The sequence below is a fragment of the Corylus avellana genome, chromosome 2 (assembly GCF_965113065.1).
Source record: "Corylus avellana chromosome 2, dhCorAvel1.hap1.2, whole genome shotgun sequence".
Classification (NCBI taxonomy): domain Eukaryota; kingdom Viridiplantae; phylum Streptophyta; class Magnoliopsida; order Fagales; family Betulaceae; genus Corylus; species Corylus avellana.
The window spans coordinates 25,234,109-25,306,197 of record NC_142491.1 but is presented as its reverse complement, the minus strand read 5'-3'; the positions used below and the strand labels follow the sequence as shown (position 1 = coordinate 25,306,197).

Below are 72,089 nucleotides of genomic sequence, written 5' to 3'. Positions count from 1 at the left end.
AAGCAAAGATTTTGGAGACAAAGTACAAACCTTTCGAAGAACTCTTCAAAAGTAAAATCACTCTATGGTAGCCAAACCGAAGAAATCAATCCCATATAGAAAAAGAATAAAGAGATTACAAGTTGTTAAAACTTACAAAACATTTGAAGCTGACACACCCTTACACTAGACAAGTAACACTTACCAAGGCCTCTACCGTAATAGTTCTTATAGAACCTCTAAACAATTATTCTACTTGATTTCCTTTTACAATCTTGAAACTTCGGTGGCTTGAGGCTTTTTGGGAAAAAAAGATTTGTGTGGTTTAACTAAAATAACTTTAAGAGAGAATTATTAGCACACTAAAATCTAGACTCTTAGTTTTTTTAAAATTGTACATTGAGAGGCCTATTTACAGTCTCATAAAACTAGGTTTAGTAGAGCAATTAAGAGACTTATATAAGGAAATTCTGAGGTGGCATTGAACAATACCAACTCATCGTTCGAACAAACTAGGTTAAATCGTAGTCTTGATGGCGCCGTTTAGATAGCCCAAAGAATGTTTTACCAAATAGTTGACTTTGGAAGATAGGCGTGTTCGAACCAAGCAACAAGCGACACTCCAAACGGATCAGCTAACAACCGTTCGAATGATTCAGCAAATGAACCAACCAACGCTACTCTCATGTTCTTCAATGCAGCAAACATTTCAGCCACCGTAGCGAATGGAGCACCAAACAGTGCTCTTGGGTTTCTCAATGATGTAACTCGTTCGAATATCTCAACAAACTGTGTATAGAACAAATGTCTCTAAAGCCAACCGTTCAAACCTTCTACTAAACGGCCTAGTGAACGGAGGCCAATTTACACCCAAAAATCCAAATTACATCCAAAGCTTACAAGTTTAATATATTCTAACAATTTGCCTATTTGGACACGGAATTTGCTAATCTAAATCCAAACACTAAGCACCCTACATGGCTTAAGTATAATCTTAATCATATATATATATATATATATAGCTTTGGGGCATCCTCTCCTTGCAAGCTGGTTTTCAAACGTGAGTTCTACTCAAAGTTTGTATCATATCTCGTTAGTCGTGGTTCAAACCGTAACTTAGTTGGCTTAAACCAAATGCAGAGTCAAAGTTGGTTCAAACGAGCTTGAGGTCCATTGGAGGGAGACTGTCACACTTGGACTTCTGGTAGGTCAGATGGTGTGGATGCTCCCATGTCACTTATACTTCAAATTAATAACGATAATTGAGAATTTAAATCATCATAATTTTAAAACTATAGGCTGAAGATTGATGCAATTGAGACATCAAGATTTTATTTGAGAACAAGGTTGAATTCTGAGATTAATTCTGTTGTAATAACTTTGCTTAATTACAATGCATGTCCGCAAGAGAATAATTAAATATTAAAGTTTCCCTAGCTTAGTAAGCTGTTAATTTTATCAGACAAGCATGGATGCATCATACCTACATATGGATTAACTTGACATCTGAACTTATCTTTAATGAATGTAAGCTAAGCAAACCCTTCCTATGGAGTTAAAAAATAAAAGTGAGTAGCAACTCCAAGTATTTTCAAAGTTTCCGAATAAGCCTAATCATTTTTTAAAAGAAATAGAAAATACCCTTAGACGCCAGAGGTTTGTCCACAAGCTTAGCAAGTTGTCCATATGAGCCAGAGGGCTGACCTACTCAATTAGTGGAACATCAAGGTGTAAGAGACCAGGAATCAGAGCACATCTTTGTAAAATCAACACCAAAGAAACGTACTTTTAAAGAGAGATCACATTCCCGAAACTGCCCATCCCACACAGGAAATAATTAAATATTTGGATGATTTCTCCATATAGTGTGAAAATATTAGTTTTAGGGGTTTCAACTCCTGGGTCGCAGTTAGAATTGATTCTTCTTTATTAGCTAGCTACAGTTCTTCATTGATAAACACAACTTCAAAGTCCTTAACTTCACTGTCAGCAGAGGCAGCTCAACAATCATTCTTTAGAAGAAAAAAACTACATCAAAGAGGAACTCTATATGATGGATCCACCATTTTCAAAATGAATAGGTTCCCTCTATCACCTCTTGATATTCTGCAAAAAGGAAATTCGAATTTGGCAAAAGTAAAATACTGAGAAAAAATGCATGCAATTCAAAGTTAATATAATCATATGAAATCCAGAATTTGATCTTTTGATACAGACTAAGGTTGTACAGGCAGGTAAGACAATTTGTACGACTTATAAATTGCCTTAAATTCCAATAACTTAGTTACATATTTCAATTTTTTGGATATGAAAGGAAAGCATTTTCTATGTCAAAGAAGTAACTAACATTCCTTATCCACAAGGAATAAGAATTGACACCTACAAACAAGCATGTGGTTGTTTGGAGGCTGAAAGATGCTTCATGGTTTTTGGAGCTAATAAATTCATGTGTGAGAATTGGGTTGAGGTGTGAGTGTAACTGGATTTGAGCTCATTCGAGTTTGTAAGGTTTGTGTGAGTTAATCAAGTATTGTTATCCGCATTATTGATAGTGAAATCTGGTAGGCATACCTGTGGATGTAGGCATTGTATTAGCCATACCACATTAAATCTTGTTGTTTTGTGCGGAGATTGAGATTTCTATTTTATTCTTTGTGTAGTATGCTTCACTAATCTGAAACTCCAACACATTAGTATCGAAGGTTCCACTATTTCAATGTATTGATTTATTGGAGCAAAGGTTTGATCCTACAATAATTCGAGAGAAGATTTGTTTGGTTCACGTTTGCACTTGGTTTGATAAAGGCACGTGCTAGTTTGGTTCTAGTTGAAGAAAAGACGGTCATCTTTTTGGAGAATGATTGCTTGAATTAAGATGGAGCTAATGTGGAAGAAAATATTTGCTTGATAAAATTGAAGGTGAAGATTTGTTGTAAATTGCCTCAAATTCATAATTTCACTTGTTACTTATTTGAATTTTCTTGGTCCGGAAAGGAAAGCTTTTTCCTTGTCAAAGAAACTAAATGGTATTCCTTGTTCATTAAGGAATAAAAATTTGAGTCTATAAATACTTATTGCTTCTAAAGATTGGTGGTTTCGGTTCAGTTGGTCTGCTCACATGTAAGGAAGGATGCATTAGTTCTTTTGATTCTATAAGAGACAATTTTTGGGACTAAAAGATGCGCAGTGCGTGAGTTGGGTATTAGATTTTGGTGTAAAGGATTTGGGTTGATTTGGACTTGTAAAGTTTGTGAGGGATTAGGTATGAGATTTATGAAAATTAGTCTTGAGTGTTTGTAATTTGTATCCCTGATAGTGGAATTTGGTTAGCATTGTCCATAGATGTACGCAAGAAATTAGTTGAACCACGTCAAATATGATTGTCTTTGTGCGCATGTTTCTATTGTTACAGTAAACTAGTATCAGAGCTCAAGGTTTGATCATGCTGTAATTCAAGAAAATATGATGTTTGATGCATGTTTGCATTCAGTTCAATAAGAACATAATCAAGTTTGGCTTTAGTTGTGAAAAATATGGCCGTCTTGTTTGGATAGTGCATGCTTTGGTTCAGGTGGAGCTAAAGCGATAAAGATAAGGTTTACTTGATGGAATTTGATTAAGGTGGAAATTTGTTATAAATTGCATCAAATTAATTTCAACTCCTTTACGTATTTGAGCTTCCTCGGCGTTAAAAGAAAGTGTTTTTCTTTAAAATGAAGTAATTTGGTAATTACTCTAAATGGAAGAATTGGTGACAGTATATAAGTATTGCTTTTAAGGATTTGTCGACTTTGGCCCAAAGTGGTTTGCTCAGGAATATGGAGTGCTTTGGTAGTTCTTTTGAGTTTAAAAGATGCTTGTGTTGAAACATCCGCATATTGCGGCACCCTTTGGAGGTTAAAAGATGTTTGTGTTTCAAGGCAGAAAGATGCCCACATGCATAAGTTGGATGTAATCAGTTTTTGTTTGGTTTGAATTTGTGAGTTTGTGAGTGTTTCTGAATGATGTTAATGTGGGTTAATTGAATGTTTATAATCCATATGGCCAATAGTAGTAGGTATAAAGTTAGCCAAACACTTCAAATCTTGTTGCCTTGTGTTAAAGACGTGATTAAATGATTAAATGTATATCTTCCTATCAACTTAAACTTTTAATAAAAGTGGTGATTTCACATGGTATTAGAGAAGAGATCATGAGTTCAAACCCTGTCTCCATCATTCACCCTCATTTAAATTAAATATTCCATGTGTTGGGTCTCACCTATAAAAAGAAAATTTGAGTCTACAAGTGAGAGGGAGTGTTAAAGAAGCGAATAAATGATTAAATGTGTCTCTTCCTATCAGCTTAAACTTTTAGGAAAATTGATGATTTAACATCTTGTATAGACATTTGTATTTTGTTGTATGTGTGGTGTTCTTTGCCAATCCGAAACTAACAATATATACATATCAAATCTTCCACCATACTACAATATGCCCTGGGTTTCTAAGACATTAGATTTTTTTCAAGGCTTCTATACTTTGTAATCAATAATGCATATCTTCGATTCACCTTCTCTAGAATGTCAATTGGAAGGCATGGCAACTGACACTCATATGTATAGTGTTTTGTTAGGGAACCATATTAAAATGAATACAGGAATCCAACTTTTGAAATGTGGTAGATATAATTTCCTTTCTTCTTAAGAACAAGAACACAAAAATTGAGTAATTATAGAAAGTTACTGAGGATGAAAAAGTTACTTCCTAACATGTCCATAGAATATTGAAGATGCAAGTGGAGAACAAATAGTCTCATTTCATTAGGCAAAGATTTTAGAGATCCAAAAAATGGGCAAGTCTTCACCAAAAAATCACAAACACAGTAAAATTATATGGCCCAAATAATAACTACATGATGATTTCAATTTTCACCAAATGTAAATTAACTTGACACGCTCAAAAATTCATTTAAACATGTATGCCTGCATAAGTAATAATAGTCATATTAACACAAAATGGAGTTCAACGTTCAAATTACATCAATCAAAAGCATACCTTATATATAATATGCTGGAGAGTATCTCAAATATGCTTACCAAAACTCTATATTGAACCATTGTTGTAGTAACACATTCGCAACTCAGAAATTGTATTGCCAAGAATGTTTTAAAATATGGTAATTATTTGGTATTGCATCAGGAAACAGTAAGTGAAAATTCTAGATAAGATGTACAAGTTATGTAAAGAAACTAGATTGCCATGGCACAAATATTTACAAGTAATTCAGGAATTTTAACACATTGGGTATATTTGCAAAAGTAAAGGCTCTTGTAAGATATGGAACTATTTCATCTGTTTAGTGAATTAGCATTTAGCAATAGTCTGAGACTTCTATTACATTTTATTATTTTAGTTGGTTAAGAACTGAAGTAAAGAGACACCCACTACAACTTGAGCAGAAGCCCAAGAGCCAAAAATATGAGAGTTTTATCACGACGTTTAGTATGCATCTTAATTATACTAACATTCACAGTTAAAATAAATGGTAGATACCGTAACTCCTCATCCAAGTAAGTTATTTCCAACTGACCACGACCACTTCCAGGTGATTTAATAGGTATCTGTGAAGCATTACAGAATGTTAGTCAGAAAACTAGATTTTGTTGATAAACTCTAAAGTTGAAAGCTCTACATACACTTGTTTATTATACATCAAGTTCTTAAAAATAATTATGTAGCACCAGAATTAGAAATAACAGCCAGAAAGCTCCACAAGGTAGATAATACAAATTATCAAGATTGGCAACTAAATATTGTATTTTGTTGTTATTCTTGTGGAAAAAAATAAATCATAATTAGCTCGAAATTATGAAAATACTCCCTCGATTAAACATTATCATTGAGGAAATGCCCTAAACATCTTTTCCATTATTGTTTATTCGTATTGTTGTTGGTGTCAAAGTTTCTTATAGCAGTTTAAAGGGTTGACCAGAGCAATACCTTTGGGAAGAGAGAGAGTCAACATATTCTCAACCCAATGAAGTGAGAATTGGAAGTTTTCCTCACTACTTCGATCTTTGTTTTTACTCATTTGTCACATTCGCCATACCTTACATCTTCACCCATAGTACTAATGCTACTATTATTGTTGTCAGAAGTTTTCTTCCCAAAGTGGTGACTGTATATTCACTGCCAACAAACTTTACAATGTTTTTTTCTTTACTACAAAAAATGAGCATAAACCATTTTGGTCCACCAATGAATTCAACGAATGATAGAAGCATAGACCACAGTTTGTCAGTTACACATTTTTAGGAAAAATTGGGAGGTTCAGGGGAGACATGTACTCTACTACAGTTGTAAGGTGAAAAATAAATTTTAGGACCTCAACCTTAAACATAGGTAAGGCATATGACTTATATGATCTAGTCATATGGAAGAGCACATCAAATATTCATTTGAATAATTTTTATTTACCTATTTCTTTTTTCTATGTTTTTTCAATTTAATAAACATCAGTTCTCCAAAGTTTGCTTGACAAGTGAGCTTGGCAGCTAAAGCTTACGACGAGAAGAGGTGACATCAATAAAGAAGAAGACACAAATGAACAAGTACAATATGGGACTTGTAATTATGTCATCACATATGTATAAGGAAAGATCATAGTGATGAGTATTCTATAGAATATTCCTTTGCCATTTATTTGTATGTCTTGTTGATATGATTTATTGTAATGAGTAACATTGAGTAAATTTGTATATCATGAAAGTATTAAATGTGTTTCTAGCCATTCATAAACTTTTATTTTGTTGTTGAGGATTGGGCTTGTTTGATTACATTTTTTAGAAGGTGTTTTTTTTTTTTCTTTCTTTTTTGTTGAAAATATATTCTGATGTGACAGAAAGATTAAAATAGTTTTGAGCATTTTGTGAGTATAAAGTGGTTGGAATTGTTGTTTAATGCTTTTGCTTTTTAGCAAAAAAGAAAAAAAAGCCCTTCCAAAGAGCATTATCAAACAAGCCCTTCATATTTTACGAACATATATTTGAAGATATGGTGAATTTGCTATGTTACATTCAAAATGTTATGAAAAGGCATGGATTTGTCCAACTGTAATAAACTTTATGTTTACATCTTATTCTATGATTTGGGACTAGTAAGACGCACATTTCGGGCTCAAGGTCAATGCACATTCTGGCTCTCATGGCCAATTCACATTCCAGCCCTCGTGATTCATGCAGGTTATTTCAATTCCTTGTGGTTGATGGTATATCATGCTGCTGTTATACATGGTAGATTCCCCGCTTAGGTCTAGATGCCTCACAAACCTTTATAGGCTTATGGGAAGGGTTAGCCAAAATTTTGGTGGACAATTATGTGATACTCATGAGAAATATGTAATAAAATTTAGAAACATGGATTTGATAATTATGCTGACATCATTGTTCTCATGAAAGTTATGCATGCTTCTCCACTTATCAAAAAGAATGAAAGTTATCATGCTTTTCCAAGTATTGCATCAAATGTTTATTAAGTAAACAAGAAAATAAGTTTACATATGTTCAAGAAAGTTTTTCCTGCTTATTCACATAATATGAAATGTTTTATTTGCATGCATTCTTAGCAAATTCTCATGTCAAGTAACCCTTGCTAGGCTTCAAAGCTTAACCTCATTCACTCTTTTGGCGAACAGGTTCTTCCTTTGGGAGCAATGAGAGCTTTAGATGTGGGCATCAGGAGATGTAGTTTCTTTTGCATCGCTTTGAGATTTCATGTCTTTGTACTAACCAACAAGGTGTAAACTTCTTTTTGAGTTTTGATGGAATTTTCATCTTGGGTCTATTCAGGCATGATAGACCCATGATGTTTTTTCTTGAATTTAAGAATCTCATTTGTTAAGCATTGGTCCCTCTTAGGTGTCGGTGCGTGAAGGTGAGTTTTGCCGTGTGAGAGTTTGCAACAAAGTTTTCATCTCTGGACTTTTTGTTGTTTATTGTTTTTCGTAATTGAGCGATGGTTACTTGGGATATTTCTATGTTGAAACAAAATCTTATGAGATTCAATATGAGATTGGGAATGATGGTGTTCGTTTCGCAGAGAGAAGTAAAGGTATTTTTCGAGCGGTGGTTCTAGGCAGGTCGAGTGTGTTTTGGCCGATGAATTCAATGGAAGCGTTGATTAAAAGAGATTATTTGAGAGACTTTTGGAGTACCTTTCGACATGGAAATACAGCGTACATTATGGAGCAACGAAAGAACAATCACAAAAGGTTTATGTAGCTTTCAGAATATGGTGGTGGAGGGCGGCATAGTTTTATCATAGTTTCAGAGGATCGAGAAGGAAGTGACTGGTGCAATTGCTTCTCTCATATGAGGCAGTTGGCAAATCACCTTGAGTAGAAAGCTGCAAGTGGGAGCAGGAATAGGGAGATGCCTAGTAATAACCCAGTGTTGCTGTCGACGGTGAACCATGCACAACATTCATATGCGGAGGTACTTGAAGGGAAATGGCACTTTTAGAAAAGAGAGCATTCGAGCAGGGGCATTATGGGCATTCTTGGAAAACAGACAATGAAGGCTATGGAAATTTTTGGAAGGAAAGAGGCACAATTATCGCCCGAAGATCATGTTGTTCAAGCTAGAGATGAAGGTTCAAAAATGTCTGTTTTGAAAGGAACCTTTAATTTTCAGTCGGTGAAGGATATTCTTTTTGTCGCTTAAAAAGGAAGCTAACAAATAGCATATTAGACATGAGCTTGGAGTTAAATGGGGTTGGGAATGTTGAATACCTAGCAGAAAAAAATTCAGTGTGGCTGTTCCGGCGTCAAAGGAATTTATAATGTAATTCTAGCAAGCTTGAATATTGTTCAAAAGATGTTGAAAGAAACAGTTTCTATGTTTGAGTGTTACACAGACAATAATGAAGAACTGATTGGTATTAGTGGAGGGAGTTCTGATGCTGAAATTACGATCAGCTCAGGAGTTGTTAAAAAACGTTCAAAAGTAATGGAGTTATGTTTGAGGTCGGTGGGGAAGGAGTTTCAAGTGCAAGAATCGTCATTTATTGGATGTTTCAAGTGCCCTCTTATTTAATATGCATGTCTCCAAACAATTTTGGACCGATGTCATTCTCACTGCTTGTTATCTCATTAATTGAATGCCCTCCTTGGTCGTAGATGGCACCTCTCCTCAGTCTCCCTTATTTCCTTTTTCATCCTCGTTCTCCTTGCCATTGAACAATTTTGGGTGTGTTTGTTATGTTCATAATTTGGGTCCTGGTTCTAATAAGCTTGATCATCATGCTACTAAATGTTTCTTTCTTGGTTATTCCACAATCCATAAGGGATATCGTTGCTATAGACCTATTATTCGACGCTACTTCACTAGCGTTGATGTCACATTTGTTGAGTTTGCGCCCTATTTTCTTACTGCTACTTCTTTGGGTGATTCTACTCTTAAGCTTGATGTCGCATACATTTTGTTCCCAATTCCACTGCTATATGAGTCTATCTCACCTTCTCATCCAAACATGTTGCCCACACACTCATCTGCTCCACTCAAGGTCTATATGCGTCGCTCTCGACCATTAGCTCTTGTGCCTCCGCCATCATCCTTACCGTATTTAGATCTCGTGTCCTCACCTACATCAAATTCCATGCCTATTGCTTTGCAGAAAGGTAAACATTCTTGTACTTCCCACCAACCTAGAAGTCAATTTGTAACTACTAGTTCTTTGTTTCCTTCATTATCTTGCTTTATTTACCATCTCTAGTGTGTCTGTTCTCAAGACAATGCAGGATGCTTTACTTGACTCTAATTGAAGGTGGGCCATGAAATTGGAAATTGAGACCTTGCATCAGAATGGGACTTAGGAGCTTGTTTTGTTTCCACCTGATAAACAAACTTTTGGTTGCAAATGGATTTACACTAATCGGTTTACATTGATAAGTTAAACCTTGATGGCTCTATTGAAAGATTGAAAGCATGTTTGGTTGCTAAGGGTTATACCTAGACTTATTTCTTTGGCTACTAATCTCGATTGGCCTTTATTTGAATAGGATTTCAAAAATGCATTTTGGCATGGGGACTTACATGAGGAATTTTATATACAGCAACCATCTAGGTTTGTTGCTCAGGAGTATTAGGGTCTTTTTTGTAAGTTAGAAAAGGCTTCGCATGTTTCAAGTAGTCACCAAGGGCATGGTTTGAAAAATTCTCTAAGGCGGTATTGAAGTTTAGTCTCGAGAGATGTGAGACAAATCATTTTGTATTTCACTTACATGCAAGTGCAGGCTATATCCTACTTATGGTATACGTAGATGATATTGTGATTATTGGAGATGATTCAGGAGGCATTGCTTGATATTATTTTTTACAATAGATGTTTCATACAAAGGATTTGGGCAAACTTCAATATTTTCAGGATATTGAAGTTGCTAGATCTCATACAGTTATCAATTTATCTTAGAGAAAGTACGTACTTAATCTGTTAGAAGAGATAAATCTTATGGATGCTTGTTCTATTGAGGTTCCAATGGATCCTAATCAGAAATTACTATAGATGAAGGGGGGAATTATTTTAAGATCCTGGAATTCGTGTATTTGAAAAGTTGAATAACCTTACCATCACCAAGCCAGATATTTCATATGCAGTTAGTATTGTTAGTCAGATCTTGGAGGCTCCTAGGGTTTCACATTGGGAAGTTGTTACTCGTATTATTCAGTAATGGAAAAGAGCTCATGGTTTTTGGAAATTGTATAAACCGAACAAATATTTCAAGGTAGAAGGTTTTACCGATGCATATTGTGAAGATTCCCCCTCAGACGATCTACTACAGGATATTGTACATTCTTAGGTTGTAATCTTGTCACTTGAAAAAGTAAGAAACAGACAATAGTGGCACGGTCTAGTTCTAAAGCAAGAATACAAGGCTATGGTTCATACTACAAGTGAATTGATGTGATTAAAACATTTTCTCCAGGAGATTGGATTCTCAGCTCCTACTCTAATTCTATTGTTTTGTGATAACAAGGTTGCTCTACATATTGCGTCTAATCCAATGTTTCATCAAACAACCAAGCATACTAAGGTTGATTGTCATTTTATTCGAGATAAGATAACAATGGAGATATATCTATGCCATTCGTGAAGTCTGGAGACCAATTAGCTAACATATTTACAAAATCTTTATGTCGAAATCGGTTAGAATTTATTTGTTCCAAGCTGAACTTATACAATATATATGCTCCAGCTTAAGGGGGGAGATGTTAGAAGAGTTGGTTAGGGTTAGAAGAATTAGTTGGTGATAGGGATTTGTTATAGGGGTATTTTGGTCTAAGTATTAAACTTTAAAATATACATAACAAGATGTGAGAGAGGCTACGTGAGAGTGATCACACCTCCTCTTTCTCTATTTTCTTCTCATTTAAACCTCTCAACACAGGCAATACTACAATAATCTTGGGTTAGAAGGATTTCAATTTGAGTTCATCAAGGAGAGGATTGTTGTTTTGTCTTTCAAGATCTAAATATGAGTTTCTAGTTGCATTTGGTTCAACTTAAAAGCACGTAAGCAGTTGCTAAGCTTTCCCTTGATGAGCTTCACTTACTAATAGATTAAATGATGCACATGTTCTATATATAAACTCCTTGAGTGTTTCTGTAGGCTAGTATAATGTTCAAGTATCTATGGGCATGTGTTAGAGAGAAAATAGCAGATGCACTTTGTGATGAGTAAAATAATATTTCTGTAATTTCACTAAGTTTAGAATCAAAGAGGATAAAAGCCAAATTGAGCATATGCTTACCAATTTACCCAAAAAAGGATTGTTTATATTTTGAAAGATATTACCTACCAGACTAGCAATTCTGAAGAAGTCAAATTTAACAGCCACCCTTCTTGAGTTTAAAGGGACTAAATTAGCAGTGACCTGCACAAAAATTGACAGATTGACCTTAAGCTTGATCATGAGCTGTACAACAGGATGAAGTTATAATAAACGTGCAAAAGATCGCACCAAAATGTCAAGTCAGAGACCAAAGAGCAGCAAAATAATCATCAAATCAACATTTTATAGCTATGAAAGGCCCCCGCCCCCCCCCCCCCGATAAGGGACCGAACCAAAAGGCTGTGGGACTGGTTCAACCACCTCCAAAATTGGCCATCCCAAAAATTGGTGAAGCAATGGTTGAACCACCCCCACACTGGTAAAAGGGGTGGCCAAACCACACTCCCTGATGGCTGAAACTTCACCTTTTTTAAAATAATAATTTTTAAGGGTAATTTTGGCATTTCAATTCAAAAATTAACATGTTCGTGTTAATGCCATATGCTAGCAAAGGGTAAAACTTGCATGAAAGTCTAGTTGAAGGGGGTCAAGTATCACTTTTAAAAGTTCAGTGGCCTAAATGCAAATGAAGTATAAGTTTGGGGGCTTTAGTAGGGCAAGGCTGGCAACACAGGTTCGTAGGTCGGGTTCGTGTCAAACCACCAACTCATTAAATGTCAACCTTGACACGACCCGTTTAGTTAAACAGGTCAAACTATTAAACCCCAACATAATCCATTTAAATAATCGAAGGACACGACACTTCCTGTTTAACCCGTTTGATAAACAAACAGGTCATGATGGGTTGACCCGACTCGGCCCGCATAACCCATTTAAAAAAAAGGTCATATTGGTTGACCTAAACACAGCCTATTTGACTCAAATCATTAATTTTTTTTTGATAAGTAATGTAGTATATATCAAAAAAGCGCAATGCACCTCTAAGTACACAATAAAGTATACAAAGAAACCCAACCAAACACCCTAATGAACCAAAAACCCAGAAAAACCTCTAAGTACACAAGAAAGTATACAAGGAACCCAACCAAACACCCAATAAAAACCCTAGTGCACCTCAGAGGGAATCCTACTGCACCTCAGGGGGGAAAGAAAAATGCATTTTTCGACCCCAAAAAACCCCGCCAACGCTGGCCCTTCACCGGAGAGATGGAGCAATCCAGATTTTTGAGCTCCCTCATCCCCTTAACCTTAGGAGCAGAAGCTTCAACCACGGGCTCCCTCTTTTCAATGACGGAAAAAAGGTCCCAAAGTTTTTTGTCTTCACCTCCCCAAGACAACCCCACGAGCTCCCTCTTTTCAATGACTCAAATCATTAATAAATCTTTTTAAAATTGTTACATGACCCATTTGAGCATATCCATGTAATGAATAGATATTTTTTGTGTTTTAAAACTCCCTAATGGTTGACCATAATATCTATTCATTTTTTTCTTTTATCTTTAAATCTTATTATACTAACTATTCTAAATTAAAAATCTGCCCATGATATATTAATGAATAAACATATAACATAAATTAGTGAATACACTTATAATTTATAACGTATAACTATATAAGTACAAGTATATAGACTATTGTTATATAACTCACTAGTTTGAATCCCCCCTCCTCCCCTCTTGTGTGGACATGTCAAAAAAAAAAAAGTATATAGACTATTGTTAGTTAATAAGTAATATATTATATAAGTTAGTTTTGTTAATATATATATACTAGTCAAGCCTAACAAGCGAATCGAGCTTTATACGAGCTTGTTCATGAATATTAACCAAGCCGAACCGAGTTTATACGAGTATATATAGTTTAATATTGATCCTAGTTTCATGTTCATGAACGGCCTATTTAATATTCAAGCCGAGCTTAATAGAGTTGAGCCTAAGTATGTTCACCCGCAAATGCCCATTAAAATTTATCAATAATAGTTCTAAAAGGACACGCTACCGAAATATTCCTAACACAATCCTCAATCTTCTCCACCACACTCCTATTGCACATTAACATAGCCCCTCTCGACCCCAAATATGACCAATCTACATGTTGACAACCCCAGAAACTACAAATCACCTCTGTAGAAATATAATCCAATTTTGTCTCTAGTAAACAAAAAATATCAGCCTTCCAATAACTAAGAAGACCTCTAATACTCGACTTTTTATCCCTCTCATTCAATCCTCAACATTTCATGATACAATCTTAGGTTTCATAAGGAGTAATTAGACCCCTCCCCATTCCTTTCACTAAGTTATAGTGACTTCCCTTTATGTCATAATTAACTGAACAAACCAATCTCTTTAATTCACAGTTGCCTCAGTTCTTTGACTTAAAACATAAATCTGGAGCACTAGCCAATCCATTCTGATGTTGACTTGACTCAATCGCAGTAAACATAGCCAACCGTTACGGAAGTAACATGGTGATAAAGTAGACTTATATTTAATATGAATTAGATTTCATTTAAGATTAATTTAGATTAGTTTTGTTATCAATATTTTTAGATTAGAGATAAACATGCGAAAATTAATTAGAAAATTTTCATTGTAATGTTCCTATTTAAAGGATGATATTTTAAAAAAAAGGAATCAGAAAATTAATCACAAACCTTGTATTTGAAAAGGATTTTAGGTTTCCACAAAATCTAAAAGGTCTAGGTTCCCTCAGAATCTAAATTCTATCCCCGTTAAGTATTCACGTAACACCAACATTTTCTCTTCAAGACCCTCCACAAAAACCCTAATACATGACAAATTTTTCACCCTCTCAACCACCGAGTCTAAAGACATCAAATGAGACACTCCCTATTTTTCAACCACAGCAAGGCAACTGCAAGGGGATTGACTATTAACGATTCACTTCCCTTAACCTCCTCACCAGGATAAGTCACCAATTGCAACAGCTAACTGATCAGAAATCCCACCAATTGCAGCAAAACTCACATGCAGATTGATTGCCAACCACTAGATACTGCCAAAATTTCCTAAGATGATGTCTTTGACACAACAAACATAGCTACCATCTAAAGTCATCCTTGAAACTACTAATGAAGATCCAGTAGATTCTATCAATTGCCACCCTACTTAATTCATGGGAAAAATTTCTCTCCTTCAGGACATCAGAGTTGCTGCATCCGAGGTTGTGCTTTCTTGCATCATAAAGGAAGCAAATCCGTGGCTAGGGAAGCTCATATACTTGCTTCAAAAGCAAAGCAAGGCCCTCTTCCTTTTAAGAGCCCTCCATCATATTTAGTTTCTTCCTTGTATCTTCAGCCTAAACTTAAAAAGATGGCAGCCCATTGAGGGTCACATACTACAATCCTCATCATATCGCATCTTCCAATAAGGTTCAACAAGTAGTTAAGTACTCACCATCATTGCCTAAATAATAGTTAAAAGCTGTAAAGACAGGGCAAGGTATTCATATAAGCAAGCCATTTAAAGCAGATGTTAAATAAGAAGCAACACCTGATTAAAGAATGGCCAAGTCTCCATATTTTGGGCCCTAAGAGTATCCGCATTGATCGCCTGGTATATTTTTCCATTTGGCCTTAAAAATTTTGGTCTCTGCCTCATGAATCCATAAGTAATGAGTGATATATAAGAGAGAATAAAAGAATAAAAAAGAAGATATTCCCCACTGAAGTAGCACATATTCCCCACACAAACAACCATGACTCACTGTATAAAGGAATTCAAACACAAGAAAATCCAGAGATAACAGAAAAGATATTGATGCAAAATAACTAGAAGAAGAAATAAAAAGTAAAATGATAGAACACAAAGCGCAATCACCTATATCTATTAATTCAGATGTTAAGAGACCTATATCCCTACCAAGAGTTTCCTCAGTTACTTGGATAAAAGGTGCATAAAAGAACGAAGATCAAAATTACACCAACAGGCATCAACCTTGGACTTAATTTGGATCATATTCTTTCTTTCTAAACCATATAAGTGACTCATCTAAATTCCTATTTGGAAAATGCTACCAACTATACCATGAAAATATAAAAGAGGATGAATTCTTTTTACATTTTTCTTCCACCACCTCATAGAAGTTACTTTCTTCAATTTAAGCTTCTTCATGTGTAGCAGAAAGATAACAAAAGACTGCAAAATAGGAATCTATGTTATGCAGTAAATGGAGGACAGGGATGCAAAGTGCCTAACATAGAGATCTCAAATGCAACAAAATCATGTTTTGTGTGTATCTACACATGTACATATGCATTAAAAACAAGCAACCAGCATAAAGTGCTAGACAAAGTTACAAGCAGTGCATAATCCAGGAAGTTGAAATAGAAAGATTATGCCCATTGTACAAGAACAAGTTTCATACAATAGGAAGAGACATTAACAAAGTATCATCACCTGTGTTTGCAGAACGGATTGGGATGTCGTATATATAAGTTCCCATTTTCCATTGAGCAAATTAGACTTGAGAGGTTCCTTTATTTCATTCACCCCCTCAAGTTTGCGAGCAATCTGATCAAGAAAAAAGAACGAGTCCAGAAACACCATTTTTAAGTTGTTTACTTGAGAAATACATAGACTATTATGAACTTGAATAAAGCAAATGATATATAGTAGTTGAGTTCAATTGGATTAAATACGCATTAAGCCACCTAGAAAACAAGTAATAGGACTAGAATTTTCTGCTCTTGTGCCACCATATATATTAAATACTACACTGGAAACAAAGGAAAACAATGGAACTAGAAGAGTTGAATAAAGCAAACCCGTCAAAGGATTTCAACTTCTCACCTGTTCTACAAGTTGTTGGTCCTCAGGAGTAGCCCCAGCGCCTCTATCAAGAGGGGCTAGTGCTGCGTGAAGTTCCTCCTTGAGGCTCTTAGCATCCCTGCCTTTAGTTAAAAAACCAGGAAAGAAGGAAACTCTAGTCCTCCATTTCCAGGAATGAGCAGTGGCATTGGCAATGAGATTGTTGGGGCATAGTACGATGTGGGTGCTGGTGGTTTTTGGTTTTGGAGATGAGAACAGCAGGGATTTTGCATGAAATATGATGGGTGCAGAGTGAGAAGCAAGGAAATACTGGCAGGGCAAAAGGTTGTTTGGGAGAGTAGCAGAAAATGAAGGAGCGTTAGCCATACCAGGAAATCTGATGCTTGGCGGTCGGTTTCTCGCTTTTGGATTGTCATTTGAAAACGAAAGCACTTGGTCGTTCGAGCAGGCGCCAGCAGTACAGACGGTACAATGCACTTTTGTGTCTCGAAAAAGGCTTTTACTCTTCTTCTTGTCTTTTTTTTTTTTTTTTTTTTTTTGAGAAATGGTGATAGGATTCTTGAATGAAGACCACGTGGACTTCATGCGTCCAAGTTACACCACCCATTTTTGGTGTTTTCATTTTTTTTAATTTTTAAATAATCTTAATTTTTCTAAATGGGTGATTTATTTAATAAATTTAAGGGTATTTTTGGAAGAAAAAAATAAAAATATCTAATTTGACCCACAATGGTAATATGATAATGTCACTTTTTTAAGTTTTGAGACATGTAAATGTAAAAAAATGAGATAACTCAATGCGCTAAAGTATATATTTTTTCTATATCTATCTATTTTTTACATTGCATAAAAGAAAGATCTATCTCATTTTTTTTATTAGTATGGTCCATATGGATTAAATTTATTTCGACCATTGTATGCAAGTATTTTTTTTTTAAGGGTCCGTTTAGTTCATTTGTTTCAAACAACGCGATTTAAAAAATATCAATATCAAAACATGGTTAGTAAAAATGTAATTTTAAAAAATACAGTTGAATGTTTGACAAAATTGAAGTTTCACTTTTAAAATTACAATTCAACCTTTAAAATTGATTTTTGAAAACGTGATTTTTTTCATGTTTTTAAACCGCTGGTTTTTAAAAACTCACTTGCAAACAAAATACTTTCCACAATTTTGTTTAAAAATAAACTTTTAGCCTATGAAATCGCATGGCCAAATATCAATTATAATTTTACCGCATTTTAAAAAATTATATCTTCAATTGCACATTTGAAAATTACACTTTTAAACGACACGTCAAACCTAAACCACAACAAAAGACCCTATGCAATAGGGGTGTCAATGCGGGCGGTTTTTAACCACCCGCTAACCGCAAACCGCTTAACCGCTTAACCGTATTAACCGCTATAACCGCCTAGCGATTAGCGGTTATTGGATTTACTAACCGTAACAGCTAACCGCCTTTTTATATAATATATTTTTATAATTATAATTATAAAAATATTTATACATATAACATAATCACTTGATCATTAAATCACAATTTGAGTATTAATATATTATCACTATAATTTATATGATTATATTATATAATCACTTGATCATTAAATCACAATTTTTTAAAAAAATAATTAAATCACAATTTGAGTATTAATATATTATCACTATAATTTATATGATTATATCACATGATCAATTGATCATTAAATCATTTGATTATATAATAACAAATTATACATATATAATATGACATAACTCATAAGTATACCAATTCATACTAATACAACAATTTTTTTTTTTTGAAATAGTATTCGCTTCATTCAAAGAAACTGGGAAAATCAGGCCTAAGCCTTACAAAGATAGAGCCATCTGCTCTAAAAAAACAATATCTGATATACAACAATTAAATATCTAGTGACTTATTTCCAATGTATGTTATAAACTTATAAGTCTATATATGTTATAAGTCTATATAAGTCTACGTATGCATATGAATAACATAAATGTATAATATCAATACTTAATTATATAATTCAATGACAATCCAAATATTTTATTCAAGACTTCAAGTAAATCATATTATTAATGTACAATAATGATATGATTCGTATAATATCAAATTAAGTAATTGACATTTGATTAAACAATGACCAATGTATTAATTATAAACACAATTTAAGTATAATGTATTATCATTATATGTTGTGACAGTTGTCTGAATTCTGAACTTTTTTTATATGTTGTGTTGATTTTTTTTTTTATATATGTTGTTTTTAAAAAAAAAATAAATAAAAATAATAAATAAATAAATAAATAAGTTGACCGGTTATGATTTAATATTTAAGGAAATTTTTTTAAAGTACAAGTAAATGTAAATTTTGGGTCAAATATTTTTGATTTTTCAATATGGACTCTTTTTATAGCAATTGGGCCCAAGAAGACACTAAAAATACCAACAACAAAAAAATGAGGGTAAAAAAAAGCCCAAAATGCCGAAAAAAAAAAGAAACCCAAAAAGCCCTAAAGAAATCCCAAAAAGCCCAATTTTAAAAAAGCGGTTAGCGGGCGGTTATATATTTCACTAACCGCCTTGACACCCTAGTATGCAAGTAGGGTTGTAAATGAGCCGAACCGAGCCAAGCCAAGCCAAGTATTGGCTATCCCGGATTAGCTCGTTTGAGAGGGAATATAAACAAGCTGATCTCGAGCTCGAGCTCGAGCTGAGCCGGGAAACCCGGGCTCAAACTCGACTCATTGGGCAGGTATATTGGCTTGGGATTGCTAAAATGGAAAATTCAAGCCGAGTCAAGTACTCGAGTGGCTCGACTCGGCTCGAGCTCAAATTTTACAACAACATTTCAAACTGGTTATCTTGAGCTCGAACTCAGTTAACGAGCCACACAAGCCTGAAATATTTGGCTCGGCCCATTTAAGGCCCGTTTAATGTGAAAAAAAAAAAAAAAAAAAAACAAACAAACAAACAAACAAACAAACAAAATATGGCAATTTTCATTGACAGTATAATCAAAACACTTATACTTAAAAAAAAAAAAAAAAAAAATCAGAACGCTTGAAGAAAGACATAAAACTACATACTTGAGGAAAATATTATATCAGCATTAGGCATGATGCATTTACAAATTACAAGCAACTTCAAAATGAACCTAAATTACAAATTATAGGAAACTTCAAAATGAACATATATTACAAATTACAAGCACCTTCAAAATGAATCTAAATAACAAATTACAATAAAAGAACTGAAAAGCAAATGAACAAAGTTACAAACTACAAAACGATAGAGATTACATAAATGACCAAAATATGTATAAAATTACTACACTGTAAATCAAAGGGAAAACTTCACTTTAGCTCCCTGAACTTCCACGCGATTTGACAAACCCCCCCTCCCAAACTTTCAAATCTCTCAATTTTGACTCCTGAACTTTCAATTGCTCTCAATGTGAACTCCTCCGTCAATTTTAGCAGTTAAAAATACCAAAAAAGACCAAAATATCCCTGATTTCTTTTTTAAATAAAAAAATGTTTTGAAATTAAGGGTCAAGTTGAAATTTTATACGAAAGTCAGGGGTATAAATGTCATGTAACGTTTAAAATTTGACGGAGGGGTCTACATTGAGAGCAATTGAAAGTTCAGGGGTCCAAAGTGAGATATTTGAAAGTTTGGGGGGTTTGTCAAATCGCATGGAAGTTCAGGGGGCTAAACTGAAGTTTCCCTTAAATCAAAAGTGTCAAAATAAATCAATTTTGTTTGCCACTTGCAGTTGCCACATACAGAGTCTCCGCACTCAATAAAAATAAATTTGTTACATAAACAATTTAAGATAATCAAATGAAAAAAGAGATAAAAGATTACACAAATGACCAAATGCAACTAAATTACAACACTGTAACTGTAAATCAATTTTGGTTGACACATGTAGTTGCCACATGCCCACACAGTCACTGCATTCAATGAAAAAAATAAATTGTTAAATGTTTTTAACTCCATTGCAAGATGTCAAATGAAGCTTTATCACTTAAGATTTGGTAATTAAAATTTCGGCACTGGCCTTTTAATGATTATTCAAAAACTAGATCTCCAAAAACAAGGGAGGGCATAATGAACATAAATTGATGCTTAAGGCACTTTATATAGGCTAATAGCCTAATACTATAGCTAAACAGCCTAAACACATATAAGAAAGACAAAGACCAAATTATGTACATCAAATTATAATAAAACCAACCAAATCTTATCCAGGAAGGTAACAAATAATTACAATCAAATCATAAGATTAAGAGCTAACAAGAAAGATATGTACTACTGTTCTAGTCTCAAATGATAAAACTCAATAAGTAATAGAATCAACCCAAACTTCTCAAAGAAAAGGAAATTGGTAAGAGATATTTAGGCAATATGAAATCACTAAAAATGAGACTGAATTCACAAAACACATAAGTACGCAAGCAGTAGCAAGAGGCCGATTATGCAAGAATGAAGAGCTTAAGACTATAGTTACTTAAACACTTAAAAGATACCAATCTAGTAAATGCAAAAAGGGGGCAACTTTTAATGAAGGTTTCTTACTCGAAGGGTATGCATTGTAGTCTGCCAGTTTCAATTCACAAAATCATAAACAAACAAAAAAATGTTAGATAATTTTACTCCCTCGCATTTAGTTAGTCAAAGAATCAAAGTTCTTTGAACTTTGATGAACTAGTCAAGGGAGGTTCAAATAACCATAAATCAACTTGAAAACAATAAAAGGAAAAGTGAACAAAGTATATTACCTCAACTCCAAGTCTCCGTGCATTTATTACTAGCTTAAAACAAGTTGTCCAAGATTCCAAGTTCCAACAAAGGTATAATAATTAATACATAACAATATAACATCAAAATAAAATGTGACATTCAAATTACATATTTAATAAACAAAAGGAGACGAAATCAATTTTTTCAGAAAACAATGAATCCCTGACATCATCACATTCACGGCAATGTTGGCAAATCCACTTCCACATTTTCTACACAAACAAACACAAAGTTAATAAGGTGAAATTATACCTAAAAATGAGTTAGTAAATCACTAAATTAACTAATTATAATGCCACTTACAGCTATTCCAGATTTTATTTCTTAATGACATGAAGTGCTCTAACCCAAGTTGAACCACATAAGAGTATCTGAACAGTTTTAGTTGATAATGATGCTCTATGGGGTTCAATAACTCTACCACCAGTACTGAAAGATGATTTTGAAGCAACTGTATTGATTGGAACAGCTAATATATCCCGTGCCATCTTAGATAAGATGCGGTACTTTAAAGCATTGAATTTCCACCGCCCCAAAGCCTCAAAGTCCGCTTCAATATCTTCTCAATTCTCATTCTTATCACAAATGTAGACATCATCTTCAAGATAAACATCCAAATCAGTTTTTATAGGCCGGATCATGTCACTACTTCTAATATGTTCAATAAACCTTGATCTACCAATAGAAACTTTGGGAACTACTTCTGTAACAGCTGCAATTGAAGTACTAGCAATGGCTTCAACTGATTGTTGCATGATATATGAATTATAGGCAGCAACAAAATCTCATACAAATCTTTCAAAACATTTAGTGCATTACTAATATGATAATCAACATCAGGCCCTGGATAAATGATAGGAAAACAAAAATTGATCAACTTCATCTTGTATCTTGGATCCAACACAGTAGATAAGGACATCAACAAATTGCATTCACTCCAATACTTATCAAATTTGTCATTCATCTTAGCTGTCATTGATCTTATATAATCATTCCTATCCACACACTTAATACTCTCAGAATTTCTTTCATTCTCCACACCTCATATAGAAACAGATTGGATGTAGGGTAGTCACTTCTAGAAACAACATTGGTCACATCATTGAAAACTGTCAAAACATGGTTACATTATCTACCTTAGCCCACTGTTCAAGATTTACTACCCATTGAAAAGCCTGATCTACTCTATGGAAAACACTTCTCTGAACCTAATTGCAGTCTCCAACATCATGTAGGTGTTGTTCCAACATGTAGGAACATCTAAAATCAGTTTCTTACAGGGCAATTGCAACCGCTTCGCTATATCACTAAATACATGCAACTGCCCCTTATAAGCCACTAAATATTTTATACCCTACCACACAGAATCTATAATGCCCCCAATTTCTACAAGCCCTACTAGCACCAACAAATTGGTAACATGTGCACAACACCTCATATGAAACAATAGACCTCCAATAAGCAAAGCACCCTTCAACTCAAAATCATCTTTCATGATTCTAATGGCATAATCATTAGTTCTTGCATTATCAACAGTTATTGTAAGTACTTTATCCAAAATGTCCCAAATCAGTAAAGCAATCTCTTAAGGCATCCGCAATAACAGCACCCGAGTGTGGATGAGGCACATTACAAAAATTTAAAATCACTTTTTGGAGGAACCCGTTAGAATCCACAAAATGGCAAGTGATCACCATATAATGATACTCTTTGGGAGGAGGTCCACATGTCAGTTGTGATGTTTACCTTCTCAACCCCACTTAGAAGTGTTTTCAGCTTTTTCTTTTCAGTGTTATAAGTGGCAATGCAATCATTTTTTACATTGGCACGACTAATTTTTTTTTTTCAGTATGATGTGTAAGCCCTCATGACCCATCATATTAGAAGGATATTCATGGAGAAGTACCATATGGGCAGTAAAGTTGTGTAACCTTCCTTTCATTAAAAGTAAAGTTTGTCAAGGTCCCTAAACCATCATTGTCACTACTAGGGTCAAATGATAAAGTATTTTGCTTCTTAATGCTATTGAACTCCACAATTTCACACATAAAGTCAAATGCCTACTAAGTGTGGAGGTAGTACTTGATTTTCCTACATAAAATAGCCTCTTATACCAATTATACTAGAATTTTTTCACTCCATTTATACTAATAGAAAAAAAGTCATTCCAGACTTTGGAAGTATTTTGCCTTTCCTTCTTTTGAAAGGCAGTTGTCTCACTCTGGCCACTCCCATCCCCAGCCCCAGCCACATTCCCAGATTCAATAACAGCAGGAGAAACCAGGTTAACAAGTTCATCTGGTATACTTTCAGTGCTACTAGCCCCACCAGATCCAAAGGTAGGGTCGGCAGTAAATGAATCATAACTCAAATCAACTTCATTGAATTCATTGGGTTAACTTGTATTCTCCATAACTGTTAATAAGTTGTAAAATTTAAAACTTGATAAATAAATTATATCATTAATGGAACATGTGTACATTATACATAACATAATACATTAATGGAAAAATATAAATTAATTAATTAACAGAATACATTAATGGAACATAGGGTATAAATTAAAGTATAAATTAATGAGAGAATAAATTAATTAAGGAGGTAGAGAATGCACTATACATAATAGATTAGAGTAGAGATTTTCGGCATCCTAGGGTCATCCCATTGTCTGCCCAAGTCTGACGTGGCCTTGGCCAATCAGACTTTAAAAAATAAAATAAAAAATTAAACTTAAAAAAAATCAAATCTAGGGTTACACTAACCATTTTCTTCACCCTCAGCCGCTTCTCTCCCTCTCACTCTCTCGCTCGTTTCCTCCTTGCCCAGAAGCCCAGCTCTCTCAACAAATGCAGGGCTCTCTCAACGACGGCGATTTGACTCCGGCTCTAGCTCTCTCAATAGATCCGACGATTGGGCTCTAACAACGATGGTTTAGGTACGCCCAACCCATCTCTCTCAACAGATCCAACACTCTCTTGACGCTAGCGATTTGACTCCAGCTCCAGCTCTCTCAACAGATCCTGCGGTTGGGCTCCGAAGATGGCGGTTTGGGTCCGGCCAGGTAAACCAACTTCAACTAATTTTCTAATTTTTGTGATATTTGCTATGAATTATTGTTCAATTTGCTTTAATTTACTGGGTTAAAAATCTGAAAAGGGGAGACTATTTTGGCTGTTGTTTGGATTAATGGCCGAAGAGAGGAGACTATTTTGTGGGTATGTTGTTGCTGGGTTGTGATTTGGGTAGAGAACAAAAAAAACATATTTGTTTTGGTATTGGGTTTTGATTTTGGTTGTAGTTTGTTGTTAGTTGGGCGATTTTGTGATGGCCGAATGGTGTTTCACTATTATTAGATGGCCGATGGAATTTTCAGATTTAGGATGGGTTTTTCATGAGATATATGAATATCTAGATTTTACAAGCACATAACTAATAATTGCTTTTCATTAAAAACCTCAGAGTCTTAGACAAACAACTAAATAATGTTTCAATAGGGGTTGTAGCTTGCAAATTCGAAAAACCAATTCAAGAAGGCAGAGTGTGTAACTTCCTCTCTTAAATGTTAAAATTCGCAACATTATAATTAGGAACAAACGAACAAGTTACAACCAAATCAAAAAAATAAATTAATAAACTGAGTATAAAAATTGAAAAAGTTATGATTCAGGAACTTAGGAGTTAAGATAAACATAACTTAGAGTCTCCTTCCCTCTTCAAAAGAATCAACATGTTTTTTTTTCTCTCGAATCGATAATAAAGGCAAGAGCAAACAGAGTTACAAAGTTACAGAAATCAACACCACAATCACAAGTTAACAAAACACAAAGAAATAAGCAACACAAAAATGGGGATTTGGCGTCGAAATTGGACTGCATAGGTGAACAACTGGTATACACTTCTCAGTCTAAAGATTAATCAACAAAAAAGGGACGGTTGGGGATAATTATTGCATTACTGAGATGCGTCAGACGCATGTCAGTCTCGTTTCACGTGCATGCGTGCAAAAGTTAAGGTCGTAATTGCTTCTCGGCGGCATGACTTAGAGCATGTTTGGGCCTGCGGTTGCAAACCCAAAATGCGCGTCTGAAGCCTCAAAAGCTCGTTTCAGGAAAAATAGGGTCGTTTGGTAAAAAGGTTGTCAGAGGGCTTTTGAGGTTTCAAATGCTCAAACTCACGTTTGAGCGTAAGCTGGATAATGAAGCTTCTGCTCAAATGGACTTTTGGAAAGAAAGGCGCGTCGTAGTTTGCATTTAATGAAATATATGAATCGACATAAATACTCATACCAATTTCAACAAATGACAACCAAATCCATATATAAACATCTCTTCCCAACCCTTCGATTTGTTCTTCTCGTTTAGAGCTACTCCAGAGCGAGGGAGATCCAAGAAAAAATGCAAAAGAAAAATATAAAAAATTGAAAGAGAAGCACGAAAAGAAAAAAAGAAAAAAAAACAAATAAAATATGGGTTTATGGGCCTTACTTCCTTATAGAGATCAAAAGTTAAATCTGAGTTTGAGGGTCTGTCTTTCTTGTTGTTCACTGTGTAAGCATGGGGTCGATTATACAGAAATTTTTATGTTTGAGTTATTGCGTATGAGATATTAAGATAGAGAGTAGGAAAAATATAGATGAAGATGGCAGAATATTGAGAAGAGAGGGATAGACATGGAGAAGAGAAAAGGAAAGAAGATAAAGATCTAGTGGGTACGTATGGTCTTTCTTCACACATTTTCTAAGAGAGGGCCTGCACGCTAATGGTCTTTGGACAGTGTGTGGTCTTCTAGCCTTGCAAGTTTATGCTCTTTGGGCAGTGTGTGGTCTTCTGGCCTTGCACGTGATTGCAATTTACTGCTATACCTCTTTATTGCCAATTTATGGGTAACTATTAGGCATGCGTTAGATATAATAATTGGGTCATGAAAAAAAAGAGGGGAGAAGAATCTCTTCCACAAATTATTAGCTAATATATATATATATATAGTTGTTTTATAATTAGTTATTTTATATAAAAATATGGTTAAACATTGAGAAAATAGTAGAAGAAAAAAAAAAAAAAAACGCAATCGATTAAAATAATGCATAAAAAAAAAACCCGATTAAAATAATAAAAATCTAATTGAACTATGGTGTGATGAGGAGACTAGGAGTGACAAGAAAGGATGGTCGGGCAAGCCTAGTAGGCAGTGTATTGTCATATCAAGCTTCCTTTTAAAAACCCAAGACTCAGAAACTTGCTTGAGAAGATTCTAATTATATTAAACAAAGCTGAAGTCCATCACAATTCACAAAGCTCTCGCTCAACTCAGCCATGAATGGAAACTCGCTCCCAAGCACAGGTGATCGATCATCTGCCCAAAGCTCACATTAGTCACATCCTTAATTAACAAAGAATCACCCTACAACAAATATCCATAATCTCTCATCCTCATCCCAAAATAAACCAAAATACTTCATCACCTTCAGAAACCACATCACCTTTCACAAACTCCATCACCTTCCACAAACCCGCCAAATAAACCAAAATATTAACAAGAACAATTCTATAAAATTTTAAAATAACAGTAGAGAAATTACTATAAACGGTTTAAAATGTCATAAGAATCTCATTGGAGGTTTTGACGGATTATATTTTCTTATTTTAATGACGTAATTGTGTTTATTATTCTCAATAATATTACATGTCATTTATTGTCATTTTTTGTAACTAAAAACACTTTTTAGTTTTGTTACCAAACATCAATAACTTTAAAAAAGCACTTCAGACATGCAGTTACCAAACATGTAAATAGCTTCTCAGAAGAAGCGCTTTTGACAAAAGCTCTACATCCAAAAGCTCTCTTTCCTACCGCAATACCAAACAAACGCTTAGTGAATTTAGTTCCATTTGTGCACAATTTTGTTTTTGACTGTTAATTTTGATCTTAATTTTTTCATTCAATTTAGGATTGTTCGATTAGTAAGCTCATGGTGTCATGCGGAGCACTAGATGAATATCTATTTGGGTGTGGTTTACAGCTCTCGTCCACTTCAAAGATCAAACGGCTACGGATTCATGCAAATTAATTAGACAGCCACAATCAATCTAGATAAACGTTTCAAGTTTTTCAAAATTCAAAAAATAATAATTATCTCGTATGCGCAATTACAAGTGAGCTCGCCTATCAATTATCCCATAAATGATCCAAACCATTGATCTTTAATAAAATTTTAATCAATTCAATCACAACTATTTATTTAACTTAATAAAGGTGCATGCATAGTACCCTAAAAAAATGTAAACGTGTGTTTTTAAGTTTATAGTGTTATTGACATTTATTTTGCAATAGCTATTAGTTAGCAAATTTAAACACTACTTAAAAACTTAAATACTACTTAATACAATTTTTTTAAGGAATTTTTTTAACTAGTACCATATAATTTAATATTTTTAAATAGCTTATTGAGTTGTTCATGTAAGTTATGTTACCATGTTAATTGAATAATTGTTACATACTTCATATAGCATATACTTAGAGTATTAGACTATTAGTATTAAATATTAATAACTAAATTAGTAGCATATATGTAATAACATATAATATAACAATAACACATAGTGTTATTAAGTTAATATGTTAAATTGTTAATATGTACACCATTAACAAATAACAATGTTTTTTTTTTAAGAACAAATTGAAATCTTTATTGATAAACTATCAATCAAATAGGAGCATAATGCTCCCTAAATACAATACCATTAAGTTATTAACAAATATCAATGTTAGACTCATAGATTGTTAGTTAATTAACTTAATTTCATAAATAAAAAATAAAATAAAATAAAAAAATTTATAATTAATAAAGCATCAATAATATACTAACTCCCTAGGTTACTAACTAAGTAACTAGTAGTCTATAATGTCTAGTTATTTTCGTGTTTTAAGTCTCCTAATCCTAATCAATATATCACTAAGACAAAAACAAGTAAGTAACATATATAGACTATAGTTCATAAACATAGTTACATACTAAATTTGAAATTTGTAATTAATATATCATATATGTAATAATTTATAATCAACTTTGTATATAATGCTTCATGTTTGTAAATTTGTAATAATTTCAAATCATATATCAGAGCACTGGCAACAACTTCTCTTTGATTTTCCTAAATTTAGGGAACAAAACTGCTTTTTATTTCCCTATGAAAATATATTTCACAATAGCTTTCCTTACATTTTCCTATACTATTAAAATATTATTTTTTTACAAAAGACAAGTTCCCTACCTACCCTCACTTTTTTCACAAAATCTCAACATAATCCCGAGAAGCACCGAATGTTGCACATTCAAGTTATATGTTAATTCTTTAGTGTTGTTATCTTTTTGATTTTGCGTTGTTTTCATGTTTTCAGGTTCTTAGGGAGAATACAAGAGAAATTCATTGAATTCGGGCTTAAAAGATGACTTTTTGAGATACTGATGCTAAAGAAGTGGGATAGAGCACAAATCAGCCCACGTGCGTAAGTGGGCTCGAGCGCACCACAAGTGAGCTCGAGCGCACTCGTGCTGAAAAATCTGAAAGATGCTGAAATTGATAAGAAAAGCTTTTTTAGATCTCCCAATCCGACTAGGAGACTGAATTACGGTTTTTTTTTTGGATTCCTAAGGCTTTTAGGGTTTGTTTTACTCCCTATAAATATGCATAGCTTTGAAGAGAGGTGTACTTAGTTTTAGACAGAAAATATCTTCTTGGAGGCTTGAAGAGTTGAAGAGAAGAACATAGCAAGATGCCATTCTAGCACCACCATGAGCGGCTAAACTCGCAATAAGGTGTTGATGTAACCCTTTCCAAGTAACAATGGTTTAATTGTATTTTTAAATTAGGGATTTTCTACATGTATGATGATTGTATAACTTAGAGATTTGGTTTGAAAGTTTATATTCAATCATTATGAAATTATTCTCTTGTCTTAGAAAGCTTTTTATCTTGATTGAATTAAATCCATCATATTTTCTGTGATTATATGAATGATTATTATACAACGGTTTTAACTGATACATAATCAAGATGGGTTTGATAGGCCATGCTTAGGGGAGTCTAATTACTCTACACCCTAGCTTGGTGTAATTTAGGTAGACAATTCGTACGACCCGAAGATGAGTTATGCTTATCTCTTGATTGAGTGTAACTAATTAAGTGATTTGATAATCCATACCTAGGGAAGACGGACCGTACCTCATCTAGAGGTTAGGTAGATAGTCTGTGCCAACTAAAGATGGATTATACTTATTTCTTAATTATGGTGTTTTCTTGATTAATCGAGTGGGACGAGCCCTATATCATGCATAGTATAAATTTTCCTTGTTAATTTATGATTGACCATTGTTATGCGGTTAGCGGTGAAATCAACCCCTATTCTTTCTCTCATTATTACTATTTATCTTTAATTTTATGTATTTATTTTTATGAGACAAAAACAAATCAACTGTCTTTAAATTGAGTTACTTTCAATCTTGACAAGTGATGAGTGCCAAATATTGTATATTTGAGCTCCTTAATTTGCATTTATTAATTCCTTAACATTGTTATTTGTTCGATGTTGTTTTGTTTTAGTGTTTTCTAGTTCCGAAGGAAAGATGCTATTAATTCTATTAATTTTGGGCTTAAAGCACACGTTAAGAAGACCTAGAAGATGTGGTTAAGCTTAACCAATCATAATAGATGACCTATATGATTTGGTTAAGTTTAATCAAATCAAGGAAATGATTAAATCGAAATTTCTCTAACTGGAGTTAAAATCAGATTGGATTCAAATTTGGATTTCGCACACGTTTGAGTATTTTTTACCATAAATTTCCGCTCAAATATTGGATTGAGGAGAAACTAGCAGCATTGGAAGGCTAACTCAAAATGATACAAATTATTGTGAAATAGGATTTTTCTAATTAGAACGTTTATTATACCAAAATCGTCTCGCAATAAAAGAACGTAAATTTGGATGAATCCTATTCCGGTTTGTGCTAGGATTGCTTCTTAATTTGACTAGGAGATTGAAGTACGGTTTTCTGGGATTCCTAGGGCTTCTAGGGTTTTTTTTACATCCTATAAAAATAGACCCCTAAGCTTCAAGAAAAGGATGTTGGAAGGAGGCGAAAAAAATGAGGTTGGAAGGAGGCGAGAGGCCGAAGACAGAAGGCACACCAAAATTCTCTTTAGTTTAATTTTTAGTGTTTATTTTCTTAGTTATGTGTAGCTAATTTCTCAACTAAGGTTGATGATGAAGCCTTACCGATGTAGAGCAGTCATACTTTCATGTAAGTTAATATTTTCCAAATATATGGGCTTTGATATTTTAATTATTCAACTTTAGTTCAATTAGTGAGATGATTCTTGGATATGAGTTCAATCATGTTTTTCTCATGATTTGAGATAGTTTCCATTAATTGATATGCTTGGGTTTTCATTTATCTAAACATTGGATATTCATTGCGTTTCGTTCTACGAATACATTTGATGATTTGGTTTAAATTGGATGTCTTTTGTGATTTGTTTCACGGATACATTTGATGATTTAATCTAAATTAGATATCTTTTGTGATTTGTTCTAAGGACGAATTCATTAAATGATTTAATTAATTCTTTGAAGCAAAGTAGAACATACATAAGGTTTTTATGTTGAAAATTTCGGATATATTGATGACTATGAAAATATATTGCTATGATTTGGTGGGTGTGGATTCCAAAACCTTAGTGCTTTATCTTTTGATTAATTTCACTTTATTTTTTATTAAAAAATCACTCACCTTTCATAAACAAAATTCCATTTGGGTTTAACCTCGCACTTGCATCCCTATATTGCAAAACGATTTGTGTACTTGCGAGTACATTAAAATTTCACAATAGCAAGCTTAATAACAACACATGTGCAATCCTTGAGGTTCGACACCCTCGATATAGCCTTATCCTATAAGAATTCATTGTATTGCGAGTGATTATTTTTATTATTGATATTTTTGCACACAAAAAGACCTCATCAACAATCCCCAATTAAAGGCCAAAAAAAAAAAAAAAAATGAAAATGTTTATATTAAAATAATGTATAGGGAACCACCTACACATTGAGAAATATTGAAGCAACCCTTGAGGGTTGGTTAAATGTAGGGAATCTGATATGAGTAGATTTTTGTAGTTTTTTTTTTTTTAATTTATCCTAAACATAGGGAAGGGAATAGCATATAGGGCATCTTCTGCTAGTGCTCTCATATATGTAATAATTAATATGTTAAATTGTTACAGTTAAATTATAATAACTTGTATATAATGTCACACACTATTAACTAGCAACAAGTAACATAATTAGTATCTAACTAGTTACATATTAACTAGCTTTGTAATTACTTATATCATATATTCATATTTTTATGTTTTGTAATTTAGTATATATTAAGGGTTAAATACCTTATTCTTCCATGTGATTTAACTTTTTTATTTTTTGCCCCCAATGTTTACTTTTTATCACAGGAGGTACTTCTGGTTTGTCTAAAGACGGAGATGGTATTTTCGTTTAAATTCCATCCAAAATTTGACAGAACGTCATGTCAACACTAATAACAAATTGACACGTGTCAATATAATTAATTTAAAATAATAATAATTTTTTTTAAATTAAAAGCATTAAAAAATTATATTTAAAAAAAAAAAAAAAGTTTGGGGGTGGCTGTAGCTACCCCCTTGGCCATTTGGGCGGTGGCCAGCCACCCCCTTTGGCCATGGGGGTGGCCAGGCCACCCCCGTCTGGCCGGTTTGGGGGTGGCCCCCTCGGCCATTTGAGGTGTTCCTGGCCACCTCCTTTGGCCATGGGGTGGCCTAACCACCTCCCACAGCCTATGGGGATGGTTCGGCCACCCCCATTCCAATTTTTTTTTTAAAAAAATTTATTTTTTATTTAATTAAATATAAATTTTTTTATGTTTTTTATTTAAATTTTTTTAATTAATTATATGGACACATGTCAATTTATTACTGGTGTTGACGTGGCATTTCATCAAATTTTGGATGAAATTTAGACTAAGGTACCATCTCCGTCTTTAGGCAAGCCAGAGGTACCTCTTATGATAAAAATTACACCATAGAGAGCAAAAAATAAAAAAATTAAATGAGAGAGGGGAATAAGGTATTTATCCCTAAGTATTAACTAAGTTATTAAATTATAAAATTAAGTTATAATATAATGTTAGTCATACCCTTAATTAATTAATTGTATACACATTAAATCTATGATTAATGACATAGTCCATAAACATAGTTACATATTAAATATCCGTTTCAATGATTCATATATCATATATTATATATGTAATCATTTATATACTTATATAGTTATTTGATTGTATCATTATTGGTCAATCCATCAATGTTAATTGTCAACTTATATGATCCTATCATTGATATAATGAATCTATGATCACAACATGTGATCTAAACTCAAATTGTTAAGTTTCTAGTTTTAAATTGTGATTAGTTTTTAGTATACTGATTAGTGATTACAATTTATAAAACACACATATAAATGATATCACATTGTGGTGTGAGCAGGTCGGGTCGGGCGATAAACGGGTCAAGCTTGTGAGCCTTAAACAAGTCGGACGATAAACGGGTCGAGCTCGCTAGCCCTAAGCGAGCCGGGTGATAAACGGGTCGAGCTCGTGATCCCTAAACGAGCCAGCAAGTTGGGCGATTCGCGATTTGAACTCACAAGCTTTATATGAGTTGAGTGAGCCAGGCGATTCACGAGTTTAACGAGTTGAACTTACGAGTCCTTGTCGAGTTTAATCGAGCGAGCTGGGAATGTATAACTAGTTAATCGAGCAGGTTTTAACAGTAACGAGCGAGCTTCCACAATGTCAAGCTTGAGTTCAAGTCTAGCTTAATCAAGCAGGTATCGAGTGAGCTGTTGAGTCTACCGGCTCGTTTACGGCCCAAGATGCAAGGAGTTTGACATATATCTTTTCCGTGGATATCAAGCAAGCGAGGTAAATTATGTAAAGGAAAAAGAAAAAAAATTATCACACGGATAAAGTGATATTTATAAAAATTTGGGGTTCAATTTAATCAAAGAAAGCTGATTTCAGGCTATTTCGCCCCTCAAAGCAGAATAAACCCTGTTTTTTTCGCAAAACCCTCCCCCGTCCCTCTCGGTCTCCATGGCTGTGGACAGGGAAAAGCTTCAAGAAGAATCTCCCGTTCTCCGTTTCTACAGAATTATTCTCGGTTGGGACTACTTCCGCCTCCTCAAGGAGTCCTTGGTAATCCCCCTTTCTCTCTCTCTGATTGTGCGTGTTTGAGTGTTTCTTCTGTAAATAAGTTTTTGTTTGTGGGATAATATTGTAATGCAGAAAAATAAAGGAAAAGTTGGCGATGGAGCTTCTTCTGGGCTGAGGGAGGTGAAGGACACGTACAAGGACGTTGATGATTATATCTCAACTTTTGAGCCACTTATATTCGAGGAAGTCAAAGCTCAGATTACTCAGAAGAGAGATGAAGAAGAGGGTATTTTTCTATCTTCCCTTTTCTTTCTGTTTGGTTCCCGGTATATTTTCTGAGAAGCATTATGACGTTGAATTCTTAGTATTACTTCTGAGTTGTGCTATATAGTATAGCACATTGGTCCCGGAGGTCATTGCATCCCTTTTCCCTTGCAATTTATCACAATTAGATGGAGTACTGATTGTAATATTTATTTATTTATTTTTTTCTGTTTCTATATAGTGTTTGGTTTTAATAAAACTTCTTATTACTTATCAAAAAAAATATAGTGTTTGGCTTTGGAATATTACCCAGAAATTTTTTCATATCTCGCACTCTCTCTCTCTCTCTCTCTCTCTCTCACACACACACACACACACACACACGCACACTCTCTCTCTCTCTCTTATCTATCTATCTATCTATTATTAGTCTTTTGTTTCTTTCTATATCCCTCAATTTCTCTATTACAAAATGGTCATGGAATTTAGTTACTTTTACTTTTATGCTCTTTTTATATGTTTTTGAGGTATGGAATGTGACCCTGATAGCAATGCACATACAATCGAACTCTCTATCTTTCAGTTCTGAAGTATTTGTATTTGGCATTACAGTGACACAATGGCATAGCAGGCTGGTGGTGGAATGCAATGAGGTTGATGGATTTCACTTGCCCGCGGTCACTTATGCGGCTGATGACACGGAGGAATCAATATCACAGAATGATCTGTTACTTCTTTCAAAAGAAAATGTAAATGCAATCTGATAATTTTGTTCGACTTCTCTTGCTCTACATGCATTCTTAACATACAATTCTTGAGGATTTCGTTTTCTCTGGTGGTTGTAGTTTGCTTTTATCTCGTAGTGTTAGTGATTTTCTCTCTTCCTCATTCTAATTATTAGCTTTATTTTGAATTTTTCTGTGTTCTTTTCATTTCTTTTTTCTTTATTTACTTGCTTTCCAGCTGCTTTTTTTTTTTTTTTTTTTCTGTAAAAACACAATTGGGAAACACTTTTTGGGTGTATATTATGCCACGCTTTGTTTCCTAGCAAATTTTGGAAAAAAAGGAAAATTATTGGGAGTTTTCTTTTTCTGCAGCAGTTCGACTAGTTGGCCCTATTAAGATTATGATACATAAATCAAGATAACAAGATCATTCAAAATAATTGTTTTTTTCCCCTCTTTTCCTGTTGGTCCTTGGAAACCAAAAGGAATCCTTATAAAAAATATATGAATTTGGTTTACGTTGCTTGGGTTTCTTATTGCTTGGAATGTGTTGCTTATTGCAGTTCCAAGGGGGTACAAGAATGCCAACAACATATGCATTTGCATTGGTTGAGAATTGCCAGAGTAATTCTTTTAGGCTTAGAATGTATTTAGCTGGAGAAGTCGAGCATTCAAATACAGATGTAGTTAAATCTTGTCAGAGGCTACTAAGTATGCGGAATCTTATTACTTCACCTACTAGTGAAGTGGATAAACTCTTTTACAGTCTAAAGGTAACATTTTCTCCATGAAGTTAGAGTTATTCTTTGAGATCAGCTATATATATGCTTTTGTTTATTTTACAGAGATTCTCTCTCTCTTTTTTTTTTTTTTTTTTTTTTTTTTTTTTTTTTTTAAATTGTAAAATGTTCAAATTTGAATCCAGCAGAAGAAATCGTATAAGTTTAAGGGAAATACTGTTTATTATTTCTTGTCCATTACCCTATCCCTTCCCCCTTTTTTTTAAATGACGTTTTTTTTTTTTTTTTTTTTTAAATTTCTTTTTTTAATAAATATTAGCCCAAGCATGTTATAATTTTTTTATTTGAACCATAATTCTGATTGTTATCTCTTTGAAATTGTCTCCATGATTAAAATGAAAGAATGGTGTACGTCAATGTGTGATCACTAGATTGCCTCTCTGTTGCAAAGATGTTTTTAGAGAAGTGTTGGCAAGCATCTGAAATTAAATTTATATTCTTAGTGTTGTGGGTGTTGCTCAGAAGTGTCAAACTTGAAGGAGGATTTGAAACCTTTAAATTGTGGATTATGTTTGTCACTTATCAAAAAATAAATAATTGTGGATTATGTTGGTGTTTGTAGTTTTGGTAAGCTTAGAAGTAAAAGTTTCAATCAAAGAGGAGAGAGGGTAGGGCTTGAACTGTGGAGGTTTTTTTTTTTTGGCAAATTGAATAGGGTTTGTGCTGCACGTAAGGTAGCAATATTGGAAAGTTCTTTGTATTGTAACTCGTAATTCTTATCTCAGCAGATTCTGTCATGTGGCATAAGTATGTCATGGAAACTAAGTGTGATATCTTTAAACAATTTCATTGTTATGAATGTATTACTATGATCAGTACGGGATTCACCAATTAAGTGCTAACCTTTTTAGAGTGAGTTGCTTAGCAATTTATGGTATGATTAAGCCTCTTGAGAAGGATGAGGCAGGGGAAATGCTTAAGTTCTAGTGCTTGGGGTAGTACCAATTTATGCAGTTTGAGTTGATGCTTATGTTGTGGTTACTAGTATCTTCTATATGGAGGATCACAAGTATTACATGGTTACTCATATTATGCGGAATTTGAATCATGCAGTAATTACCTGATATGGGATCTTGTGATAGTGAATCAGTGATACAATTGACAGCTGAGCATTTGAATGTGTAATATATGTCATGTATGTATTTTGACTCAGGAATGAAGTTTGGCTGATATCAAGTTTGGAACCTAAACTGTTAATGATATCCTGATTACTTATAAAAAAAGTGTTTGGAATGTAAACAGCTCCACCTTTAGTGTATAACTTTAATCCTCTTATTTTCCATGGCATAGAAATGTTTGGAATATGGAGATTTGTTCTTTCCTTTCTATGATCTGGTTTTTAGCATTCCACTAAGACATGATTATTGGAGGAAGATTCTGAGGTAAGTCTTAGTGATTAACTCTCTTGTTCGTATAAAAAATTGTAGTCTTAGTTTCCACGGGTTTTGAGAACATTAGTCTTTATTGCTGATCTAGTCGAATGACTTAACCATACCTACATGGCCTAGGCCTGCTAATTGTCTCTTGGTTGCTAATACTCGATTAATAGCTCCATGGTGAAAAAGGCTGTGATACTGTCAGACTTGGAGAAGCAAAAACTATGTAGCAGTAGGGAAAGCCTGAACACACTTTTGGGTGAAGGGCAAGACGAGTAACAGAGAAAGAGTTAGGGAATGCTTGGTTTAGTCTTGCTTTTTTGGCATGCTATGGAAGTTCCATTGGCAGTGTGTTTATTCAGACAATAACAGGATTTTATAGAGGACCACACTATGATCTTTGCTGGCTTACAGTTAATTTTTTATGCAGAACCAAGCGTCTAGTATGAAATTGACTATTTGAAAGTCATGGGCAACGATTACTGCTGATAGGAATTGGGTCTTTGGATGCCCTTGCTTGATGTAGATTGTTAATTGTAATAATAATGGAGGGGAAAATTCTATTTTTGGAACAAACAGTGATATAAGAATTGATGAGAATTGTATTAATTAAAGAGAAATGCTAAAGGTACTAAATATTTTACTAACAGAGGCTTACTAACCTGATGTGTAGCTCATTCATTGGAGAAAAACAAAACAATTAATTCAGAAAAATGTAACGAGTATCAGTGAATGAGCTACATATCAGGTTAGTAAGCCTCTGTTAGTAAAAGCTTTAGCACCCCTAGCATTTTTCTTAATTAAAGCCAGGCATAATTATTGCTTTGGTAATTTGAAATTACGTTTAATTGATAGCATAGATCTTTAGTAATGTTGTACAAGGCTGATATTTAGTTCAGAGTCACATGCACACTGATCATAATAATGATCAAAATGCTCTTGGTATTCTTTGTGGCAACTGTTCAGCTACTTGCTTAGGGACATCTAAATATTTTGAGCAGCTTTTATCTTATTAATGAGGCAAATAAGATCTTATTTCTCGTTATACATAGCCAATCAAGATAACCATTGAACCATACTATATCCAATATGAAGACACGATTTTGTTTGTTTTCATCCTAGCTTGTGAACTTGCAAGTTATCAACTAATGAACGAATACATCTTGCAGATCTGCAGTTTATCAACTATTGCTCGTGAATATGTGGCTCTATGGTCGATTGACTCTCTTCCTTTTAAGGATTTAATATTATCGGCCGCTGAAAAGAATATTGGTTGTGAAAACCAGGGTTGGAAAATTTCTAAATCCCTGGAGGAATATGTAAAACTCAATCATAATGAAACCCAACAAGAAGCCATACAGGTAGCTTTCTTCTCATATTTTTTATGATTATCAACTGCTTTATTTTCCGGATCAAATTGTACTTATATATGATTGCTACTACCCTTATACGGTGTGGCTTATATGTTGCAATGACCCATAATCATAGTGTTTAACAACCCCCCCCGCGCCCCGCGCCCCGCCTCCCCTTCCATGCTGTTCTGATTATTATTTTGTTCAATGCTTGAGGAATATGCTTATTATGTTACTTTAATGAATGTCATTGCCTGTTGCAGGCTGGTCTAGCACGTAAAGCTTTTGTTCTGATACAGGTTCGTGTTGTGTTGTCTTAAGCTTCTTCTAGATCTATTTACAACATGCTTTTCCTTTGTTGTCTGCTTCTTCTATACTTGAAACAATCTTCTATAATTTTCCTAGTTCATATTTAAACTATTCGTTAAGCATGTAATAAAGGATAGGACGACATCCTCCAACTTTGAGCTCTTTAATTGGGTTAAAGTTTCATTGGTAGATTTGTAAAGGGTCATTATGATGCAAAAGGCAAAGCATGGAATATTGGTCTATGGGGCTATTAGTATTTAATTTTATATTTTATTTAATTTTCAAGAGTTGAAGGCTTTTTAGTAATTCAATAAATGGGTGTTGCCCTAGGGTTTAGCTGTTAGTCTTTTTGGTAATTTAATACATGTGTGTTGCCATTTGATAAGTAATGCACGACATGTTGGTCTATAGGTTTATTATGATTTAATATATATATTAATTTTCAAGAGTCAAGGGTATTTTAGTAATTTAATAATTGGCCGTTGCCATAGATTATTTTTGGTAACTCAATTAATGGGCATTGTTTTAGATTATTTTTGGTAATTCAGTTAATGGGTATTGCCTTGGTGTTTAGTTGTTTTTTTTTTTTGGTAATTTAATAAATGGGCATTGCCTTAGGGTTTAGCAGTTAGTCTATTTAAGTGAGTTTTGTATTCCAATGGAGGCAAACTTGATGAAATAAGAAATAAAAAAAAATAAAAAAAAGAATTGATTCTTCTCTCCTCTCTCTTTCTCTTCCCCATAGCTTCTTCCATCTTTTTTGCTCTTCTCCCACTTTCTCTTCCCCAAGCTTCTCTCTTTCTCTCCTGTTAGCTTCTATCTTTCTCTCTTTTCTCCCCCTTTCTCTTCCCTTGGCTTCTCTTCTCTCTTTCTCTACCGTTATCTCCTTGTTTCTCTTTAGTATCTCTCATCTTTTAGCTTCCTTCTCCTCTCTTTGCTGAAATTTTGCTGTGAGATTTTGTAACTATCGTGGTCCGGCATCAAATTTGGTATCGGTGCCTAACCCGATTGTTTCACATATCGTGCTACCCTAATTGGGCCAACACGATGACCACCACCATTCCAGCACAACTGCTGTCTGCCATCCCAAGCCTCTCCACTACTGGCCAAATCAAACTGTAGTACCCACCAACTTCTAGACACCCAAGCCATTCAAAAAATAAATTCGAAAAACCCCAACCACCCCACGCTACTGTGTTGCTGCCACCCAACAACTAGGGGTGTGCAAGCGGGAATGTTATTAACCGCTAATAACTACAATCGCATAACTACATAACTGCCTAGGCTGGTTGCGGTTGGCAAAAGTGGTCAATAACTACTAACTGGTTTACAATATATTATTATTATTATTATTATTATTATTATTTTGATAAGTAATATCAATGTATTAAAAGCGCAAGGGGCGCAACCCATGTACACAGAAAGTATAAAAAGAGCCCACATATACAAGCTTTTAAACTGAAAATGAAGCACATAAATCTAGAAATTCCGCAAGCGTTGAGACTTGCGAAGAATGCCACAATACTCTCCATGAGAAAAGTGTTTAGAGCACCCTTTTCTTCAACTCTATAAGTCCAAGTTCATGATCCTCAAAACTCCGTGCATTCCTTTTTCTCCATAAGCACCACATTACACACAAAGAAGTCATTCTCCAGATTTGCAGAACTGTACAATTACCCCTTCGTCCTCTCCAACTTCCCAAGCATTCCTTCATCTTACCTGGCATCACCCACGTAACACCAAACAGCTGAAAAACCATGTTCCATACCTCTATAGCAACTTCACAATGCAATAATAAATGATCAATAGATTCACCACTCTTCTTGCACATACAACACCACTCCGTCACTATAATGTTCTTCTTGCGTAAATTGTCTAACGTTAATATTTTCCCCATCACCGCCGTCCACACGAAAAAAGCCACTCTCAGAGAAGCTTTACTCTTCCAAATAATCTTCCAAGGGCCATCCACCGGTTCCGAATTAACCTTTACCTTATAGAATGACTTCACCTCAAAATTCTCTCTCTTCGAGGGAATCCAACAAATTTTATGCACCCCACCATGCCTTACCTATTGAGAATATAGCAATTCGAAAAATTGCGAAACCTCTTCCAGTTCCCAATCATGAACATGTCAAATAAACATTACATTCCAATGAATAACACCATTTACTGTATCCATATTCTCCTCCACCCATGCCTCCTTTGCACATGCTATATTGAACAAAGCGGGAAACACAGTCTTCAATGGTAACTCCCCACACCACACATCCTGCCAAAACAACACTCGAGAACCGTTTCCTAACTCAAACCACACATGATACTTAAAATTATCCCACCCTTTTTAAATACATTCCCACACTCCCACCCCATAAGGTCCCCCTACATCCTTGGAGCACCAACCGCCCCTCATCGTATCATATTTAACCTCAACTAATTTCCTCCACCAAGCATCTCCCTCATTGGCAAACCTCCATAACCATTTACCTAACAAAGCTCGATTGAACTGAATCAAATTCCTTACCCTTAATCCCTTCGCCTCCTTTGGCATGCAAACCTTGGACTAGTTTACCAAATGAAACTTGAATTCGTCACCTACACCTCCCCACAAGAAATCTCTTTGTATTTTTTCTATACGTTTTGCCACTCTCACTGGGATCTGAAACAGAGATAAATAGTATGTGAGTATGTTAGAAAGCGTACTTTTAATCATCGTTAGTCTACCACCCTTGGATAAATACATCCGCTTCCACCCTACCAACTTAGTCTCCATCTTCTCAATGACATTATTCCATATAGATGGATCCTTATAATAAGCACTCAAAGGTAATCCCAAATACGTAAACGGCATTGATTCCACTCCACACCCAAGTATACTTGACAAACCTTCCACATCTCCCGCCTCACATATAGGAACAATCACAGACTTTGACAAATTTATTTTCAACCCCGAAACCGCTTCAAAACACAGCAGCAAACATCTCAAATTACGAAGTTGTTCCACCACAAAAAATAAGAGTGTCATCTGCGAATAATAAGTGCGACACTTCCATTACTTCAGAATGCTGCAAACCCATCGTAAATCCAGACATAAGCTCTCTCTCCGCCATTGCATTCATCATCCTGCTAAACGCCCTCATCACCATCACAAATAATAAAGGGGACAAAGGATCCCCTTGTCTTACTCCTCGAGAGCTACTAAAGAAATTTGCAGGCGTTCCATTAATGAGCACAGAGAAACGTATCGTAGAGACACAATGATGAATCCAACCTCTCCACCTTTCCCTGAAACCGCATCTCTCTAACATGTATAATAAAAAGTCCCAGTTGACATGATCATAAGCCTTCTCCAAATCCAACTTGCAAATAAGGCCTGGTCCCCCAGATCGAATCCGGCTATCCACACATTCATTCGCCATTAAAATAGAGTCCAAATTTGCCTACCGGGTATAAACGCGTTTTGTGTATGTGACACCAGCTTCCCAAACACTGAGTTCAACCGACTAACCAAAACCTTTGAAATTATTTTATACACCCACTTATAAGACTAATAGGGCGAAAATCCTTGATCTCCACCGCTCCAGCTTTCTTTGGAATAAGCGCAACAAATGTAGCATTAATACTCTTCTCAAATTTTCCGCTCTCATGAAATTCTTTGAAAACTGCCATCATGTCCTCCTTGACTACCTCCCAACATTTCTGAAAGAACGCCATAGTAAAGCCATCAGGTCCGGGTGCTTTGTCGCCCTTCAACTTCCTCACCACCTCCAAAACTTCTACTTCTTCAAAATCTCGCTTCATCTACAATCTCTCCCCTTCATCAATGGAATTAATATTTTCCATCATTGGAGCTAGAAGCCTGATTGGTTTCCCCTGATATTGTCCAGAATACAGTGTTTTATAAAAATGCACAATATGATCCTGTATAATTGCTGGATCCTCGGTCCTGCTCCCACACACCATCATGGCAGCAACCGAGTTATTTCGCCTATGCGAGTTGGCCAACCTATTAAAGAACTTCGTATTCCGATCGCCCTCTTTCAACCACAATGCCCTAGATTTCTGCCTCCAACTCACCTCTTCTTGAAAAAGCGTCTTCTCTAGGTTTTGAGAGCACTCATTTCGCTTAATTATCTCCTCCTCCGTTAAATCTCTACTTTCTACAATGCTATCCAACACACCCAATTCCTCCTCCAACTCCTTTTTGTGTTTTCCTATGTCTCCAAACACCTCCACATTCCATTTTTTGAGATCACCTTTCAGAGCTTTCAACTTTCGAGCCAACACATAAATAAGAGTCCCACCATCTCTTAACTTGCTCCACGAAACCCTCCGCTTGTAACCACATATTCTCAAACCTAAAAGATATTTGACCCCTTCTTCCCGTTCCACACTCCAATATCACTGGAAAGTAGTCTGATAGTACCCTAGGCAGCCTTTTCTGACATACATCTGGAAAATATTCCTCGCAATCTATAGATATCAAGAATCTATCAATTTTGGACCCTGCATGCCGATTAGACCATGTGATCCGCCCCCTTACCATTGGAAGATTGATAAGCCCCTGCTCAAAAATAAAATCAGCAAAATCAATCATTTCTTGCGTATGTCTGGAAGCACATAATTGTTCTCCAGGGTGTCGAACTACATTAAAATCCCCTCCCACACACCATGGCTTGTCTCACACATTCATTAAACCGCCCAGTTCATCCCATAGGTTGCTTCTAACGTCGTCATCATTTGGCCCATAAACACCAGCAAAAGCCCACTCAAAATTGTCTATAACACTTCTGAAAACATAGGCTACTACAAATCTCCCTACACATTCCTCAATCTTCTCCACCACTCGCCTATCCCACATTAATAATATACCTCCGGAGGCACCCGTAGATCCCAAGTATATGCAATCAACATATGTACACCCCCACACACTCCGAATCACCTCAATATTAATGACCTCCATTTTTGTCTCCTGCAAACACACACTATCCGCCTTCCACTCTCGTAACCTCCTTCTAAGCTTCATTCTTTTCACAGGCTCATTGATACCTCTCACATTCCACGAAATTATTTTTGGCTTCATTAACAATATTTACCAGCCCTCCCTTTTCCACTCACTTTTGATGATCCCTTCACATCATAGTTCACCGTGCATTCCAACTGCTTTAATTCATGACTTTCTCGATTCCCCGATTTGTCACTTCCTTGTTGACCACTACCCACTCTCTTGTTAGCTCCATTGGCCTCAATTGCAGTAAATAAAGCCAGCAAATCCTCCTCATGCCCATCACATATTAGTCCCACATCATGACAAAATTCTAAAACCCTCTCTAACACCCAATCCAGAGACATTGATTGAGCGCCTCCTGCTCCCATAATGGCCAATGGTTGAATATCTAACATCGCTGTCCCCCCCATCTCATCTAATGTGCCAACAAGCTAACAAATCTGCCACCCCTCCAAACATGACCCATGTGACATCAAAAAGGGAAAATAACACTCCATAAAGCTTGTGCCACCTCACAGTGAAAGAGAAGATGATTGACAGACTCGCCACATTGCTTACACATACAACACCATTCTACCATAATGATACCTCTTTTACGCAAGATATCCAAAGTCATAATCTTTCCAAGACTCGCTGTCCACACAAAGAAACTGACTCTCAATGGAACTTTTATTTTCCATATACTCCTCCACGGGAAAGAGGAAGCTAGTACATCTGTTCTCGAAGAAGAAAGCATGCGAAAAAAAGACCTTACCTCAAAAGATATTTTGTTGGAAGGAGTCCACCGCATGCAATCCATCCCCCCATACGACTACGAAAGGCATATAACTTTCCAAAAAAAGCCATCACCACCTCTACCTCCCAATCTTGGACAGCTCGTAAGAAAGGAACATTCCAATGTATAACACCATTGGACAGCTGCATATTATCCCTAACCCATGCCTCCTTATTACTCACAATTCGAAATAATTCAGGAAAAGCTTCCTTCAAGTCGCATCGAAGGTGAGGTTGGTACTGGAGGTGATGCGGTCGAAGTTGGGCTGGATGGGTTTCTTCCGGATTCCAGTTCGCAGAGGTCTAACAGTACAATTGGGCCGTGCTCCACTGCCATATCTGTGGTTAACGGTCTGACCAAATCCTAAAAATGGCAGATTGAGTGGATTAGGGAAAAGTTAAAGGACAGTGAAGAGTTAGAGGACGAAGATCGTTTGGGGCTTTTAATGAACATGGAAGAGGATCTTCGGTGGGAAAATAAGGCAGCTCACGAGGAGGGGCGGTTGGAGGGCAATGAGGAGGAGGATCGAAAGGTAGCGTGGCTGAATGAGGTGAAAGAGGATCTTAGTATAACGATCGGGTGGCCTGGGACTAAGGGCAAGACTATTCCGTTGTAGTGCCTTGGTCTAGGTGTTCTTGTGGGGTTGCTTGTGGGCTAGTTTGGTTTTGTAATTTGGGGGTATTTTTGGGGGAGCCTTGTGTGAGCAGGGGTAGTTTCGGGTTCAAAGTGCCTTGGTCTCTTCAGACTCTTGGGTTTTTTTGTTTGGGTATTTTTGTGGGCTTTCGCTGGTTTCCTTTGTATACTTTGTGTACTTAGCACTGCTTGCGCCTTTTTGATATATATAACAATTACTTATTAAAAAAAAAAAAAAGGGCTGATCCCCGCACCAAATATCGTACCAAAACCTAATGTGGGAGTCATCTCCTACTCCAAAGCTAATAAATCTCGAGAAAACTCCCCACCCTCTCCGAATATGTTTCCACACGCCAACTCCATAAGGACCCTCCACCACCTTGGTACACCAACCGCCGTTCATGCACCCATGCTTGACCTCAACAACCAATCTCCAATACGCCTCCCTTTCCATAGCATATTGCCATAACCATTTACCCAATAAAGTGAGATTGAAATTGCACAAGTTCTGAATTTCCAAACCACCACCTTGCATGGGAGAGCAAATTTGAGCCCATTTCACTAAATGGAACTTAGGCTCCTCATTGAGACCACCCCATAGGAAATCTCGTTGTAGCTTCTCCAATCTGTTCGCCACACTCACAGGAATAGGGAATAGCGACAGGAAATATGTAGGAAGGTTAGACAAAGTGCTTTTAATCAGTGTGAGCCTCCCACCCTTTGATAGATACATTATCTTCCAACCCGCCAATTTCCTTCCCATCTTCTCGATAATATCATTCCAAATGGTGGTACACTTGTAGGGCGCCCCCAGAGGAAGACCCAAATATTTCATAGGTAATCCTGCCTATCAACATCCACCACCTCACCAATTGGAACAATCTCAGACTTTGGCAAGTTAATTTTTAACCTCGAGACAACTTCAAAGCATAGAAAAAGACAACGCAGATTTCTAAGTTGATCCTCATTGGCCCCACAAATTTCTTGAGCAAATGTTTTCAACCTTTCCACATTTCAAAACTCAAGGTTGAGTTTTCTCCAACCAAGAGAGAATGATGTAAAAGGCGAAGCACGAAATATTGGTCTATGGGGTTATTAGTATTTAATTTTCAAGGGTCACAGGTGTTTTAGAAATCCAATAAATGGCGTTGCCCTAGATTATTTTGGGTACTTCAATAAATGGTTGTTGCCCTAGGTTTAGTTAGTCATTTTGGTAATTTAATAAATGGGCATTGCCGTAGTGTTTAGTGGTTAGTCTATTTAAGTGTGTTTTGCATTCCAATGCGGGCAAACTTGATGGAATAAAAAAAAATGAAGAATTGATTCTTCTCTCTCCTCTTTCCCCTTTCCTCTCTCTTTCTCTTCCCCATAGCTTCTTTCTCTTTCTCTCTTTTCTCCCCCTTTCTCTTCCTCAGGCTTTCCTCTTTCTCTCCCCTTAGCTTCTTCATTCTATTCTCTATCCTCTTTTAGCTATTCTCCTCTTTGCCTTAATTTTACTGTGTGGTTTTGCTTATCAAAATTTTGCGGTGTGATTTTTATAACTATCGTGCTCTGGCATTAGATTAGGGTTCAGTAACATTGAGTCTTGGGGATAATATTAGGTTTGAGTTATAAGTTTATATGGACAATTTAAGATCAAATAAAATATAAGTTTTTTCAGAAGAAAGAAGAGTAAAGTGAAACTTTAAAGTTAGAGAGAGAGCGAAAGCTGACTCTGAAAATAGATATCAAGAGATAAGCCTCCATTAGAGTTTAAATCTGTAATCTCAATCAGATATCATTTACCAGCAAAAAGGGCGATTACAATCTATTAATTGACCACAAGCCTGATGTTTTAACCCTAGTCATTGAAATTAATCTAATTCTAACCATCTATAAAACCTTAATGAGAAGGATGGTAGAAGACCTAATGCACCCTTGCTAATAATTAGAAGACTCACTAAAGGATGAATGTTCCAAATGATTATCATGGAAATTCATTCTTGACCAAAATAGTAGTTAAGAAGTTGTTGGAAGATTTTCAACAGTATTTTTGTAATTTTCGGAATTTATGAAGGTGGGATTTTATTTTGTTGATATTAGGTACTTATAATGTTTTCGTAGTCAATTTTTATATTTTCTTTTTATTCCAAAGTATTTAAGGGGAGCATCCTGTCTTGCCTGACCCAAAAAATAGCAGTTCTTTCTCTGATACCAAGACTATTTTTTGTTTGCCAATTTTTGGTTTGGTTAAACTATGTTAATATACTGTAAAATGTGGATCTGATCCTGTGCTTCTTTAGGGGCCCCCAGGAACAGGAAAAACAAAGACTATAATTGGGCTTCTAAGTGCCATTTTGCATGCTTCTCCAGCAAGAGTGCTCTCCAAGTAAAAATATGCGGCCCCCCCCACCCCACAAAATGGGCTATGTCATGTATCTAAATTTCATTCCATGGTTCATATATACTTCTGTTTTCTTTTTTGTGTAGGGGTGAATTGCTTGAAATAAAGCATAGGACGGAACTACCCATGCAGGAAAAGTATGTGTCATTGCTAACCCAATTCTTCATTTTGATGATTTTCAGTTTTTTTTTTTTTTTTTGATTACTTGACCATAGATATTTTGGATGGCTTTATTTAATTATGTCTTCTTCACGTTTATCGTTCTCATCTATGTTTTCCATTTATATATATGTAATGCAAAAATTCTAAATGGTTTGGGGAAAGATACTATGTCTCAATTGTCATTGTTCTTGATTAAAGCTGCTTCTGTTTTCTATTGCAACTAAAATGTTTTAAGAATCAAAAGTGCTAAAGACTATTGAACAACTCTATTAACAAGTGAAAGATGTATACTTTAGAAAAAAGGGATTGTGGATTTCAATGACATAAATTTCCAAACATGTCAAATTGTAAAATCTCTAGTCATCTCTTTTTTATTTTTTTTAATATTTTTATTATTATTATTTTTTTTAAGGTGACTAGTTTTACTATAGAGAACTAAAAGCAAATTGAAAAGCTTTTTTGACAAGTAATTAAATCTTATTAAAAATGCAGAGGGGCACAACCCTATACATTTCTATGCAAGTCTCTTCATTCAAGACCATCTTAGAGAAAATTCTGGTGGTGGTACAAATCTTTTTGAGGATTTTATGATACAATTCAAATTCTAGGTTTGAGTGTCTAACTTCTGCGTTCTTCTGTAATCTGATTTCCTGCATTATGGTTCTTTAAAAACCACAAAAAAATGAAAAAGAAAAAAATTGTTTTCATTACTTTTTAACCTATAAGACTACTTTTCTTGAACCTTCATCATGATAATTCGTATTCCAAGCAGAGGGTGGCTATATGTGGACCTCCTTTTATTATTTTTTCTTGTATTCTAATATTTGTAAATAAGGGCTATGTTTAATAACCTGTTAAAAAATCTTTTCTCTTTTCAAACACTGAAACACACTTTTCAAAACATAATTACCAAACGAAACACTTTGCAAAAACAACAATGCACTTTCAAGAAACAAAACACAAAAGCTCTTTTTAGATAACTTCACACACTTTCTTATAGGAATATTTTGAGAAAACACATGCTTATTTTTTTTAGGTATGGAGGCAAACTTGTTATTTACTAACAAAAAAAATTGCCGCGCGGCTACCCCCAACGGAAGAAAGGGGCTGGCTGCACGGCCATCCCAATAGGGTAATGGGGGTGTCCTAGCAGTGACCCTCAACATGATAGAGGGGGTGGCCACGCTGCCACCCCCAGTGGATGGACCCTTGAATTTTTTTTTTTTTTTTTTGTTAATTTGAAAACACATCTTAGATTTTTTTCTTTTCAGAAACACTAAAAATTTACCGAACAATCTTCTTTTGTAGACCCCATAGACAACACTTTTCAAATGTTGCCCCCACAAAAAACATTGATCAATTTTCACCCCTTCAAAAACTCTTTTAATAAACAGTAGAAAAAACACTTTTTAAGAAGTTTACCAAAGGTGGAGCTTGGAGCTTAAATTTTGAACATTGGAGACTAAACTTTGAACATCACAGCAATGATGAATCCTCTAGTGTCGATGCATGTGTTTTAATAAGGTAGCTCACTAAATTGTAGCGTTGCTTTATTTTGCAGATACAATCACTGGGCACGTGCTTCTCCATGGCTAACTAGTAGTAATCCTAGAGATAACATAATGCCAATTGATGGTGACAATGGTTTTTTTCCTACCACAGGAAATGAGTTGGTAAGTTTTAGACTGTCGCTTGTACTATTGTGATCTTGAAGAATCATATCTTTTAACTTTAGTGTATTATGCAGAAACCAGAAGTAGTCAATTCTAGTCGTAAATATCGTGTACGTGTGCTTGTATGTGCCCCATCCAATTCTGCTCTTGATGAGATTGTCCTGCGTGTTTTAAACACAGGTACAGTTTCTTTTTTCGTTCACATTTGCATATATCGGCTTTCCATAATTCAGCCATCTTTGTTGTGATATATACTGGATGCAGTTTTATTATATTCCTGTACTTAACTTATTTTAGTTGTACAACTCTCTCGTTGGTTTCATCATTTTCTGTGGAACAAAAGTAGGATGCAAAAGAATATCAGGATAGGTGTCCTGGATGTGGACAGTGTCAAATCCTGAAAGTATGAATACAAACGTCTAGTTGTCTGGTGCTGATTTGATTCTGACTAGCTATAATGGAAAAGCAGCAAGTTGGGTTGAAACACTTGGGAAAAGAAATAAAGGGGAGAATATAGTTACCCCCTCAAACTGACACCGGTTTTGCAAAGACACCATCAAACTACCATTTGTAATACTTGACCCCTCAAACTACCATTTTGTTGCAAAAGAGCCCATTCATTAGCTATTGCCATTAAAATTGATGGAAAATAGTGACTTACACGTGCATATATTAGACTTCAAATATATCCAAATTATACCGGTTTCGGGGGTGGTCAACCATCCCTTAAAGGCTTTTGGGGGTGGACGTCAACCCCTTGAACATTGAGGGAGTGGGTGATTACCCCCTGAAGGCTTTTGAGGATAGCCGAGCTGAAGTTGATGGATGATCAACCACCCCAAAAAACTATTGGAGTGGTCACCTCTTGTTTTGTGGGTGGTCAAATGACCTCTCAATTTGGTCATCTTGGAAAACTCTAGGGGTGGTTGACCACGGGGGCATTTGGCACAAAAGGTGGCCGCTCCACGTGCTTTTGAGGATGTGAACAACCCCTTAGTCTTGAATGGGTGTTTGGCTAACCCCAAAAGCCTTCAGGGGCAGTCAACCACCCCTCTTTTTCTCCTATTTTTTTTTTAAAAAAAATAAATAAAATAAAAAATTTGTTGCATTTTAATAATTGAGATAATTTGGACAAAGCAAGTCTAAAATATTTATATGTAAGTTGTGTACGCCATTTTCCAACTATTTTAACACCAACATTTAACAGGGGCCAAATTGCAACGAAATTGTAGTTTGATGAGGCCAAGTGTCACAAATTGGTTGGTTAGGGGTGTCGTTGCAAATACTAGTGTAGGAAAATTTGGGTATTTCGTTCCAAAATATGCTCGTGTAGGTCACGTTCTCCATTTTCTTCTATTTTAACGGCAACAACTGACGGAGCCCTTTTGCAACAAAATGCTAATTTGAGGGTAAGTGTCACAAATGGTGTCATTCCAAAATGGGTGTCAGTTTGATGGAGGTAGGCATATTTTCCTCAAAATTAAACAAAGCAAGACCCAGCTGTTAGAGTGATTTACACTATGTTTGAATATTGAATTAATGGGAGGATGAGACCTGTGGAAGGAAAGTGGAGAGAGGATAGGATAGAAAATCATTTCCTGTGTTTGGTAATTTAAAGGATGGAAAAGAAGAGATAAAGAGATAGTGTTTGTTATTTTCCTTGTTTCCCTTGTACCTCTTTCGTACACCATTTCAGTAGATGAGGGTAAATGGGTAATGGTAAATAAGCCATTAGTTAATATGATATCCTTTCCTTAGAACTTGAAAGACAATCTTCCTCCATTTCCTTTCCCCTGCCAACTTTCATCCCGTATACCACAAAAAGGTTATGAAATTTAAAAGAGGTCTTCCAATGGGGGGACTGCTTGTACTGCTGTCTAGATAAAGTGAGGACCCTGTGGAAAAGCCAAGTCAATAAAGAGCAGGATTTGAGTGAACCAGAGCAATTACACTGAATGTCTTTATCTAGCCTTAAGCCAAGTAGTCAGTTGTCATTGTTCCTTAGTGCGGCCAGTTGTGAGTGTTGGCATGTTGGGGGGTTGAGATGCATTAGTAGTGCATCTTTTCTTTCAGTTGTGTGAGTAAAGACTGCCTTTAGTCCTCCTACGGCAGCAGACGTAGTAGCAACTTACTATTGAGGGGCATCACTCCCTTAAGCCAAAGTACGCCATGTTCATTTCAGTGGGCCCGACAGGGGAGATGCATCCCTTTGTTAATTTAGTTAAGGGTAGCCGTGTTTGGCTAGGTAGATGTGGGGAAAGAGTAGTGCTTTATTAATAACCATGGTCATTCAGTTTTAAACTAGTGTAAAAGTTGGTAATTCTACTTTCTAGTATAGTCATTAGTTCTGCAGCTCTGGGAGAGAATTCCATGATTCAAAAATGGGTAGTCAATGGAGAATGCTGCTTTAAAAAGAAACTAATAAAGAGAAAAATAATTCCATGAACTAGGAGACCAAATGCCCAAACTGATCTCTCATTTAGCGATAGCTACCTATCTCATTTTGCTGAAGCTCTGCCAGTATAGCACGGTGCTCCTTTTGAGCGTCTTTCTCTATATTTGCTAACCACTTCCAATGGCTCACCATTCATAGCTTGATTAGAGCAACTCGACTTTCTTCGCAGCTTTTGAGCTCCTTCGGCTTGGGATCAAGGTTGCTCATAGATGAGGAGTCCAGGACTTCAGGCCGTTGACGGGTATCGCACTTGCCTGGACATATGGCATCCTAGGTGCCAAAAAGTTGGTATTCAGTTTTGATGAGTTTTATACTGAAATGAGTGGTTTTTGGCCTTTTCTATGATGATTTGAGTCATTATGTCATTTCGTCTTCTGGGTTGACGAGAGCAAAAGATTTTGCCAACTTTGAATGCAAATTAAACTGTGAAGTTTTTTTTCACTTTTTTTTTTTTGATAAGTAATAATGCATTAAGAGCGCAGAGGGGCGCAACCCAAGTACACAGGAAGTATACAAGAGAGCGACTAAGTAGGGGAGAAAGAAGAAGAGAACATAAAGAGAAAATCAGAAAAATCGATCACTAAAGGAGCAAGCCATTCGGCTGTCCATGTGAATAAGGTGTACAAAAAAAAGTGAATAAGATCCTCGAGGTTCCTCGACAAAACCTCGAAGCATCTCGCATTCCTTTCCTTCCAAAGACACCATAGGAGACACAGGGGAGCCATCTTCCAAAACACAACACTACTAGTTCTACCTCCCGCCCACCAACTGGCAAACATCTCCATGACGCTTCTAGGCATAACCCAACTCAAGTTAAAACGAGAGAAGATGACCTCCCACAACCTGCGCGCGACCCCACAATGAAGGAAGAGATGATCCACTGACTCCCCATCCGCCTCACACATACAGCAACGATTAATCACAACAATACCTCTCTTCCGAACATTATCCAGCGTGAGAGATTTCCCAAGGGTGGCCGACCATGCAAAAAACGCCACTCGCAAAGGAGCCTTAGTACGCCAAATCCTTCTCCACGCCAAATCCTTCTTCACTTTTAATTCTCCTATTATAGAGATTAGCTCTCTGCATATGGAAGAAAAACTTGTGTTGATAACCAGCATACGTTTTCCATTTTGTTTTCACCTCTCTTTATGTGCAGGGTTCTAAACTTCCATCATCATTTAGAGCACGTTTTATATGCTTTGATTAGAGCCTGAAATTGAATAGCTATTCCTTTTGTTTGGTTACTTTATTATTCTTGGGAATAACTATTCTAAAGGAATAGCACATAGATTAACATTCACACCAAAGTCCTCCAGGCCTTTCACTCTCCCTCTCTCTTTCGAATGGGTCTGTGTATGATGTGTAAAGACTCAAAACATTGCATTCAGATATAAGATCCAAAAACAACAATCTTAAACTGCTTGCATATATATCAGGCCAAGAAAAATAGATTCTGGGAAAAGGGGTTATTCCCACTTCTAAACAAACTGGGTTGTCTGAGGTCTTGGATTGCGCGTCAATCAGTTACATAGCAGAGCTATTTCTATATAGAAAGGGGCCCTGTAGCATCTGTGGGTTTTAACAGCAAACATGAATGTGCAATGGCTCTCCAATCCAAATGAACCAAGATTGTGAGAAATTGGGAACCTTGTCAAATTAATGAATTAATATCCTTTCAGGAATCACTCTTTTTGTTCTCTTCACTCTTATACACAAATGTATATGTTTAAAAAAAAAAGAAAAAAAAATCCATAAAAATGTAAATTAGAATTGTAATATATGGGCATTTTAGGAAATTTGATTATAATATGATTCTATTTACTAGCGTAATTGCACTTTACCAAATAGTGGAATACATGCTTAGAGGTTCTATTTTCCAATGTTACAACCAAACTAATGAATAGGAATAGCTATTCCTTTCTAGCTTCTTCCATTTCCAGTAAAAACTATTTATTTTTCCAGCGGAATAGTCATTCCACTTACCAAACGCGCCCATAGTCCACTTTCCACTGTACATAAGTAATTTAATGGATGTTGCAAAATCATAGTTCACATTACATTTCAAAGTTCTGTTTCAGTTTTAATTTCCGCTATTTAATATCAATATGGAATGTAAATTATGTATTTCTGCATCACTTCATACTTTATTGCCCTATCTGTGGCCCCATTTACATTTTTGAGAGTTCTAGCAAGACATTTTGGAAAATTTGCAAGAACTTTTTTGAAAGTGTTGGTAAGAGATCCTTGTGGGAGTAAGATGCAAGCAAAATTATTTATTCAAAGGTAGTATTGAATTCATGTAAGTTTCCTTGATATACAATTGGAAAATGAGAGGAAACTAAGAGATTCTGTGCGACTATCATATACATCAAATCTAAAACATTTCTGAGCTATATATGATTTGATAGTTGAAAAAGCCAATCAAATAAGTGGCTGATTTATTGAATTTCCTCGAGTACTTGTTTTGGAAGGAAATTGTGCTGTGTAATTTCTTAAATAGAATATCAAATTAACAAAGTCAGATTATTGTTCTGTATTGACACACCTGTTTCATGAAAGCTTTAACCCGTGATGTGCGTTGGTACACATACTGGTGTTTATGTGAGATGAGGCCCAAGTATTAGAATTAGGAAGCCCAATATGTGCTGTGAATTGTATTGTCCATTCTTATAGAAGAAAAGGCTTTCTGAGCTTCATTCTCTTTGTTATTCACTAACAATTCTATCAAATGATGGGCATAGAGCATAATCTATGACGGATCACATTTTATTATTATGTTCTAATATTTAAAGAACTTGAATAAATGCTTCGAGGTAGTTATAATGATGATATTTTCAGTAGGACGTTCTTCTCATTTTCATTTTTTTTTTTTTTTTTGTGGCAAACATATTGTGTCACTTGACCGCCATTCCCTAAAATATTAATTAAGTTAATGATGTTATTTTGTGTAGGATGTCCTTCTCATATTATTTTTTTTCTTTTCCTGGTGAACACTTTGTGTCACTTGACCACCATTCCCTAAAACCATAATTTCCTAACATGTATTCTGGTTATTCTCAGGTGTTCGTGATGAAAATGACCGTGCATATAATCCTAAAATTGTGCGGATTGGTCTTAAGGAGCATCATTCTGTTCGGGCAGTTTCCATGGATTACCTTGTATGTATTCAGCAACAGTGAACAAGATTGAACTTCAACTTTATACATTTCATCTTTTCCTTTCCCAAACTGTAAATTCTACTAATTGAAAAATTTTCCCTGTAGAATGTTAATCAGAAAAGGATTAATGATAAAGTTCTATATAGATCGCTGATTAAAAGAACACCAACCTTTTCAAATCTAGTAAGGTGTATGAACTAAAATTTTGGATGCAATAACGGCAAAAGGCCACCAAACTTATGATTTTCTCCAAATCACCCAATTCCACTTCCATCTGTTTGCATTTTTAGAATTCACCCATCCATTAACTGCATTAACTGCTGTAGTGAGGGAGGTCTAAATTATGTATTACAGACAACCGGAGGCATAGATGAAGCAAACTTAATGAGTAATTAAATCAGTAGCTATGATTTGGCCAGCAGGACCCTGTGATTAATTTGCTCCTTCACTGTCACTCCTCATTTTACTGGAGAATTTTCCTTAAGTTTGTCAGGACTTAAGTTCAGATCTGAAAGGAAGCCGTTGATATTTTATCACGTTGAGTACTTCTGTCAGGGATAGACAGAATTTCCTTTTTTTTTTTTTTTTTTTAATCTCTCTCTTAATTCTGTGCATGACCTTGAAAGATCACTCTCCATAAGAATTAAATTCAAGTTCAAGTCCCTCAGTGTGGCTTTCTTGAAATCTCATTTGAAAGTTCAAAATCTCACGAGCTACAAATGGTTTTTAACCCAACCAGGTGTATTCAGCAATTTCAAATGCGCCATTACACCTTCACATAAATCCTTTTCCTTCAGAACCTGAGGTACCAAAAAGGACGACTATATACTTAAAAGAGAAGGGTGGCTGGCCAAAGAGGCTTATCTCAAATAGCACTTCAGCCTTGCATAAGAACAGGATAGCAGGTCAGGCAGGTCATGGTCGCATGACTCACTGACTGCATGTTTATCTTAACAGGGAAAACGAAAGAAGGAATAGTGAGAAGAGGATGGCTGATTTCACTGAAGACGACGAGGTGTGCAGGTTTAAAATTTGTGGAAATTTTATAAGCTGGAAGGTGTAAAACAATGGCTTAACATCTATTAAAACACAAAAGTGAAGCTTTGAAGTCAATTAGAGCTAAAGATGTAAACCAATAAATCAACAACCCAGACAGAAAACTATTAGGTTCAGCAATGGTGACTGATTTATATTACAAAAAGAAAAATAAAAACAGACATGATAGTTGGTAGTTTTGGACTTGATGGACCTTTGGTTCTAGAATGAGATGTTGTCGCTGATCTGGTTAGAAATTATATCTTATGGTACATATAGTGGTGACATGAACAATGCATTTTGCAGGTGAAACAAAAACAGGACAGCATGAATGCTGGTAAAGACAAACATGGAGCTCCAGGAAGAGATAAGGACAGTATCCGTGCGGCAATTTTGGACGAGGCTGTGATCGTATGTAACTTTTTCCTCGTGGTAAAAGTGAAAGCATATGTAGTTTCCTTTCTGATTTATGTATGACTGGCAGGTCTTTTCCACCCTTAGCTTCAGTGGTTCAACTCTTTTCAGTAAATGGAATCGTGGTTTTGATGTTGTTATAATAGATGAAGCAGCACAAGCTGTAAGTTCCCATAATTTTGTGTTTCTTTTTTCTCTGTGAACTGTTCTATTTCTTTTTGCTTTCAGCTATAAGGTTGAGCTGATATAAGCCTTTGTCTTAGTTATGGATAAACAGGTGATCCATATCTTCTTCTTTGTTTCCTTTTGTGGTCAGAGATCAGAGATATGTTAAACAAGAGTGGTGTATCCCTCTCCACCAAACCCATAAATTCTCTTTATCCTGATGAAATCAAGATTATGCCCAACATTTCACCATTATTTGAAGTGGTTCTGTGGGTTTCAAATAATAAGATAAACTAGGTGGTAAATGGATGCAGTTAAAAGGGTAATTTCTAGCTGCAAGAATGGAATTGTGATGAAATTCCAAAGCAAGCTGATAAGGGTGAGGTCAACCTACAGGAGGGAAAGGTTTTATGGAGGGGGAGGGCTGGCTCTCACACCATGCATATTGCATATTGTCTGATCACCATTCAATAAAAATAAATAAGCACAAATGAGCCAAACAGGCTCTTGATGGAATATATTGGAGCATAAAAGTATTTTGTCACACAAAACAAGTTTCTTTCTAGATTTTCAATTAGAGTCAAAAGCCTTGACAACATCACCTAACTACACACTAGAACATAGAGATAACAACTCCAGCATATAATTTCCTACAAACAAGAAATGACAGCGTGCTCCTCATATCATTGTTCTAGGGAAATGTTTATAGTAGTCATTGGTGGTGTTGAACTTCGGCACAGCTCAACATACAACTTCATCACAGCTAGATACATGTTGGACATGTGCTATTTGTATAGAAATACAATATAACTAATACTCTTTATGAAACGACCCAAGGAAAGTGCTAACCACTTTTGTACTATCACTGTAAAAATATCAGTCAATTTTGAGTCCTTAGAATCGCTTATAAAGTCCAGTCTCACTTAGGGAACTAACTTGAGACTTTGTACCCATAAGTGCCTTTATAACACTGCGTAGGCTATTCATCTTCTTCAATGTGGGGCTGAGATGTTACAATCTCTCCCCCTTAATCCTTGATGTCATCAGGGTCACGTCATGGAGCACTACCACGTGACATTACTAATTTGGCTCTGAGACCATTTATAACAACTTAGAGAAAGAGCTAGCCACATCTATCCATTGTAACACCAGAGTCTCTCTCATATTGAGAAGATGAATAGCCCACATAGAGTGGGTAGATTATAGAGGTACGCATGGGTGCTAAGTCTCACTTAGTTCTTTATTAGGTGAGACTGAGCTTTATATTTTACAAAACTCCAAATTGACTAATCATTTTAGGGTGATAGGGCAGAAAGCTTTACACTTTATTCATAGGCCACTGAGATTTGAGGAACATAAGAACTAATAGTATAAAGTTGTCGTAGGGAGAGAGAGGGTGGAGGACACTGCTTGTTCTTTTCTTTTTCATCTCTCTCTCTCTCCTCAACAAGAGAAACAAATGTCTTTAATTAAAACCCTTCTGGTATATCTTTGCGTAATTCATAAAAGAACTACATTTCATTATTTTTATTTAGCCAAACTGCTATAATGACCATATTGGAGCATGTTAACAATAAAAGAGAGTTAGCTTTATTGTGTTTATTTGGGTTTTTACGATATAATTTTTTGATAATTAATCGAGATATCTTTAAAAGCGTAAAGCACTCTCATGCACACAAGAAGTATACAAGAGAAGCCACCTAGGTAGTAGGGGCAAAAAGAATAAGAAAATCATGATAACTAATCACTAAAAGAGAACATAAGCAGTTGCCCAAAATACAAAGTGTTAAAAAATAAAGATTTCAACTCCTCCAAAGTCCTCTTACTGTCCTCAAAACACCTATCAGTAATTTAAAGACTAATTTAGTTTGCAGTCTACATTATAGGTTTGTCACTAATAGGATTTCTTTAATTCCTATCTTTTGGGACTAGTTGAATCCTATATCTGGATTTAGTAAGTCTTTGTTCTACAAATTCCTTAGCTCCATGACTTTCTCTTCTCTTGAACTATGTGTTGTCAGAAGCTTTCTATTTTTGTTTAATTTACTGACCTTGTTAGAAGAATTTTTTTCCTTTCCTATTAGGATTTTTTTTAGAATCTTTAAATAAAAGGACCAAAACAAGATTAATTTTGACTTTGGAATTTTTGAGTTTGCTTTCTGTTGGACTGGCTTGGAAAAGATTGTAATAGTCACTCTATCAGTAATCAAGAAATCAACAATTTCATCTTGTCAATCCACTTTAAAATGCTATATTGTTTCTGTCCTTCCTTCACGAGGCCAGTTTGATTTAGTCCTCTCCCTAGGATTGGTTCAGCGTGGATTTTGTCTCAGACGAGAAAAAAGAAACTTAGGCAGTGAGTTTAGGTTCAGCAGTATTAAAAAATATAATTCCCTGAGCTTGCTCTACAGTCTCCGGGGAAAGTTCTGAGGATGGAATTGTTAAACTGCGGTTTAAAGGACCCCTTTGTCTATAAACATTAGTCACTTTGTGAAAGAGAAAATTACCATGGTGAATTATGGAAATGGCCAAGCAGATGATGCAGAGCCATGTTTGTTTTGTTAGATACAATTGGCTGTCCCTATTTGGAAATAAAGTAGCAGGTCACATGTAGTATACATCTTATTAGGATGTTTTCAATGAATACTTGGCATCTTCTTAGGGTGTTCTCTAAGAAATTACTTGCCCTTGGTGTATTGTAGAATAGATAAAAGTTTGTGGAATTATACTAGTAGATTTATGGAAATTTTATCCCTATGTGCTTGATGTGGTATTTGTTCTATACAGGTGGAACCGGCCACTCTTATTCCGCTGGCCAATGGATGCAAACAAGTATTTCTGGTATATCTCTGGTGATTTTTTATTTTATTTTATTATTATAGGAGTTCCAGGTCATATGCTAATTATCGTATTTCCTTTTATTTTTGACATGTTTTTCGAATCCCGGTCAAAATTAATAAGATGTACTGGCATGTGTGCGAACCTGCTCACTTATGAGCCAGGCACTTGGGAAATGAAAGTTTTATCTCATGATTAGTTCTGTTTGTTTTTAGGTTGGCGATCCAGTTCAACTGCCAGCAACTGTAATTTCTCCTGCTGCCGAGAAATTTGGGTATAACCCTTTTCGTTTATGAACATTATGTCTTTTCATTGGTTTCTACTTAAAGCTTCTGATGCATATAATTTTGCTCTCTCAAATTAAAGGTATGGGACGAGTTTGTTTAAGAGATTTCAGCAGGCTGGTTATCCGGTGACGATGCTGAAGACACAGTACCGAATGCATCCAGAGGTTAGATCATATTTATCTAAATGAAGTTTTTTTAAAAGATAGATAGTTAAGTTACTGATACTTGGGAGCCACATCACAGTACAAAAAATCCAACGTGGGGAATAGTAATAAAGTAGGATATGTGTAGGCCATGCATATGGGAGTACATAAATATAACTTTAATAATGTAACTATAAGTAAGAAGGTAAGTTTGAGAAGTCACTTTGTAATAAAAAAAGATGGGAAAGGTTTCTGTGAGAACACTGACAATAACAAATATTGCTTGAGAAGTCCAGCCGTACACAAAGATTTTGAGGCAGATAAGACAGCAGCCAAACAGGAGAAAAATTAAAGAATATAGTAGAAGACAAAGATGCTATAATGGGTTTCATTTCTACTTATGTAAGCCTCCCTAATCTGCCTCTCCTGATGATTCTTCTCCATCATTGTCCACTGAGGAGTCCAGCCTCGTGCATTCAATTGTTTCTTTCAAGTCATTTTTTTTTTTTTAATTAAAAAAAAAAAAAACTTTTGAACATTTTTTGTCGTTGAAATCTCTCACTATAGTATATTATTGTTCTTTCAAGACTCTCAAGAGTTGCAATAAGGTGTTTAACAAGTATGAGTACTGCAGATGTTCCACCATATCCGCCCAGATTTACTCTTTTTCTGATGCTTTGCAACTTTCTGACGTCTGTCTGACCTGTCCATGTCGTTTACGTATCCTAAATGCATCTGATTCAACCTGGAATCAATAGTGGAATATCAGTTCTCCATTGATAACAGTTCTGATTATCATCTAAGTTGTGATAATTGATACTGCTTATATAAAGACAAGTGATTGCTTCTGATGTCAATTAGCACTTCCACAACCCCATTGGACAAACTTGATTTTGTTCAGTAGGGTCTAGGTCTGAAGTGTTGATCATGGTAGTAATGGAATAGTGCAATACTGTGGCAGAAAATAAAATTCCGGTGATCAATTTTGACCTAATTACTACCTTGTGTATAAGATTCTTCTAGTAAATTTTTATAAAAATGTAACCTGCTACAAGGTTCTTATAAGCATTCTCTCCAATAATTTGTTTTTTTTTTTTGAGGGGGTTAGTTACTTTTCTCTTTTTCCCTTCAAAGCGAAATATTGTACTAGTGAGCATACTTTCTCATGTGTTTTTCAAACCTTTCTTTTCAAGCAGATAAGAAGATTTCCTTCAAAGGAGTTTTATGCAGAGTCATTGGAGGATGGGCCTAATATTGAAGTGCATACAAGCCGTTCTTGGCATGAATACCAGTGCTTTGGACCATTTTGCTTTTTTGATTTGCACGAAGGGAGAGAATCCAAGCTCGCAGGAAGTGAGTCTTGGGTAAATGTTGATGAGGTTGAGTTTGTTCTCCTCATGTATCATAAGTTGGTGAGCATGTATCCAGGGCTCAAGTCAAGTTCTCAGCTCGCAATTATATCGCCCTATAGCCAACAAGTAAAGCTCCTCAGAGACCGTTTTAAGAGTACCTTTGGAGTGGATTCAAATAAAGTGGTTGATATTACTACTGTCGATGGTTGCCAGGTAAATGGCAGTATCTTCCTGCTTATAAGATTACATGCATTTAAAATTTCTTCCTGTGAGTATCTTGAACTTTTTTTTTTTTTTGATGCATGAAAGTTGGCTTTCTGCTAATCACAAAGGTTAAATTGCCAGACTTGATGCAAAATGCACAAAAGTGTGCAAGCTGGATATTCTGTTGCAATTCTTTATGTGGAAGAATACTGAGTTAGTTGGTTTAAATCTCAACAAACCCACCATTGACCCATTTTGATGACTTTGTCACAAGTCAACCAGGGTTCCAGGTTGAAAAGTATGAACTTTTTGTCCCTTTAAAAAGAAGTAAAAGCTTATGAATCACTTGAAAGTTCCTTTCACTCCCAAGATTTAAAGGTTCAATTATCCCCATACAGGTTCCACTCTTTTTTTTTTTTTTTTTTATTGGCACCAAGGGGAGGGGGAATGGGGGATTCGAATTAGTGACCTCCGGTTTATGAGGCGAAGTCCCCAGCCGATTGAGCTATCCATATGAATTATTGGTGTCACTTTTTTTAAATAGCTATGATTACTGTGTTCTCTGTGAGCTCAATTTTTTCTTTCTTCTGTTTGGCTTTAGATCTGGCAAATAAAATATTTAAGGATAAAAGAATAACGATTGTTCTTCCTTTCAGGGACGCGAGAAGGATGTTGCAATATTTTCATGTGTTAGGGCAAGCAAAGATAAAAGCATTGGGTTTCTGGCTGATTTTCGGCGAATGAATGTCGGGATCACCAGAGCAAAGTCTTCTGTCCTGGTATGGCATTATTCTAGGTTTCTATGTAGTCAACAGGAGTTTTGAATTACGCACTTCACCTCTTCTCATGCAAACTAAGCTTTAGCCGTTCTTCAGGTGGTAGGGTCTTCATCAACGTTGAGGAGGGATGAGCACTGGAATAACCTTGTGGAAAGTGCTGAGAAGAGAAATTGTTTTTTTAAGGTGAATATTTCTTCAGTGAGTTATTCAAGATTTCGTTTCAGCAATGGATTTTATTTTTTTATTTTTATTTTTATGTACTTGAAGACACAAATTCAACCTAACCTTGTCATTGATTATGATAAATCAAACTTAATGCATATTGGAAAAGAAAAGAAAATATTCAAATTATTCATCAACATCCCAAAAGTTTGGATTGTAGTTTATATTATTATTCATTAAAACAAAGCTAACAATTCAAGAACATCATCAACATTCATCATATTAATTTATACGTACTTATTTTCAACATTTTCACAACATATTCCTGTTTTTTCTGAATTTCGAAATATTCCTGGGAGCAAATGATTCACACCTAACATCCAAACTGTCAATTTCCTCCTGCAGGTTTCCAAGCCCTATACCTCATTTTTCACTGATGAAAATCTGGATTCTATGAAAGTGAAGAATGTTGAACCCTTGGATGGGGAAGCAGGACAGCCTGATGAGGATGCATTCTTTCATGTTAATCATGGGGATGCTGACCAGGGGCTGGCAGATGAGCATGACTATGGAGATGGGGATGGGGACATGGATGTTGGGGGCATGGATGATGATTAAGTCCAGATATTACTACGATTATCATATGGAAATCACATTGCAATTTCAGTTACCCCCACCATCATGTTTTTTGTTTTTTTGGTCTATTTGTCATTGAAATGATCATTCGGCGGAATTTTCGAAATCAGAGGCAGCTATTTTTGTCAATGCGCAACAGTCTTCATTGATGCCAGAGGCGTATTCTCTGTTTCTGGCTATTAGGAGAGTAACATGTAGAGGCTTCACAAGACTGGTGTGCTTAAAGCATCCTCTTCTTGAGCCTATTTATCCATTTGCATAGCGTCAAAGGGGACACAAGTCCTTTTGCTCCTTTGATGCATTCTATTTCTCTTTTTTGTTTTTTTTTTTTTTGGGGGGCTATGCTCCCATTCATATTATCCACAAAGTAGTTATCCAAATATATACCAATTAAGAAAAAGAAAAGAAAGCCTGTATTCATAGCTGTGTTTAATCACGAGCAAGCCATTGTGTATTTCTCTTACTGTGGTTTTGGATGAAGAGTTAGTTGTTACGACAAATTTATGATTTAGGTTTCAAAGCAAAAATCTCAAGTTCAATGGCTTAACCTGGAGGAACAAACCTGCAACTTTTCCTTCAAAGTTGTGAAGCACACCACAACTCAAGAAAGATCAACTTCCTTTCAATTGTCTATCTTCCCATTATCGTTGTAAGCTAAGATAATCTTTTTTCTTTTTCTTTTTCTTTTTCTTTTTTTTTTTTTTTTTTTTTGGGGGGGTTCTTGCAAAAAATAAAGAAACAAAAAGAGAGAGAACATAAACCACAAAGTATGACATATACTTTAGAGGAAAACCTACCATCAATTGCTCACAGGATAGGAATATATGGGTCAGCTGTCTAAAGCTTGGCTCTAGTTTCCTAGTTTCAATGCAAAACCTAAACTCATCAAGCCTCAAGTGTGAGCCAAAAGTGCTTGTGAAATGAGAAGGTATATAGTCAAAGGAAGAAATTACGACAAGAATACCACTCCATTCATTTTTATTTTATTTTTTGTGTGTAAATTTAAAGCAACTACAAAATATAACCAATTGAACACTCGCTTAAAAAAAAAACTCTCGCTTCTACAGCATTCTACTATATAAATTGCAAAACTATGCATAGCTGGAAAGTTAGTAAAATTTCTAAAAGTGCTAATGTTTGAGAACACTTGTAAGTTAGATGAGTAGCTTTCAACTTGGTGTTCAGAAGCATTCTCAATTGGTCTTCCATTCTCTCTTCCATTCAGAACAAGAATAGGGAAGACTCATTTTGTAGCCGTTTCCTCGTTCAATTAATCAAAAAACAAAAAAAGAAAAAAAAGAAAAAAAAAAAAACTGCAGAATTATACCAACCTGCACCCATCAACCATCACCTCCTCTTTTTCCAGCCGCACTAGCATGGGTGGAATCAACCCTAGCCTTGGGAGTTCCCGAGCCCTTCCAAAATTTGAAAATTTATTTTAAATTTTAGGTTATTTTTTTATGAAATGGCCCTCCCAAAATTAATTTTTACACCCCACCCCCCCCCCCCCCCCCCCCCCCCCCCGCTTTTTTTTTTTTTTTTTGGTCTCCTCTTAAAATTCTAGTTCCGCCCCTTCACACTGGTCAACAAATCAGAAGAGAAGTTCCATATACTAAAAAGATTCTGAGTTTCATTCAAACTCCTGAACTTCCTTTTGCGACAGTGCTTGCTCTAATCTCCCAAATTGCATTTTGACAATCTTTTCTTTAGATTCGACTGATTTCCATATTTAAGCTCATTTCACTGCTTCCAAATATGACAAATAACTGCACCCAAACTAAGGTTGCATAAAATCTATCTCAAGTTACCTCATGTCAATGATTGATTCCCAGTTACAACTAGGGTTGTCAATTAAATTCAACTACTGTTGTCTTCCAAGCAACTCCTGCAAAATCTACACATCACATCTCCCTAGTTTAAAGACTATCACAGACCACCTGCCAAGGAATGGCCATGGCATGCTATATATCAAACACCACTATGTAACACTTGGCAACCTCACTTGGATAGCATTCTAAATTTCTAAGTATTTTCCTTAGAAGCAATCCAAATAGGTTGATCACACTCCCCCAATACTCACATCCAGAAGCAATTCTATCCTTGAGAACTGAGGATAGTTTTGCACCCTCAGTACTACCAGAATCATAGACAATTCTATGGCCAAGTTTTTCATGAAGAACATCTTCTGGATGCCACCGATCAAGCCACATATATATATATATATATACACCTCCCATCTCCAACCTTATATTGTATAAACTTCCTTCCCAAATCCCAGAGCTTTAAGAGTTTTCCCCAACACCAAGTGCAGGGATTTTATTTGCCATAAACCTTTTCCTCTTAACAAAAACATTTTCACCCATGCAATCCACAAAGAGCCAGCCCTAGTAAAGAGATTCCATATATGTCTCAAACATGAAAGCTTTATTCCAATTATGCACCTTTTCAAGACCAAGACCTCCTTCCCTTTTAGGAACACAAATTTGATTCCAAACCGTTGCCTTTTTTGTCTAAAAAAATAGAGGGCAACCTTTGCCTTAGTTTTGACCTTTTTGTTTTCAGACCACAAATATCGGTTGAACTTCTGTTCCAACAGCTTAATAATCTTCTTGGGGAGGACAAAAATACTTGTTCAATATACCTGAAGACTATACAAAACTGAGGAAATCAGTTGGAGCCTCCTTGTGAAAGACAAGTGCTTGGAAAGCCATGATTGATCTTTTTGAAGGATTAACCAATAAACCAATGATATCTGCAAAGTCACTCAGATTGTCATCAGCAAAACGCAAAACACAAATGATGTAAGCTTCAATTTCTAGCATCTTAGATGAAACTAAAATTTCTTGGATCCATTGTAGATCGACTTATTATATAAGATCATTGAAGGTCTGATTATTGGGTATCCAATATGAGTGCTATCTTTAGCCTGAAAATTGCACTCCGTCCTGGTCAAGCAAAATGGAGGCTAAAAAGCTATAGTGCGCTAACGAACAAATAACGGATTGAGCTTTAGAAAGCCGTTGCGTTAGCACATCTAACCTTACATAAACATCTACTATGAAAAAGTCTAACCTTACATAAACATCTACTATGAAAAAGTCTGTCCGATTCAGGTAATATTAGCTTTCCACTTGCAATCTAAACAGACTGAGGTTAGTTTTTTTTTTTTTTTTTTTTTTTTTTAAGGTTCAAAAACATTATGCTTACAAACTTGGTAAATTACATGTAGCATTTTGATAGAATAACTCAACTTTTTCTTATATAATTTGTAAATCATCTATTATTTTGTACACATATGTGCTTTTGTGTGGTATTGTATACATAATAGCACGTTAGATGCCAATATATTAATAATACAATGAAAAACACCCGCACATTGCGCAGGTTATAGGGTAGTTTATATAAGGCAAAATATGACCAAAACTGTGTTTAAGCGACACTCTGCATAATTTGTCCACTCTCTCGATTGGGACGGCGGGATGGCCAAACCATTACAGATGCTGCAATGTGATCTGCACATTAAACAGGAACTCGGTAGGAGGGATCAACCATTTTTAGGATGAACAAGTTTCCTTTGTCTCCTCTGGATACTCTGTCAAAAAACAAATAATAATAATTTTAATTTCAAAAGAAAGGAAAGGTGTAATTGAGGAATTCATTACACATTAAATTACATCCTTCATCTTTAAGGTTTCTGTTTAAATGAATCCCCAGAATGCTCAGGTCATATATAATGATGAACAAACCATGTGGGTGTCAAGTGGATCCATCTTGTGCCCATGGAGAATCAAACAAAACTGGTCTCTCCATCTACTTATCTCCACATCATCGCTGATGTCATTTTGTCACAAAGGCTAAATGCTAAGTCAACCAGACATGACAAAAAACAAAAACAAAAACAAAAACAAAAAGGAGAAAAAAAAGGGGGCAAACAGAAAAAATATGAAAAGAAAAAAAAAGATGGACACAGCCACCCCTTGATTAGCTACCGCAGGTTGTGGGTGTAGCTCGACCACCCCGAGTTTGGTGCTCAAGGGTGGCCAAACCAATCTTAACGGTACGGTCGCCTCTTTGGCCTTTTTGGATTGGTCGACCAACTCCAAATTTGGCATTTGAGAGAGGTTCAGCCACTACTCTTTCACTTTACAATGTGTACAAGATACATTTCCCGGTAGTTATTTGGCTCCTACTCAGCTTTGTTCCTTTTTTTCAGATCAATCAGTTTGCTTTTAATCAAGCATGTATAAGCATTTAGTGGTAATAACTTATCTGTTATGCTTGCTTCTTACTACCAAAATGAGTTTTAAGAGTTGGCTGAGCAGGCAATAGAAAAGGAATCTGGAAGCCTACAGTCGGGTTCACAGGATAATTTTCAAAGTTACATGAACAGCATATCCCAAACATTAACTTACCGCAATTCTTCATCCAAATAAGTAATTTCCAATTCACCACGAGCTCTTTCAGGAGCCTTAATAGGTATCTGTATGCCAAGATGAAATAAATCATATATGTTAAGTAAATTACTCTATAGAAATTCAGAGATGTGCATTCAAATTATTTGGGTAGATACTTTGATGATATATCACTGTGAAGCAAACGAAGCTCCATAACATTTAGGATAGTGCAATATAATTTATCAAACAGCACATATATATGTTTGAATGTATGTATTTTTGTATAATTAATTAGCTGGTTGCCAAAATGCCTGCTCTTTAAGGCTTAGTTCTATCCTAGAGCCATATCATCAAGGTTCCCTATTTCCATTAACGAAAACATATCTCATACAGGGAACTGATGAAACCATAAGGGAATGCATGATATTTAAAAATTATGCTTCTATCTTGTTCTAATACACAATTAGTCCTGTCTTTACAAAAGATTGAGGAAGTTTAGGAATGGTGGGGAACCAACCACTCACCATTGAACAGTGACATCTCCAAGTGGCCTTTCATCAAAAAAAAAAAAAAAAAAAGAATCAAGAAAATGATGACCCCAAGATTACTTACCAAACCTGCAATTTTGAAATAATCAAATTTCACGGCCACTTTTCTTGCATTAAGAGGTGTTAAATCCGCCGTTACCTACAAAATGTTGATAAAACTTTTCAGGCAATTGTAAGCGCTAGAATGCATCAGTCTCTGAATATATAACTACAAATTTGATTTGTTAGTAGCTGTAAAAATGAGTTTTTCAATGCTACGTTCAACATCATTGGGGCAGTGTTGTGAATGACAAAATAAAGTCTAGTTTGGCACTGACAATTTGTAGAACCCAAATCAGCAGCATCTGTCATTAACACTGCCAGATGATAGTTATATCAAAGTTCATGCAACACTTAGTACAAAAAATAGGCATAATAAAGGCCCAAAACACCTCAAAAAGCCCAAAAGCCCATATAAAAAAAAAGCTGTTATAAAACCGCCGGTTATTAGTTTGAATAACGGCTAACTGCCGGTTATAAAATAACCACAAACCGCTTAAGCAAAGCGGTTGCGGTTATTAAAATCTAATAACCGCCTTAGGCAGTTGCGGTTAGCAGTTTTAACCAATAAATGTAACCGTAACCGCAACTGCTTGTACACCCCTAGTTAACGAGGCATAAGGTGAACAAAAATATTTTAGTCAAAGCAACTTACATAATATAACTCAATGTCAATGCTTGTACTAAATAATCATTGTTGAAACACAAAAGTAAGAAAGAAAAAGAAGCAAAAGTTAAACACATGGACAGAGTAAATTGTATATACCTGGTTGAAGAATGGCCAAGATTCCATGTTCTGGGCCCTAAGTGTATCCAAATTGATCCCTTGGTAGTTTCCACTCGATCTCAGAAATTTGGGTCTCTGTCAAAACATTACTTTCCAGGTGATTGTAATTTATAGGACCAACATAAAAGTGAAAATATCCGATTTTAAATTTTGCATACCTTTATTTTTTGTTCATTTATCATAAAAGAAAAACATACCATATTTTCGTAAGAAAAGTGATTTTCTAGCAATTCAATAAGTAAATAGAACCAACAAAAGATTAGGAGTGCAAACTGGATTCAGCTAGCCTCACATAACACTTAGACAAAATGAATCCAATCAGTTTTCCTTTTTAACTCTCTTTTTGTTCCCGAGTGATGTCTATTAAGGAAATGAATTATAGTCTAAAACTATATCACAATTAGAGATTATTCGTAACAAGGAAGAGCTTAAAAGCTTGTTCGTGTCTGTGGGGAAGTGAGCAGTGCAGGAGATACAATTGTTTTTATTATTTTTCAAGTTTTCTCAACAAAAACTGCATGTAAAACTCCTGGTCAAACTAGTAGTGAGATGACCCTAAAAGAGAAGGGATCTGCTTTTATTTCCTTTTTCATATCAAGTACAGAAAGAAAGAAGGCATAACAAGTGAATAGGAGAAAGTGTTAAACTACCAATTATCCCAAAAGCTTAGAAAGAGATAAATTTAATCATTTAATAATTACTTTAACACTCCCCATCACGTGTGCGCTCAAACCCCATTTTAATAGGTGAGACCCAATACGTGGAATATATAATTTAAATGGGAGGTGATTTGACGAAGTTAAGGTTCGAACTCAAAACCTTTGGCTTTGATACCATGTTAAACTACCAGTTATCCCAAAAGCTTAAATTATTAAATGATTAAATTTACCTTTTTCTATCAACTTAAACTTTTGGAATAACTGATAGTTTAAGAGGAAGAATAAATGACTGTTGAACCTCTTCACATTCCCAATACGAAATTTGCAAATGATAATTAAGGGAAGAATAATTGTTAGGAGAATAGGAGGAAGAACAAATGACAGTTGAACCTCTTCAAATTCCCAACAAAAAATTTTCAAATGATGCCTCAGGAAAGACATAGATTATAGCTATGCAGATACATAATAAAATTCACCTGGGTTTGCAAAATCGAGGTTGAAGTAGTGTATATAAGCTCCCATTTGCCATTGAGTAAATTAGATTTGAGTGGTTCCTTTATTGGGTTAGCAGCCTCAAGCTTCCTTGCTATCTATTTAAAAACAAATTTCCAAGCATCAAACAAAATAATGCACATACTGCAGAGGCATCAGTAATTAAGGTAAGCCGATTTCTTTTGAGATATAATGACATATTATAATATAATCAGAGCTCACCATTAGGAGTCTATTCAAAAATGATTATGGAAAAGCTACACTTGACCCCCTCAATTTATCACACAATTTACGATGTCTCCCTCAATCTTTTAATTTGATTAATGCACCTACTGATCTACCATTGGATTTGGGCTTGCAATGTCCCCATTCCAACCCTAAAATGACAAAAATAATATGCATAAAAAAAATAAAAAAATAAAAAATAAAAAAAGGGGAAAAGTTTACGTACCCTTCTCAAACCACTACCTAATTGACAACGTCCCCTCCCCCTCCCCTAAAACTTTCAATTGCAACAATGTCCCCTCAAACTACCAAAAAAAAAAAAGAAAAAAAAAATCCACTCCCTTTTTCATTTTTTAATTTTATTAAGGGCATTTTCGGTATTAGAGGGACATAGACAATTTTTGGTAGTTTGGGGTTGGACATTTTCGCAATTGAAAGTTTGGAGGGATTGTCAATTGGATGGTAGTTTGAAAGGAGGTATGTGGACATTTTCCAAGTGTTTTGATGCTTAAAAATGGCCTAAATTCCATAATTTGAGAATCAGGGATCCTAATCCCAAATTCACTGACATAAATTAGAAAAAACTATCTTTATAACAAATTTAATGATACAAAATCTAACTATCTAAGCAAGTCGCAAAATACACAACCAAACCAGTCCTCCTTCAAAAGGCAAATTTTTCTTATCCATTAATCTCTCAATTACCAAACTTTGAACAAGCGCATTATACCCATTTTCATATAAAACATAATTTCTAGAAAAAATAAAATAAAATTTTAAGTGAGAAAAATAAGAACCCAGAAATCAAATCAAAGGTATATAGGAGGAGGAGACAAGAATTGATGAGACCAACCTGATCAACAGTTTGCTGGTCTTCGGCAGTGGCGTCGGCTCCCCGATCAAGCGGCGCAATGGCCTGAAGAAGCTCGTCCTTGAGAGTCTTTGCATCTTTGCCTTTGTTCAAGAAAGCGGGAAAGAAGGAAACTTTGGCTCTCCATTTCTCAGTGCTTGAGAGTTTGTGGGAGATGGGTTTGGGTGGGAAGTGAAAGGTAGTGAGAGGAGGAGGAAAGGAGAGGAGCTTAGGAGTTGAAAGCGTAGAGGATTGAGTTGTGGTGAGAGTGAGGGTTGAAAGAGTGTGAGAAGATAAGGCCATGGCCATGGACATGTGTGTTTCGGGTGCATGGAGCGCCAGTGGCTTGTGCACCTTTAAATAATATGCCTTACTTTCGATAATGCTACATACTCTAGAAAGCCTGCCTATTTTATTATAAATATAAGTAGCCTTTATTGAGAATTTGAGAAGGTACAATGAAATAGCTTTAGAATAGAATCCGGATCCTCTCCTGTCTTTTAACGGACCGGACACTATCCAGTTTACAGTCAAAATTTCTCTAGAGAAATCTCAAAAGCTACAAATGAATCACCTCAGCCTCCACTAATAAATAAAAAAATATTTTTTTATTTTGTGGTTAACTTATCCGTCAGTTAACATAAGGTGTTTTAAAAAATAATAATAATAATAATAAAAAGCCACCCCCAAACCTACGAAATTGCAGAAATGGGTTGAAGATGGGGGTGGCCATGGGGTGGTTCAGCCACCCCAACGTCACGCCATTCTACAATTTTTTATTTTTTATTTTTTTAGAAACACCTTCCGGATAAATTAACCCTAAAATAAAAATATTTTTTTATTTGTTAGTGGAGGCTGACGTAGCTCATTTGTAGCCTTCTCTAGCGAAATATGAATTGGATAGGACCGGAGACGATCCATTTTTGTTAGAATAGTCATTCTCATTGAATGCCTATTATTAAATTGAGCGGAGCTTAATGAGAAGCACATGTTAAATGATACATGTCACTTTATTAGATATGTTTGTATGAAATAGCTACAAATCAATTTGTAGCAAATTTTTGTCCCTAAAATATTATTAATTAGCTATTTTATTCCACCTTTTTTTTTCATTTTTAATAAAAATTATTTATTTTATTTTTTAATGAAATAATCATTACGCGTACCAAATGTACCTTATATATTTATTTTACAATTGTTCAACAATTTTGATGTGGTTCTCCAAATCAACCATTGGATCATTTTTTTTTTTTTTTTTAACAATGATTAATCCGAAGAGTTAATTGGGAATGCTATGTCAATGAATGTTGGATAGAACTATTATGGGGGACTGTTAACTATTAAGGGATAGTCCAAATCGTGATAATATGATTTTTTTTTTCTTAATTATATAAC

General features: G+C 35.4%; 3 protein-coding genes across 7 annotated transcripts; 1 reads left to right on the top strand and 2 right to left on the bottom strand.

Annotated features, from left to right (window-relative positions):
* Window positions 1-1,012: 1,012 nt before the first annotated feature.
* LOC148587555 (putative plastid-lipid-associated protein 4, chloroplastic) lies at window positions 1,013-16,982 on the bottom strand. Of its 4 annotated transcripts, XR_015911470.1 has the most exons (7): window positions 16,564-16,982; window positions 16,171-16,284; window positions 15,265-15,363; window positions 11,816-11,890; window positions 5,514-5,581; window positions 1,621-2,085; window positions 1,013-1,221 (listed from the first exon to the last, which is right to left on the bottom strand). XR_015911470.1 is itself a non-coding variant. In XM_088513440.1 (6 exons), the coding sequence occupies exons 1-6, from the start codon at window positions 16,906-16,908 to the stop codon at window positions 2,013-2,015; spliced, it is 774 nt and encodes a 257-aa protein (XP_088369566.1). In that variant the 5' UTR covers window positions 16,909-16,982; the 3' UTR covers window positions 1,013-2,012. The 4 variants fall into 4 exon arrangements, 3 of the variants coding, with proteins under 3 accessions (XP_088369566.1, XP_088369567.1, XP_088369568.1); XM_088513440.1 differs by having other exon boundaries at window positions 1,013-2,085; XM_088513441.1 differs by having other exon boundaries at window positions 1,013-2,085; window positions 5,520-5,581.
* A 16,490-nt stretch (window positions 16,983-33,472) lies between these two features.
* On the top strand, window positions 33,473-63,022 carry MAA3 (P-loop containing nucleoside triphosphate hydrolases superfamily protein). Of its 2 annotated transcripts, none has more exons than XM_088513977.1 (20): window positions 33,473-33,651; window positions 33,742-33,895; window positions 34,486-34,622; window positions 35,162-35,371; window positions 37,944-38,135; window positions 38,390-38,425; window positions 47,134-47,219; window positions 47,321-47,371; window positions 48,958-49,069; window positions 49,144-49,249; window positions 54,588-54,685; window positions 56,027-56,131; window positions 56,205-56,297; window positions 59,087-59,140; window positions 59,353-59,411; window positions 59,504-59,588; window positions 60,764-61,132; window positions 61,780-61,902; window positions 61,999-62,085; window positions 62,470-63,022. In XM_088513977.1, exons 1-20 carry the CDS (start codon window positions 33,550-33,552, stop codon window positions 62,680-62,682), a joined length of 2,472 nt encoding a protein of 823 aa, XP_088370103.1. In that variant the 5' UTR covers window positions 33,473-33,549; the 3' UTR covers window positions 62,683-63,022. The 2 variants fall into 2 exon arrangements, with proteins under 2 accessions (XP_088370103.1, XP_088370102.1); XM_088513976.1 differs by having other exon boundaries at window positions 49,132-49,249.
* Window positions 63,023-65,934: 2,912 nt separating this feature from the next.
* On the bottom strand, window positions 65,935-71,082 carry LOC132187160 (putative plastid-lipid-associated protein 4, chloroplastic). The gene is made up of 6 exons (XM_059601366.2): window positions 70,698-71,082; window positions 69,604-69,717; window positions 68,448-68,543; window positions 67,707-67,781; window positions 67,113-67,180; window positions 65,935-66,292 (listed from the first exon to the last, which is right to left on the bottom strand). The coding sequence occupies exons 1-6, from the start codon at window positions 71,007-71,009 to the stop codon at window positions 66,220-66,222; spliced, it is 738 nt and encodes a 245-aa protein (XP_059457349.1). The 5' UTR covers window positions 71,010-71,082; the 3' UTR covers window positions 65,935-66,219.
* Window positions 71,083-72,089: the final 1,007 nt, after the last annotated feature.

Bases quoted from the DNA above. Each gene is read 5' to 3' on its own strand.
- LOC148587555 (XM_088513440.1), bottom strand. From the start codon at position 16,908: ATGGCTAACGCTCCTTCATTTTCTGCTACTCTCCCAAACAACCTTTTG. The intron at 16,285-16,563 runs GTGAGAAGTTGA...TTTCTTGATCAG, and splicing joins ACCAACAACTTGTAGAACAG to ATTGCTCGCAAACTTGAGGG. The intron at 5,582-11,815 runs GTAGGTAATATC...AATGCTTCACAG, and splicing joins TCTTCAGAATTGCTAGTCTG to ATACCTATTAAATCACCTGG.
- LOC132187160 (XM_059601366.2), bottom strand. From the start codon at position 71,009: ATGTCCATGGCCATGGCCTTATCTTCTCACACTCTTTCAACCCTCACT. The intron at 67,782-68,447 runs GTATATACAATT...AACATTTTGTAG, and splicing joins CTTGGCCATTCTTCAACCAG to GTAACGGCGGATTTAACACC. The intron at 67,181-67,706 runs GTAAGTAATCTT...CTTGGCATACAG, and splicing joins ATTTCAAAATTGCAGGTTTG to ATACCTATTAAGGCTCCTGA.
- MAA3 (XM_088513976.1), top strand. From the start codon at position 33,550: ATGGCTGTGGACAGGGAAAAGCTTCAAGAAGAATCTCCCGTTCTCCGT. The intron at 49,070-49,131 runs GTAAGTTTTAGA...TTTTAACTTTAG, and splicing joins CTACCACAGGAAATGAGTTG to TGTATTATGCAGAAACCAGA. The intron at 61,133-61,779 runs GTAAATGGCAGT...TCTTCCTTTCAG, and splicing joins CTACTGTCGATGGTTGCCAG to GGACGCGAGAAGGATGTTGC.